General features: G+C 40.5%; 1 protein-coding gene and 1 long non-coding RNA gene across 2 annotated transcripts; one reads left to right on the forward strand and one right to left on the reverse strand.

Annotated features, from left to right (window-relative positions):
• Positions 1-559: 559 nt before the first annotated feature.
• On the reverse strand, positions 560-28,583 carry LOC117500659 (serine palmitoyltransferase 2-like). Its single transcript, XM_034159410.1, has 12 exons — positions 28,336-28,583; positions 24,004-24,195; positions 20,512-20,666; positions 15,647-15,795; positions 13,597-13,721; positions 12,257-12,350; positions 11,489-11,594; positions 5,510-5,729; positions 1,687-1,813; positions 1,104-1,239; positions 889-1,018; positions 560-685 (listed from the first exon to the last, which is right to left on the reverse strand). Exons 1-12 carry the CDS (start codon positions 28,447-28,449, stop codon positions 563-565), a joined length of 1,671 nt encoding a protein of 556 aa, XP_034015301.1. The 5' UTR covers positions 28,450-28,583; the 3' UTR covers positions 560-562.
• A 25,412-nt stretch (positions 28,584-53,995) lies between these two features.
• LOC117532325 lies at positions 53,996-60,106 on the forward strand. The gene is made up of 3 exons (XR_004566838.1): positions 53,996-54,068; positions 54,314-54,317; positions 60,094-60,106. It is a non-coding gene; the product is annotated as an uncharacterized LOC117532325 (long non-coding RNA).
• The last annotated feature ends 11,983 nt before the right edge of the window (positions 60,107-72,089 follow it).

A 72,089-nucleotide genomic window follows, 5' to 3' on the forward strand; every position in this document is an offset into this window, starting at 1 on the left:
AACAGCATTTTTCTAACTTTGTGGGACTAGAACCTGGTGCTGTGCAAACAAAGCAACAGTCTTCCCCCCCCCCCATTCTAAGTCTATTACACACTGATATGACAATCTGAACATACTGCATGAAAAATACAACAAATGTGAGGCTTTAACTTATTAACTAATTGTCTATAACTGGAAAAAAATTCCAGCTGCAAACAATTTCAGTGACTTTTGAAGTCCATGTACCACAGCTAAACAAACGTGACTAAAAGTTACAAGCATACAAATAAATAATTGTTAGACCCAAATGGATAAAATACAAATAAAACTAATCTCAAAGTAAAAAAAAAAAAAAAAAAAAAATGCAGGAAAACAGAGATACTGTAGCGATTTTTCAGTGTATGTTCAAGTAAGGCACAGCAGAACTGCATCATAGTTTTACTTCTGTCAGGCAGTTGCATTATGGCAAATTAACAACAGGGGGCACCTGTGCACATCCTGATTCTTGTTTTGGTTGGATCTATCTAGCTTCTTCCCCGCCCCGGGGTCATTCTGGTCCACGCCACTTTAGGTGAGGACTGGCTCAGTTGTCGTCAATATCTTCATATGCAATATCGTCAAACGGTTGAACTGAAGACGGCCGTAATCTGTGACGCGAATATTTGAGCTGAAGAAGATCGCCGACTTCGCTGATGACACTCAGCGCCTGCAGAGACATAACGGTTAAAAAATGCGCGCGCACACACACACATACACACACACACACACACACACACACACACAATTTGTGTGTGTGTTTCTGAGATTATGATCTAATGGAGCGCCCAAAGATAACTCTTATCTGGATGACAATAAAAACATATTTATTAGCGATATCCCTGATTGTTACAGCTCTAAAAATATAATTACCCTGTCAAGCACAGGTTTAGTGTGAGCGGCCGAGATGCAGAAGCGTGCACGAGACTCAATGATGGGAGTAGCGGGAAAGCCCACAACCACCACCCCGATGTTCCTCTTCAACATCTCCCTGCCAAACGCTCTGTTCAAAGAAACGGACACATTACATTTAATTATGATCTTCTTCTGCAAGATAAACAGCAGCCTGCTCCAGCTGGAGGACTCACCCTATCTTGGCAGGCATGTAGAGCATCATGGGTACGACAGGAGAATCCTTATTACCGTAGATGATGAAGCCCATTTCTTGAAGTCTCTTTCGGAAATAGACTGTGTTCTCTGCCAGCTGCTGCACACGTTCACAGCCTTTGGACAATGAGACAATGAGTGATAATAACAACAGGCATCAATTCTCCTTTACAGTGCTGCACAGATTCTTATCCATGTTTTGTAATTATTTTGTCCAAACTTGACAGTTGAAAAAGGACACGCCTTGAATCTGATGAGCTTGTTTTGATCCCGTGCTGAAAAATAGCGAGTCACCACACTGTTAGGGTTAGATTTTTTTTTTTTTTGGCTGAGCACACCTGATAGAGTTAACTGCGTGGAACAGGGAGAGTTAGAAAATATGCAGGGCAGGGGCCCTCCAGGAACAGGGTTGGGCACAGCTGCTCTGAACAAATCAGACAGTCTACAGTGCCACCTAATGGTAAATGATAAGAATGACATCATAGCCTATTGCATGGGATGAGACTCCTTCAATGCTGACAAACAGGAGCAGCCAAAAAAAAAAAAAAAAAAAATCATAATCACCTATTGTAGTGCCGTCCTCTCCCATGATGCACTTCATAGAAGTGATGATTTGCTCCACCACTGGAGGAGACATGGAGATGGCGTAGACAGCACTGTGGGAATGGGAGCGCAGGTACTCGATAAGCTCCTAAAGCCAACAGATAAGAAAAACAAAGTTGAAGCTGCAGTTTCACACAACGTAACATACAAAGTCTTTTTTTCTAAGTCAAATTTGGAACACGGACCCATTTTGCAGCTAAAATAAATTTTCAAACTTTGTACTGTCACACTTTAAGATACGTTGCCTGAACTTGATGACGTGCAGTTCAGGTCTCTGAGCATGCACAGGTGCTGCAAGTCTCAGTCCAATAAAGACCTGCAGATGTCTTGGTAGACGCCCCATTGGCCTTTTACAATTGCCCCAGTACCGAGGCCCCCGTCTGCTGGATCATGCTCAGACAGAGGGGCCACATGGCCAGAATTTCGTAGCTGATAATCCCTCACAATGCAAGTAGCACGCTTCATCCGAGTCCCGCTAAGTAACCGGCAGCTTGACACAAAGTCATTCTGGTGGTAACCAAGGATCCTGCAAAGAGATCGAGCACCAAAGAGATCCAGGAGCTGACTCAGTTAGTGTCCAAGTCTCTCAACCAAAAAGTAAGAACAAAAGCACCAGATGTCTAAAGACTTGGACTTTCGTTCTTCTGCAAAGTCTGGGGCCCTCATGACACAACTGGTCAAAGATCCAGAGACATTAAATATCACATCGTAGATCATCTCTCCACAAGTTCAACACTTTCATCGCAGAGATGTACGTCTGATGGCCGCATCCACAAAGCCATAGAAATCCCACATTTTCATCAAGAACAATCACAATCCCAGACACTCCTTACTAAGGTTCTCAGTGTCACAGTAAGGACATCCACAGATACTGCAAGGCTCACAGCACCCTCCACAAAGTCAAAGTCAGTAAACTTTTCCTTGCCGACAAAGATGCTCAAGTCTTTTGACTCTACAACCATACCCAACAAGAGTGAGGGAGGTAGAAGACATTCCTGATGAATGCCAGAATTCCCTGTGACTGGACCCTGCTCTGCACTGCACTCTGTGTAGTTCTGGTAGAGACAGGATGTGGCTCACAGGTGATTTCTTGGGCGTGAAGGTAGACTGTTCTGTACCTGGTGCTGAATCCTTGCAAGTACAACCAAAGACCAGTGTAATACCCCTGTAGTTTTTGCAATCCAGGCAATTACCCATTACTTTCCAGAGAGGGACAAGTCCTTTCTGACAGTCAGTCAGTCGGGATTGTTAGTCAAGGCAGGAGAACACCATCGCTATCTGGTGATAGCATGTTCCTGACAAAGACTGCATGGAAGGGTGTGTGAAATGTTATCCCCTTAACAGTCTGGACAGACTGACCGCTTTCTGGATTCACATTTTGACGATCATGCTACAACTTTTTGCGTTTCTTCAGAAACAAAATGTTAAGTCAATATTGATGATTTCTAAATTCTTAACACATTTTTCAGTAGTTTGCTATGTTATGGTGGTGAGTACTGTGTTACTGCACAGGGCAGTTATGTGAGGAATTCAGTGTCCATGTGGTATCAGGATAAATACTTCAATCTCAGCAAACTCGGTAATGTCTGCCAACAAAGGCATGCACCGATCATAAGATCTCACTAAGGAATTATGTGAGGGCAGAACGCCATGTGCTGTTTATTCAGTTATCATTTCTCTGCAGGGAGAATTGTAATTTTAAAAGCATAAAATGTTTAAAATTGTCAATAATACACAAATGTAAACAATATTAAAGATTCGATAAGCACTAAAAGTTTAATTATTAAAAAAAAAGTCTTTTCTTTTACAGTATCCAAAAGAAGTGCGTATGCCTCTGTGTCTCTCAGAGCATATGCTGATGCTGCACATTGCTGCATCTACCTCAATATGGAACTGCCCTTGGTCCTGGTTGGCAACCACCCAGGAACACAACCGGTCCATCCTCACCTTTTGAAAGGAGTCAGGTGTCAACTGTAACTTCCTTTAGCCTTAATCCTTCTGCATGTTGACTCATGCACAGAAACGTGCCATACGGCCAAAATGTTGAAGCTGATGTTCCTTCACAATGCAACCTGTATGCCTCATGTGAGTCGATCTAGATTAGCTTCTGTGTGACACAAGTTCCAGCCATCGGTACTCAAGGATCTTCTGGAGAGACCTGGTATGAAGAACATCCAATTGTTGCCTTAGTTCACGAGTTAGTGTCAATAACTATAAATCATACAGCAAAACTAGAAGCACCAAGACCCCAAAAGAACTAGACGTTTGTTCACTTGCAAAGGTATAAGCATCACCAAAACACCTGTGACGGACCTCACATCTCCATAAGCTATTCTCAGGTGTTTCCAGAGACCTTGTCGACCCAAAGATATGAATGTCGCTGCTGAGATACAGTAAATCTTTCAACAATATCCACGCAAAATCAATCAGACTCTTCAATCAGCTTCTCAAATGCTGCAGTCACAGCATCGCTTGATTTGACCGATCTTAGTAGCACTGGCCACAAAGTCCAGGTCAGTCCTTCATCACCATGTAGGTCCTGGGATGCATTTCAATGCCTTGAATTTTCAGCACCCTGAAATGTATATGACATGTATGCATGTGTGTATAAATGGCTGAATGTGAGGCATCATTGTAAAGCACTTTGAGCATTGCATCAGATGTGAAGGCGTGATAGAAATGTCACCCATTTGTTGAGGTCCTCACTGAAAAAGGTACTGAACTTACTGCACTCCACGACTGTAACCAACATCCAGTCCATGGAAGCAGTGTGCAGAGAGAGCCACAACACAGATCCCTGATGATGAACACCAGTGTCCAACACAGCACCAACCGTGCCCATCTATAGGCGGCCCATGCTGTCCAGCAACTTATTGGGGATCAGTGTTGGCAAAGCAACTTTGAAAAGTTACTTCATTAGCAGCTGTGGACAAATTGTCAGCAGCTGCTGAATGTAATAAAGTAACTCATAATCTAACTTGGTTATTTTTAAGATTTAGTACTCAGAAAAGTAACTATTAGTTACTTTGCCGATGGCTCAATCTTAAGAGTAACCAAGTTAGATTACTAGTTACCCTATTAGTTACATCACTTATTAGTTGCAAGTTTTCGGCAGATTCTAATAAAGTAATTGCATAAAGCTGCTAGTGAAGTAACTGCATAAAGTAAATTATAACGCAACTCAAAAAGTAACTTGTCAAAGTTACTTTCACAACACTGTTGGGGAGCCAACAAATTCTCCCACAAATCAGCCCAATCAAACCAACACAGGGTGCAAAGAAGCACTGCCGATATACACAGTTGCATTGAGCAAGTATGTGCAGAGGTAGCATGTGGCACAAGGCTTCCTTCTTGGGTGTGAAGCCAGACTGTTCTCTTTTCTGCCCGGGGCAGTTACGTGTGGAATGCAAAGTGCACATGCTCCCGGACTAACTAACAGCAATGTTTGCTAATACAGGCACGGACAGATCACATGAAGTGATCATGCCTGCGCTCACTTCAGTTGGATATTGTACATGAGGTAAGTTATAATAAATAGATGTAGTTTAGGTCCAGTTGACAGGATTACTCTTGACAGTTCTCGTGACATGTTTCTCCAGTGTGGCGCTACTGTACATTGGTTCTTGGTCTTTCCTAAACTGATAATACAGTTTAAATATAAGCACCCGAAGGGCACATTTAAATTTTGTATGACAGTTATACCGCCATCCAAATATGGCTTCCACTTGACTCCCGTTCTGCACCTGTGCAAGACATTTTGAACATTTGTGACCACGCTCCTCACCCTTTTCCCTGCGATGTATCCTCCTGCAGCACCAAAGCTCTTTGTAAAGGTACCCATCAAGACATCCACGTCGTTGGGATCTAGGCCAAAGTAGTCGACCACACCTCTTCCCCTGGGTCCCAGGGCCCCGATGCTGTGGGCCTCGTCGAGGTAAAGGTAGGCTCGGTAGCGTTTCTTTAGGGCGATCACTTCTGGCAGCCGTACTATACTGCCCTCCATGCTGCCCGGAGCAATGACATAGACGGACAAAACTGTCAGAGGAACATATGAGTAACAAATGCAGGTGTCTACATTTGTCCAAATCTGAAAAAGAGACAATGGGGAATGACTTTCCAGCAAAAACAAACTTATAAAACCAACAGGTCTCCAAACAGCATATTAGCTGGTGAACTTGGAGCACTGGTCCAGCTAAAGAGCCAAGACATTTTATGAAGAGTTGGTGTGTAGGTTGTCGCCAGACTTTTTAATGTACTGTCAGCAGGGGTATGCACTATTATTAATATGATTATTATTTGCAGGCTACATGGCTGCACATAACCTGACTCATTAAAGTGATACATCACAACAACAGGTAATAACAGCTGCCAAAAAAGAAGAAAAAACAGCATCTGCAGAGTATAATACAGATGCAAATTTAGGCTCTTGCATCACCCACAGTCGGGCAGAACAGAGTAACCCATCAAGGCTGCTCAATGTGCACAATCAGCAAACGCTAAATAAGTACACGCTCCGCCATCATCCACCAATCCGGTCCCAAGAGTGTTAATACCGCTGAACCTCAGAACCACCAAAGCCATCAAAGCAAGCGCCAATTTGAAAGCTGTTTTTCACCTTTCATTTCAACTGTTCAAAAAAAAAAAAGGGTAATGAAATCAAATCAATTTTATTTATATAGCGCCAAATCACAACAAACAGTTGCCCCAAGGCGCTTTATATTGTAAGGCAAGGCCATACAGTAATTACAGAAAAACCCCAACGGTCAAAATGACCCCCTGTGAGCAAGCACTTGGCGACAGTGGGAAGGAAAAACTCCCTTTTAACAGGAAGAAACCTCCAGCAGAACCAGGCTCAGGGAGGGGCAGTCTTCTGCTGGGACTGGTTGGGGCTGAGGGAGAGAACCAGGAAAAAGACATGCTGTGGAGGGGAGCAGAGATCAATCACTAATGATTAAATGCAGAGTGGTGCATACAGAGCAAAAAGAGAAAGAAACACTCAGTGCATCATGGGAACCCCCCCAGCAGTCTAAGTCTATAGCAGCATAACTAAAGGATGGTTCAGGGTCACCTGATCCAGTCCTAACTATAAGCTTTAGCAAAAAGGAAAGTTTTAAGCCTAATCTTAAAAGTAGAGAGGGTGTCTGTCTCCCTGATCTGAATTGGGAGCTGGTTCCACAGGAGAGGAGCCTGAAAGCTGAAGGCTCTGCCTCCCATTCTACTCTTACAAACCCTAGGAACTACAAGTAAGCCTGCAGTCTGAGAGCGAAGCACTCTATTGGAGTGATATGGTACTATGAGGTCCCTAAGATAAGATGGAACCTGATTATTCAAAACCTTATAAGTAAGAAGAAGAATTTTAAATTCTATTCTAGAATTAACAGAAAGCCAATGAAGAGAGGCCAATATGGGTGAGATACGCTCTCTCCTTCTAGTCCCTGTCAGTACTCTAGCTGCAGCATTTTGAATTAACTGAAGGCTTTTCAGGGAACTTTTAGGACAACCTGATAATAATGAATTACAATAGTCCAGCCTAGAGGAAATAAATGCATGAATTAGTTTTTCAGCATCACTCTGAGACAAGACCTTTCTAATTTCGAGATATTGCGCAAATGCAAAAAAGCAGTGCTAGATATTTGTTTAATATGCGCATTGAATGACATATCCTTATCAAAAACGACTCCAAGATTTCTCACAGTATTACTAGAGGTCAGGGTAATGCCATCCAGAGTAAGGATCTGGTTAGACACCATGTTTCAAAGATTTGTGGGGCCAAGTACAATAACTTCAGTTTTATCTGAGTTTAAAAGCAGGAAATTAGAGGTCATCCATGTCTTTATGTCTGTAAGACAATCCTGCAGTTTAGCTAACTGGTGTGTGTCCTCTGGCTTCATGGATAGATAAAGCTGGGTATCATCTGCGTAACAATGAAAATTTAAGCAATGCTGTCTAATAATACTGCCTAAGGGAAACATGTATAAAGTGAATAAAATTGGTCCTAGCACAGAACCTTGTGGAACTCCATAATAAACCTTAGTCTGTGAAGAAGATTCCCCATTTACATGAACAAATTGTAATCTATTAGATAAATATGATTCAAACCACCGCAGCGCAGTGCCTTTAATACCTATGGCATTGCTCTAATCTCTGTAATAAAATTTTATGGTCAACAGTATCAAAAGCAGCACTGAGGTCTAACAGAACAAGCACAGAGATGAGTCCACTGTCTGAGGCCATAAGAAGATCATTTGTAACCTTCACTAATGCTGTTTCTGTACTATGATGAATTCTAAAACCTGACTGAAACTCTTCAAATAGACCATTCCTCTGCAGATGATCATTTAGCTGTTTTACAACTACCCTTTCAAGAATTTTTGAGAGTAAAGGAAGGTTGGAGATTGGCCTATAATTAGCTAAGATTTCTGGGTCAAGTGATGGCTTTTTAAGTAATGGTTTAATTACTGCTACCTTAAAAGCCTGTGGTACATAGCCAACTAATAAAGATAGATTGATCATATTTAAGATCGAAGCATTAATTAATAGTAGAGCTTCCTTGAGCAGCCCGGTAGGAATGGGGTCTAATAGACATGTTGATGGTTTGGAGGAAGGAACTAATGAAAATAAGTCAGACAGAACAATCGGAGAGAAAGAGTCCATCAGAGTAAATGTAAATGTTATTAAGAAATGATCAGACAGAAGGGAGTTTTCAGGGAATACTGTTAAGTCTTCAATTTCCATACCATAAGTCAGAACAAGATCTAAGATATGATTAAAGTGGTGTGTGGACTCATTTACATTTTGAGCAAAGCCAATTGAGTCTAATAATAGATTAAATGCAGTGTTGAGGCTGTCATTCTCAGCATCTGTGTAGATGTTAAAATCGCCCACTATAATTATCTTATCTGAGCTAAGCACTAAGTCAGACAAAAGGTCTGAAAATTCACAGAGAAACTCACAGTAACAACCAGGTGGACGATAGATAATAACAAATAAAACTGGTTTTTGGGACTTCCAATTTGGATGGACAAGACTAAGAGTCAAGCTTTCAAATGAATTAAAGCTCTGTCTGGGTTTTGGATTAATTAATAAGCTGGAATGGAAGATTGCTGCTAATCCTCCGCCTCGGCCCGTGCTACGAGCGTTCTGGCAGTTAGTGTGACTCGGGGGTGCTGACTCATTTAAACTAACATATTCATCCTGCTGTAACCAGGTTTCTGTAAGGCAGAATAAATCAATATGTTGATCAATTATTATATCATTTACTAACAGGGACTTAGAAAAGAAAGACCTAATGTTTAATAGACCACATTTAACTGTTTTAGTCTGTGGTGCAGTTGAAGGTGCTATATTATTTTTTCTTTTTGAATTTTTATGCTTAAATAGATTTTTACTGGTTACTGGTGGTCTGGGAGCAGGCACCGTCTCTACGGGGAAGGGGGTAATGAGGGGATGGCAGGGGGAGAGAAGCTGCAGAGAGGTGTGTAAGACTACAACTCTGCTTCCTGGTCCCAACACTGGATAGTCACAGTTTGGAGGATTTAAGAAAATTGGCCACATTTCTAGAAATGAGAGCTGCTCCATCCAAAGTGGGATGGATGCCGTCTCTCCTAACAAGACCAGGTTTTCCCCAGAAGCTTTGCCAATTATCTATGAAGCCCACCTCATTTTTTGGACACCACTCAGACAGCCAGCAATTCAAGGAGAACATGCGGCTAAACATGTCACTCCCGGTCTGATTGGGGAGGGGCCCAGAGAAAACTACAGAGTCCGACATTGTTTTTGCAAAGTTACACACCGATTCAATGTTAATTTTAGTGACCTCCGATTGGCGTAACCGGGTGTCATTACTGCCGACGTGAATTACAATCTTACCAAATTTACGCTTAGCCTTAGCCAGCAGTTTCAAATTTCCTTCAATGTCGCCTGCTCTGGCCCCCGGAAGACAATTGACTATGGTTGCTGGTGTCGCTAACTTCACATTTCTCAAAACAGAGTCGCCAATAACCAGAGTTTGATCCTCGGCGGGTGTGTCACCGAGTGGGGAAAAACGGTTAGAAATGTGAACAGGTTGGCGGTGTACACAGGGCTTCTGTTTAGGGCTACGCTTCCTCCTCACAGTCACCCAGTCGGCCTGCTTTCCCGGCTGCTCGGGATCTGCTGGAAGGGAACTAACGGCGGCTAAGCTACCTTGGTCCGCACCGACTACAGGGGCCTGGCTAGCTGTAAAATTTTCCACGGTGCGGAGCAGAGGCTCCAATTCGCAAATGAAACACAAAACCTGCTCCAATTCCTAGATCATGAACAAAATTAAGATACAATTACCGTCTAATTAAAATAATAAATCTGCACTACAGTTTATAACAATTATAGAGATTCAGCTGGAAATAACAAGTTTACATACCGTTGGGGATTTATGTTTTAATTTCTTTATAACAAAAAATAATCATAGCTAAAATTTCAACCTTCTCAGCACTGAAGGATTTTCTTAAAAACAAGATGTGAAATTTCAGCTCCACTTTGTAGTGTAGGATCATTTGTTTTGTTTTTTTTTTTTGTAAAAGCAAAAACTCACTTCATTTTGAAGATCTCATAAGCTTAAAAAAAAAAATTAGTGTGGCATTTTTTTTCTTCACATTCTAAGCGTCCGAAATCCAAGATGGCATCCAAAATGGCCCCCATTAAGCAATAATGCAATATCTTTGCTAATACACAAGATATATTTACAAACAAGGTATCTAAATATTGGCTTTCTGACACAAGGAAACCAATGGAATCATCAAATTTAGGCTAAAGTTATTATTTACACGCCTAATTTCAAGATGGCGTCCAAATGTTCCTTGAACATTTGATCATTTTGTTTGTTTCCTGCTCAACTGACAAAAAAGGCAAAGTCAAAAATCCAGTTTTTGACTTCTTTATAGATGAAGACTGCCATGTTGGTTAATATACGGACTCTAAGTGACGTTATAGTTGCTGTGGCTACTTGTTTCCTGCAAATACATCTTTGTGTACATACATACACCAAATGTTTAAACCTTAAACTAATGTGGAAAACTACGCCCAGCGACTTCATTCAAACATCTATTTGGTCCTGCTATGTTTAATTCAGGATGGCAGTCTATCTGAAACACAGTCACAGGGAAGTTGTTATCCACATGGGAATCTCTAGATACAGTTTTATAAGGAATAGATGCTGAAAAGAAAATATGTGAACCAGATTTATATTAACCATAAAGTCAAATTTATGCTGTTTTTGCATCATGGAATCCATCTTGGATTTCAAGGCATTAGAACGTGGAAATAAAAAAATGGCACCCTTTTTTATGTTCAAATCATATTCTAACACAATCAGGTGATTTTTTTGCTTTTACCAAAAAAAGAAAAAAAATACACACATTATTATTTCGTGACAAATGAGCCTACACTACTGCCATAAGAGCAACGGGAGACTAAAGCTGAGATTTAATCCATACTGCTCTGTGCCAGACAATTTGCAGTTTCTCCAATCACAGCCAGAGAAGACTTTCTATATCCACTGTACACAGGAACCTAAATGTAATTAGCAAAGGAATTACTACTTTGATATTAAATTACAGCTGCCATTTCTGCAGTAAGATTAGGTAGTACTCATGCTGGAACTCGAGAAAATGCTGAAGCATGGGGAAAGATTTTAGAGAGGACAACTTTATCCATTTTAAAAACTGCAATTGGACATTTTTAAGAAACAGAAAGCACAAATGATTTCACATGAGAGTGGACAGGTTACCTGTAAATGCCCTCGACCAATATGAGGATCTTCTTCCATGGTCTGTGTGTCCTTGGCTGGCCGTGAACTATGGCTTCTCTCAAGTGTTTCTCAAGACTCTGCATATCTGTCAGGAAAATGCAACAATTCACGTCAAGATGCAGGCCAGCATGAACCAGACTGCTACTAATACAGCAACATAGCAAAACATGACAAACGCAATATGCAACATGCAACACTCCCACTGTGTGTGCTGTAATGTGAGATTTTCTGTGCCTTGTTTTCAGAGGCAGACCAGCTGTACATGTGTTTTGGTCTGAGATGCTGGGGCAACATCTACTCTCAGAATTATTACAGGACCTTTAACAAAAACCTCAACCAATCTGTGCCAAGGTGCATGGCAGAGTTTCTTTTTTCCAATTTATAAAGCAGCACAGGCAAAGCTGATTAATGAAGATAAGTCCAACCCCTTTGCACCCAGTTTATACATCTCTAGACAGAAGCAGGAAGTTGCGACACACAACAAAAACATTTGTGCTACACTGTCAAAATTGATCCCTTAATGGACTTAGTGCACATATTTCAAATGACTACATTTCAGATTATAATTGGAGATGGACAATTTCATGGAGAATGGAAAATGAGTTCCCCAAAGAGTACAAGATCAGTGGTTGTGTCCATGTTTAGTACCTCCACACACTGATAACAAAACAGCCCACATATAGAGATAAACACATGGATCAATGAAACTAACTGAGGTGGTGGTTCTTGATAAAAAGATTAACTCACTGTTGTGTTTGAAGACTCTGACAGTGGAACCGGACAGTCTGGCTCCCAGGACCAGAGATGCGTGGTTCAGCTCGTCACTCAGAATCAGACAACCCTGAAATACCCAGGGCCAAAATGAATAATAATAAAAGTTATGTTTACACTCTAAATACAGACTGGTGACAAATTTCCAGAAAAACAAAGTGTCATATTTGTTGCTGGGACACCACCTGCCACCAGAACCACTTCATTACACCTTCATATTGAATCACCTTAGTATGTCTTCTGTTTTCTTGTTGTTTAATGCTGTCAAATTATACTGTATTTCTGTCCTTTCTGATGCCTGATTCTGATTTTTCTCTCTGTATTTGTGCTGGAGACCCTCCTGTCCTGTGCACCAACAGCATTTCCTGTATATTCGTTTTGTGACTTGTTCTGTAATTTGTGTCTGTAGCATGGCCCAAGCAGAGGGTCACCCCTTTGAGTCTGGTCTGCTTGAGGTTTCTTCTTAGAGGGATTTTTTTCCTTACCACTGTTACTCTGGGGGTTGGTAAGGTTGGACTTTCCTTGTGTGAAGCGCCTTGAGGCAACTCTGTTGTGACTTGGCGCCTATATAAATGAAATGAAATTGAATTCTACAAGTTCCTGGAATGCTACAACATAGATGGAGCACCATCCTTCCAAAAGATATTCCCTCAGCTGGCTGGCCAGTAGGTCAGTCCAAGCCTTCCCTGGGTTCAGATCTAGTGAATATGAAGGCTACAGCATGGTTCACCTCATCTTCAGAGTACTCAAACCACCTTCAGAAACGCAGCAGTAAAATAGAGGCCAAAATACTGAAAACCTAAAAGAATTTTACCAACTATTTTTACCTGGAAGAGATGAGTGTTCCAGGTTTAAGGTTTGCGTGGTGCACTTACACATTCCTTTTTTTCTGCTGAACCTACCACTGAGGTAGATGCTAGTGTGGGTACACTTGGGCTTCCTAGCAATCAACGCCCAACCCAGAATTTAAGTCAGGGTACAAATGATGTCCTGTCTAACTGATTTGAGTTGGAACTGTGTTCCAAAACAGCAGGTGGTTGATCGTTTGCATTTCATCTTGTGAAGCAATTTGTTTTCACATATGGTGCTGAAGTGATAAATAAGTTACAATAGATGCTACCTGGCCTGGTTGTGCATGCAGATATGCACAACCAGTTGGACTCCGATCAGCTCAAGACAGGTCTACTATCAACTTTAAGAAAATCTGCATTTGAAATGAAGAAATATAACAAATGTAGGGAAACATGAACGGTAGCAAAAATAACACTCTGACATTACACCTCCACATGGAAAACATCCATCATCTCTGCTCTTACTTTGCCAATCAGCGCTGGTATGTTCATGGAGTTGGTGGCAAAACCCATTCCAAAGGCCATTGCTGATTCCACACCTAGGAACCTGGCCACTAGTTTTTCCAGCTCCTCATGTCTGTCCAGGTTACCTGTAGATGAAGACATGGTGCAGCAGCAGGTTATCAATGAACACGCTACCAATAAACATTAAAACCACCTTTATAAATTTGCACATACAGGCTGTAAGGCCAAATGTAATCATTCAAAATCATGTCACAACAATACGTGAGAAGATACTAGCAATAAAAAAGTCACCCCCATGAGCCATAAACTGATGAAGACAATGTTTGTCTTAACGTTATGTTATAGCGACTGACGTCTACTGTGTATAAATACACTCAACTTATGTCATTTATACTACAGACACTTTTGGACCACAGTCTGCTTCCCTCTGGCTCTTGTGTATCTTTCAAACACTTTTAAAACCACACAATCACCTCATCTTATGTTAACATCGGCAGTGATGTCTGGAGTCAGCTGAAGCTTTATACTTTGATGATGAGAGGACTCATTGTCTGGATTCATATTCTGGCTTAATATTGAAACGCTGTTCTAGTATGTTCCATCTTTCCAACCTTATTTGTAGTGGATACTAGGGGTGGGTGGTACACCAGTGTCAAAACCAAGCAGTGTGATAGTGCGCCACAATATACTATACTGCGAGAATAGTAGGAATAGCACAGAACCCATGTCAGGCATAGAATCTTTTTTTTTTTTTTTTAAATGACAGCAACAAAACATAAAGCAGACAATGAAAAATAATCACAGTGTCTTTGCGGCCACAAGTTTTTTTTGGGGGGTCTGTTCTGCTGAATTTTATATGCAAGTCAAAACACCTGATGAATATGTTACCGATTACTGATGTAACTGGGTATAAATTCATTTTTCACATTAAGACATAACAGTCATGAAAATGGTTAAAATGTAACCGTGTTGTATGAACCAGCAGACTTCCGCGCTGCAGGCTTGTTTAAGCCATAAAGAGCGTTAATTAAACACATCTAAGGATTTGTTAAAACATTTAAAAGTGTGTATAAATCTTTGACTCATGAAGTTTTTTATCCAGATTTTAATTCTGAAGGGGCAAACTTAAATATTAAATTAGCCCGGGTTAAACGCTGGCTCAAATAAGATGATTATTAAAGGAGTGATACAGTGCAAAACCAGAAATACTGTGATATCACTTTGTCACCAACCAAAAAGTAAAAAATAATGTGATATTAATTTTGTCATATCGCCCACCCCTAATAGACACCATTACCATAGTGGCAAAAAGGCTCTTGGGCAGCAAATTGTTCTTCAAATCCTAAAACATTAAGGTCAGCTTAGTTACATAAGACATAATGTATCCAAGTTCATCCACCACAGTACATTCGTGATACATACAAATTAAATCTGATTGTAATTCCTTTCATTATTAATACTTTTATATTACAGAATACAATATTTTCCATGATTCAGTTGGGTTTGATTAAAATTTCATCATCATTTAAAGTAAGTGCAGCTTATAAGTCTTATGAAAATGGAATTCCATATTTATATGAACAGCTGTTGGTAAGGCAGAAACATAAGTAGAACAGGTATAGAAAGAGAAAGTAGAATAAAAGAAAAAAATGTGCAAATGCAATATTAATCAAGTCGAACTGTTGAGACGGATTCAGCTGCCTTTAAAACAGTAAAGATGCACTGAACAGCACTTACGGTAATTGTTAACACTTCTGTGGCACATCTTTGGAGAAACCCCAAGGTTCTATAGTGAAATCCAATTTTGCTGTCCAACCCAGCCCAAAAGACGTTTAACAAAGTTTCATTATATATTTGTAAGGAAATCAAACAGCGGGTGCACAGATGGAATCCATTATGTTGTATTCCACTCCACCACTAAACAGACTGTCAGATTATAAACATCCATGACACTTTGTCTACTGGAGTGAATTCAGCCGAACAAATTCCTGTTGCTACGGCCAAGACGAGTTCTCGTGATGACAACTGTACTGGGCGTGTCTGTGTTTACCGATCTCCTGTCTGGTGCTTGCAACTCCGATGCCGTACTTCATGGTGACCTCTGCAGCAGCGCTGGCACATGGGCCGGTATTCTCAGCAAACCCAAGGTAATTATAAGAACCCAAGTTAATCACATCCTGGATTATCCGACCTGTGTAGCTGGGAGGGAGATGGAGGGAAGGAGATAATGAGAGAGGAAGCAATCAATGAGAGGAAGCTAATGTTTTCTGCGGTTATTAGTCCAATTAATAAAGACTGAAAGAGCCAGTTATTTTATAAAAAGGAGGTTTGACTGGAATGAATGCCCTCTAAGCCTACTTTTAGCCATTTTGTTTGAAGGTTTGCTCATCAACAGCACACCATCATAAGATAATTCTAACATTGAATTCAATTTATTACATTTATACAGTGCCAAACCACAACAAAGCTGCCTCAAGGCACTTCACACCAGTAAGGTCTAACCTTACTAACTCTGTAATACCTTAACAACTCCTGGAAAAAGTAGATGGTTCTGTGGAGAGCAACTAAAGGGCCAATGAAGCAAGAAACTTAACATCAAGCTGCAATTTTGACAAGTTTTATATTAGATTTAGGCCTCATTCCACTACTGGAGCTACTTACTTTCCTTTTTCCACGCACATCCCACAATCCTGAACTTTTTGAGACACTACCTAAAGGAGCCGTGTAACAGAAAGCAAATTTCCAAAATAAGTTGGATTATAAATTGAAACAGTTTGTAAAATTTTGTGTCGTAACAAAATGAAGTAGGGGCATTACACTAAGATGCCAGTGAAAATGTCTAACAGGAGAAAATACAAGATCCTGGAGCTTCGAGCTTCTGACAACAAAGGGTTAACCCCAAAATCAGCTGATAAATACACTGCACTAAGATGCCACCTCTCGCCCAAACCAAACTAAGTATTTCCAGAAGGTAAAAATGTGTCTTAACCCTCTGGGGTCCGAGAGCATTTTTTGGACAGTTCACTTGCCTGGCATAAATGTTTTATTATTGCTGTTAACAGCTCTCCCTGCATCCCACAATCAGGTTTTATGTCTTTTTTTTTTCAGGACAACCTGTGCTTTCAGAATATATGTTTTTGTTGTGTTTTATAAGTGCAATAAAGGTTTACAATCAAAAATAGGCAAGGAAAAAATTAAAGCAAAAAATATTTTTCGACACATATTTATTCAAAACACACAGCAAACTATAACAAACAACTGTTTTGACACTTTATAAAGGTAATTTGAGGTCTTGTGTGAAAGACTGTACAACAAAAAGGTTCAAACAATAAACACAAATGCACATTTTGAACAATATATACAAAATGGTCTATACGTTTTGTTGTCCATTGATATGGTAAACAGTGCTTTACGCAGAGAAAGCAACACAGTTATCCAGTAACATTCACATGCAAACTAGTGGAGCAATCCTGATAGTTACACACTCTGTTTGAGCATGTGAGATTGTCATCAGAGGCTGTCCGTGTGCTCCGTCTGCTTTCACTTTTGCTGTGTGTAATGGCACAGGGCGCACTGAGTATGTACTAATAGTATGTACTCATTGGAGCACCCAGGGGGCTATTCAAATGGGCCAACTAGTAAGATATCACTCCTGAAAACGATCTTTGGCTTTTCATGTGAGGTAAATCTGCCCTACGACTGGATTTTGGAAAACCATGTGACGGTGAACGAATTCCGATTGGACACTCACATTGCGCACGTCATCACACAGCTTCTATGAGGAGTACAAAGATGGCCGATGGCTGGCTCGAAAATCCGTGGAGTTAAATTTTCAGCAAAAAAAAAAAAAAAAAAAGTAAGTTTCTATCTCATATCATTAAAAAGTTATTTATAATTTAGTAAAGCTTGGTCTTAGCCGTTGTATACGATGGCGTTGGCCCCAGAGGGTTAAACTGACAATCTACTGTTTTCCACATGTCACATTGCAACTCTGGACAATAACTGGATCTGAGTTTCCAGACAAGTGTCCAAAATTCCTCCGAAAAAAAAGAAAAACAGCCAAAGTTTAAACTTTTGACATAAACTTCATAAATTATTACGTCCTCCACACTGACAAGAAGAAGGATTAGCTGTCTCTCTAAGTAACTCGTGACTCAGCAGGAAGCAGTTCTGTGCAATGCCATCGCCTTGTGAAGATAAAACAGTAACACCACTGGATTAAAGCTTAACGTATATCATCTGCCCTCAATTACACAAACACAACAAATTCAAAATTATTTCTCCACAACACTTTTGCTGTTCCGCATGTGTGACGCAACACAGGAGTTGTGTTATTTCAAACCCTTGCAGGTGGATCAACAGAGGCCTCGTAGTATGAAAATGTACTTAATAATATTTTCTTCCAACCTGTAAATTATTACAAGCACAGCAGCGTTACTGAACTTCTAGACTTTCTAGGTTTAATGTCACTTTCACTGAGCACACCTTTAAAAATCGGCTTAATAAGAAGAAACTGGTTCAACTGTCTTTCAAGAATTTGCAACTATGGCAAGCAGTCAGAAGCTCAGTGTCACTGCAGGGGAGGGAACTTTGGTAGGACTTTCCAAAAAGTAAAATTTGTCATTTTCCTTCTTACTAGACCACTTGCCACCATTTTTTTCAGGAAGTGGCATTTTTGAGTAGAAGTTGGTATCCACTCTTTTGGGATGGAATAAACTCTCCTGAATCTTGGAAAAATGGATACCAATCTCAAATTTAAAATCTTTCATAGTATTTCAGCCAATGCCCTTTGCTAATGATGTTGTCCAGCATCTTATATTGTTGTCTCGGTTTTGAATATTGTTTAATAATGTTTCCACATATCAAGTTTATCAAGTTTGTATTTGTGCAAAATCAGGAGGATGTGATCGATGTTTGAATAACAGGAGATAAAGTATGTGTTCTCTCAGAAACAAACATGCACGTTATGATGTGGATGTTGAATATTTGTCTTTAATACTTATTTTGGTCTAATACTCGTTTATGTGTTGGTCATGATAAAAAAAAACAAAACAAAACATAACCTGGACATCAGAATACATGCACAGTTTGTTAGTAGTTTGTTCCCCATAAGCGGTATTCCGTGACCACTGTTACATCAATAAATTACAAACATCAGTAATAACTTCTTAATGAAATGGCACAGAACATGTAGAAGTGACAAATTAAGATGTTCATTGTGTTTACCCAACATTTTAAAAGTAATATGATTTTTGTCATGATGTTCTTCAGGAAAATACAAAGAAATGTTGAACGCTTTACTGAGAATTTGTCGTTTATCAACCATTTATGTTTCTTGTTCATTTAGAAGCTAAAAAATAAAAATGTTAGCTTGGTATCCTATTTTTCCATGGACCATTTCAACAAGTTAAAAACAATACTGATATACGAGGTCTGTCCATAAAGTATCATACGTTTTTATTTATTTTTTTTTTTAACTATATGGATTTCATTCATATGTTTTCACGTCAGACAAGCTTGAACCCTCGTGCGCATGCATGAGTTTTTCCACGCCTGTCGGTGACGTCATTCGCCTGTGAACACGCCTTGTGGAAGGAGTGGTCCCGCCCCGCTGTCGGATTTTCATTGTCTGGAAATGGCGGAATGATTTGGGGTTTTTTTCCCATCAGAATTTTTTCAGAAGCTGTTAGAGACTGGCACCTGGAAACCATTCGAAAAATGTATCTGGCTTTCGGTGAAAATTTTACGGGCTTCACAGAGAATAAGGACTATTACTACAGCTTTAAGGATGGCCCACAATGGCGCTCGGTGCGCCGCGCTCCGAGCCGCAATGACAGGCATGAACCACCGGATTATTTCTAAACGGATGGCTGTGTGGAGCTGGGACTGTCGTGTGCACTTTCTCTGGTTATCACAAGAGCTGGACATCAACCATTTTCTGGCAGATTTCACTTTTAACAAGAGATTTTGTCGTGGAAAGCCGCGTGGAGGCTTTGTGCGTCACGACCAATTCGCTGTTCGAGCGAGACAAAGAATGCCTCCGTTTTGGCGTGCCAGAGGACAAGTTCGGACATGCCCAGCTCTCCACAATTTCTTTTATAACTCACTCGACTGGTAAGCATTGAAAGCTGAGATAGGCATGTCCGAACTTGTCCTCTGGCATGCCGAAACGGAGGTGTTCCTTTGTCTCGCTTCCAAAGCGAATCGGTCGTGATGTGTGAAGCCTCCGTGCGGCTTTCCATGACAAAATCTCTTGTTAAAAGTGAAATCTGCCGGAAAATGGCTGATGTCCAGCTCTTGTGATAACCAGAGAAAGAGCACACGACAGTCTCGTATCCACAGAGCCATCCGTTTAGAAATGGTCCGGTGGCTTGTGCCGCGGAGTGCTCGGAGTGCGGTGCACCGAGCGTCCTTAAAGGGGTCCTTAAAGCTGTACTAACAAACCTTATTCTCTGTGAAGCCCGTAAAATTTTCACCGAAAGCCAGATAAATTTTTCGAATGGTTTCCAGGTGCCAGTCTCTAACAGCTTCTGAAAAAATTCTGATGGAAAAAAACCCCAAATCATTCCGCCATTTCCAGACAATGAAAATCCGACGACGGGGCGGGACCACTCCTTCCACAAGGCGTGCTCACAGGTGAATGACGTCACCGACAGGCGTGGAAAAACTCACGCATGCGCACGAGGGTTCAAGCTTGTCTGACGTGAAGACATATTAATCAAATCCATATAGTTTAAAAAAAAATAAAAGGTACAATACTTTATGGACAGACCTCGTACTTCTACTCAAAAATGGAAGTTAAGTTTTTATGAAGCCATTTTTCTAAATCACACTCCCTGACTTTTGATGTTGCATGTCATACATTATTAGTGCTACAATTAGAAGAGAATTATAGTTTTAAAAAGAAAGTCTCACTCAAAAGTCCAGTTGTAGTCATGAGACGTCCGTTCTAGCAGGTCCATTTTAGCCCCCGGGGAACTGCATATGGGTCGGTTCCAGTTGTCCCTGATCCGCATGTAAAGGTTTCTGGTGTAGAAGTTCTCAAAATCCTGGTAGAGTGGCACAAAGTCCTGCATAGGGATGGAAAAGAGCACATAATGATAACGAGGAGGAGGAGAGACAGGTGCACAGCCAGAATGTTTGAGACAGCAGGAATTTAAATCTAAGTCACGGACCTGCAGATAGGCTTGGAGAAAAGAATCACCCTCCCAAATCACAGTCACCTTGGTTCAACGGAAATGGCGCCGTTCAAAATTAGAAGTATTTCACCTTGCGTGGCATGATGCTATCTTAGACTATAAGCATACATTATTGGCTACAAAGCGGACTTACTACTCTGATTTGATCAACAAAAACAAGCATAACTCAACGTTCTTGTTCGACACGGTGGCAACACTTTTGCATGGACAACCACCTGTAGTTCGCTCTCCTTTTACAGCACAAGATTTCCTGGATTACTTTGAGAAGAAAATAGAAGACATCAGGTTAAACATATCCCAGCAAGCCTTAATCTAGCCACTACACCCTGCTATTGATGTGGGCGCCACGACTGAAGTATTACCTAGATTTACAGAATTTGACAGTATCTCACTAGGCATGCTGACAAAACTCGTAATGTCAACAAAAAGCACAACCTGTTTATTTGATCCTATACCAACAAAACTGTTTAAGGACCTGTGGCCCACTCTTGGGCCGACTGTGCTGGAAATGATTAATCTTTCTTTAACTTCTGGATCTGTTCCTAAACGTTTCAAATCTGCAGTGATTAAACCATTACTTAAGAAACCTAATCTTGACTCTAGTGTAATGACAAACTATCGGCCGACATCAAATCTATCATTTCTCTCTAAAATTCTGGAAAAAGTGGTGTCACGGCAGCTCGTAGACTATCTTACTGAGAATAATCTCTTTGAGCTACTGCAATCTGCTTTTAGAAAATATCATTCCACAGATACGGCTCTCACTAAAGTGGTGAATGATCTTCTGCTTACAATGGATTCGGACACCACTACGGTTCTGGTACTGTTAGATCTCAGTGCTGCATTTGATACAGTGGCTCATCATATTCTACTTGATAGGCTGGAAAATCATTTTGGGATTACTGGGAGTGCCCTTGCATGGCTGATGTCATACTTGACCAGTCGTTCTCACTGTGTTTTGTACAGTAACACCACCTCTAACCTTAGTGACATGAAATTTGGGGTTCCACAAGGGTTTGTCTTAGGTCCCCTGCTTTTCTCCCTTTATATAGCACCCCTTGGGCACATATTGTGGCGTTTTGGGATTACCTTTCACTGCTATGCAGATGATACTCAGTTATACATGCCGATAACTGCTGGTAATCTCGTTCACATAAAATCCTTAGAAGATTGCCTTGCAGCAGTGAGAAGTTGGAGGTCTAGAAACCTCCTACTTTTAAACTCTGATAAGACTGAAATGATGGTTCTTGGTCCAGTGAGACATCGGCATCAATTTGACCAGTTAACACTCAGCCTCAGCTCGTGTGTCATACATCACACTGACAAAGTGAGGAACCTTGGGGTAGTTTTTGATCCTTCGTTGTCCTTTGGCCTCCACATTAGAAATATTACTAGGACTACTTTCTTCCACCTGCGAAATATAGCGAAGATTCGTCCCATCCTGTCTATGGTTGATGCCGAGACCCTGATCCATGCATTTATCTCTTCTAGATCTGACTACTGCAATGTTCTATTTTCTGGTTTACCGCAGTCTAGCATTAGGGGTCTCCAATTGGTTCAAAATGCTGCAGCCAGACTTCTGACACAAAGCAGAAAGTTCGACCACATTACACCCATTTTGGCATCCTTTCATTTGCTTCCTGTCCCAGTGAGATCAGATTTTAAGGTTCTGCTACTAACCTATTAAAATTACTACTTTGTGTCCCTAAGGTGAATAAGAATTCTGTGGGTCACAGAGCTTTCTCTTATCGTGCCCCTGTTCTGTGGAACAATCTCCCTGCATCAATAAAACAGTCAGATTCTGTGGAGACTTTCAAGTCCAGACTTAAGACGCACTTATTTTCCCTTTCATATGGCTAGCATACTGGTACAGTTTTGTTATAAGATTTTTACTCTTTTAATTAATTTATTAGTAATTGGAGCGGGCCGTGGCCTCAACTTTACCTAATTCTGGGTCTTTTAGTGAAGTTTAGGGCTAGTGGCCAGCGATCACCTTAGTATTTCTCTGTTTTCTTGTTGTTTAATGCTGGCAAATTATACAGTATTTTTTTGTCTTTCTGGTGCCTGATTCTGTTTTTTTTTCTCTCTGTTTAAGGTGCAGCTCCATCCAGAGATGGGAGTTGTATTCGTGTTGGTGACCCTCCTGTCCCGTGCGCCAATAGCATTTCTTGTATATTCTTCCGTGAATTGTTCTGTAATTTATTTTTGTAGCATGGCCCACGCAGAGGGTCACCCCTTTGAGTCTGGTCTGCTTGGGGTTTCTTCCTCAGAGGGAGTTTTTCCTTACCACTGTTGCTCTGGGGGTTGGTAAGGTTAGACCTTACAGGTGTGAAGCGCTTTGAGGCAACTCTGTTGTGATTTGGCGCTATATAAATGAAAATAAATTGAATTGAAATAAATTGAAAGAATTTAATCTTTACAAATAGTTTGAATGCATTAGCACCTTTCTGGTTCATAAAAGAAAACAAAAAACAAATGGGTTCTTTGAGTAAATGTCTCCGGGATACTTTCAGGGTAATTACATGATTTTCCTGCATCTTTATCATTACTTTACTTTCCTTAACATAATCAATGTTCTATATTTTACGTTTAATATAATTTGTTCTAGGACATGTGGATATCAAAATGCGACTTGCTTATAAAATGTTAACATCCAATGAATAAAAGCAAGGACACGCTATGATGAGGATTTTGATGATTAACATATTCAGCAATATCAACTTATCAAGGCGCAGCTTGACACACATAACATGTTTTTTTGCAAAGTGCTTTAGCTTAAACAGAATCATTTAAGGCAATAACATTAAATCAGAGTGGAATTATCCAAATATATGATGGCTTTCTATGTCAAGGTGAAGGCAAAACAGTTTATTACCCGAGGCCAAAATATGGCCATCGGGTATTGCGAAGGCTTTACGGCTGTCCGTCTGTCTGTCCATTTGTGCTTAGCACAAGTCCATTCTGATTACTCCCAGGGTCTTCAAATTCATAGGGAAGATTCTTGGGACACAGATCTTGGGCAAGTTCAAAGATGGCCAACCTTGACCTATTTTAAGAGGTCAAAAGGTCACATTCTGTTTCCTATGTTTATGCTCATACGGCTGAGGGTATTTTAGCATTGAGTTATAGTTTAAATTGTGAAGGACAGATTTGTAGCGTGCTGTGATGCTGCAAATTTCAACAAAACACACACTGTGGCTTCTATTACCTGTTGTTCCTCCTTCTCTCTGGCAATGTGGCATTTTTCAATCTTCCAGTGACGTAGAAAGTCACGGAAGTAGCCGAAGATGGTGAGAATGCCATAGCCCATGTAGGTGAGCACTGCCACCAACATGGGAGTCTCCTCAAAAGATTCCTCAAAGGGACTATTGTAGTAGCCATGACACAATGCCTCTTTAACCTGTGCAAAATGAGAAAAGCCGGTTGTTACTCAGGGGTCGAAATACATTTTTTAACCTACTTGCACTGGTGCTAGTAACAAAAAAAGTACTTGCACAACCAAAAGTCACTTTAGTCACTTTCACACCGGGCCCACTTCGAGTTGCTTCTTCCTGTGGCGTCATGACGATGCAGGAATGTCTCGCGTCAGGTGCACGCAGCAGGGGGCAGAGAGGAGGTGAGAACGCAGCCTGCAAGTTCTCTGCACAGAGAAATCAGAGTGCACAGTTTGGCTGTGCACTCTGATTTCTCTTCTAGTTTATATTTGTTCTTGTGCTGAGCTGCAAGTCTGCGCATCCTGTGACCGCGAGATGTGAGTGTGCAAACGAACCTTCCGTGACTAAATGTGGAGATGTCTGGAGTTATACTTCATCTGGACATGTCCTGTCTCTGACAATCAGTCTGTGAGCAGGACTTATGTCCTTTTTTTAACACAGTGATGAGAGAGTTTGAGCGGAGAGCGAGGAACTAACAGCCTGCAGTAGGACAGTTTTTTTTCCATGTGCGCGTGCAAACGAATCGTCACAGCAACTCGCTCCGTGTGTGAGAGTCATAAAACGCAGAAAAGACGAAGACAACACACTGGAAATTGTTTTTTCCTTATTTATTCCTTTATTGGTTCATTCTACTGGTGCTTATAGTTGATAAAACTTAAAGTTACTTGAACCAGTGCTAGTGAAGTATAAAACTACGTGCACTGCTCAAATAATAAGTGCACAAACTAGCACATGCACGTACTATTTTGAGCCCTGTTACTGCACTGACAAAACTGAGATTTACACACATATAAAAATCCAAATAACAGCTGTAAGGTAAACCAAATAATGACAATCAAGAATGGATCTGTTTTATATCTGATCGGAATATTTTCAAGAACATGTGTTGGGCTTGAGACCAGAGGATCCTCGGTTCAAATCCTAGCCTGACTGGAAAATCACTAAGGGCCCTTGGGCAAGGTCCTTAATCCCTAGTTGCTCCCAGAGTGTAGTGGGCGCCTTGCATGGCAGCACCCTGACATTGGGGTGAATGTGAGGCATTGATGTGTAAAGCGCTTTGAGCATCTGATGCAGATGGAAAAGCGCTATATAAATGCAGTCCATTTAACATTTTATCTAATAGGGATAACAGTCCTACTAGCATAATAACATCAATGATAATTTTTTCATATTTGTGTAACATTGCCATTAAAAATATGTAATGTGAATCTCTAAGAACTGAACCAAAACTGATCAAAAGTGACCCAAAGCAATTAAATGCAACTTTGTTTTCAACTGTAATGTGTCCCCGCCCCTTGGTGTTTTGTCTGGAATGGCATCAGTGGCTCACTTTCCACTAAGTCAAAGAGGTGAGTTCATTGGGGCCAAATGTGTTTGAGGACATAATCACAAGCTACACACAAATATCACATAAAGAAAACATAATGTGACAAAAGTCAGGAAAAAAGGGAAGTTTTGTTTGCCAAATATGTTTAGTGCACACTTGTGAAAGTGCAGCACACAAAAAATAAAAGTTCCAATACTTAAAATAAAACCACATAAAAAAAACACTTCTGTTACAAGCAAAAAGTAATACCACACTTGATCGCAATATGGTGGAGGTCACAGAATCAATAACTCCAAATTTATATTTTGTGAAAAATTAAGAGTTGAAGAAGAAGACGTATTGAAAAAAGAGAAAGCCAAGTATACATAGCTGGTCATGCTTCTGTCACAAATGCCTTCGAGAATCAACACAACCACATGAACCCAAATCAAATGAGATTCACTCACCAGTTTCTGAACTGAGTCAAGCAACAAGATGTACCAAACAACACAGGATCTGCTGATTATACTCTATATTCCAACTGGTTACAGCATTAAAACTAAATATTCAGTTTCAGTACATTTCTGGATTAGATTTCAGGATTCAAATTGTTTTATTGGGGCGGGGGGGGGGGGGGTGTTCCCCCAATTGAATAAACCATAATCTTAATACTCCCCCCACCCCAAAAAAAGTTGTTACATCATGAGATTAAGAATAATTTTTTCAGATGGACAGCTAAATATCTATGAGTGCATTAATCCATCCCAGCCAGACTGTGTAAACAATAACTGAAAAACTATATATGAAATTGTCTTATAACTCAACAACAGAAAAGAACATAATGAAGAGAAACCTTACAGCAGCTGGTGAACTCTGACGTACCAGACTTATTGGTAAAACTCCACTTTGCCTCTGTAATATCCTATAGACATGTCTGCCACCTACTGGATGGATAGTGGATGCCGGATAAATTTCAGAAAAATTCTGAACAGCTGTGTTTTAACTCGTATCTAGTTTGTCTGCCTTCTGATCGCTGGGCACATCATGTGATCGCTGCTGAGCTCCATCCGGATAACAATGTGCCCAATGTGGGCAAATCCAGCATGAAAAATACAACAGAACACAAAGGCAAAATTAGACAACGGGCAGAAGGAGTGCGCGGCAAACTTATTTATTGGTACTACAAATTTGTGGTGGCTAACATGAACCTCTTTTCCTCAAGAATGTTTTGAACCTTTGCAGCACCTGTGTTTCAAGACATTGTTTTCGAGTCATCCTGAAAAGGACGACATCAGGCGCTGTGCTCAACCCAGCCTCAATATGTCAGCATGTGAATCGAAAAATGATTTGAAGCGTTTCAGAATAATGTTGACCCTCTGGTGTCGAGACAAAATAAAACAAGGCAATTAACTCCACTGGCACAGTTTTGTAATTTCAAATGCGTATATATATATATGTGTGTGTACACACACACACAATCTATTTCTACCTCATTTTCTTATGTCTTGTACTGTTTCAAGTATTATTATTATTATTGCTTATCCTTGCACACACTGTTTGATGAACATTTTCCTGTACTTGCACCCATCTTTTGTGTTTTTTAAGAGCTGACGTAACACGTGAATTTCTCCTCTGTGAGATCAATAAAGTTTATCTTATCTTATATTTAAGAACTACAGTTAATGCACACATGTTCCTTGTGGCAAAAAGGTAATTACAGTTTGAGAATAACTCCATTTTTGGAAAAAATAAAAAATAAATTCTGCCATTTTCAAAGTAGAATGTTTCTTTCACAATATTTCGTTTTCTTGACATCTATATAACCTGATGATGTCCATCTCCAGTTCTGTACAGAGAGGACTATCATTTTAACAAGCAAAATGAAGAAATACTGTTTATTTTCAAATATGACATTTATAAAATATTCTTTATTCTCATACTGACTAGCACTTTTTCCTCAAAATAGTAAGTCCCTTCACCTCCTCCCTTGTTTGCATTCGGGGTCACCACAGCAAATCCAAGGTGGATCTGCATGTTGAATTGGCACAGGTTTTACGCCGGATGCCCTTCCTGACGCAACTCCACATTACATGGAGAAATGTGGCAGAGGTGGGATTTGAACCCGGAACCTTCTGCACTGAAACCAAGCGCTTTAACCACTTGGTCACCACCCCTGCTACTTTTTCCTCAAAATAAAATCTGCAAATTCACGACAGTTTGGCTTTTTCCACATAATATTACAACATTAAAAGATTCAAGGAACTTTATTTGGCACCATTATACTTTTATTTATTAGCCTTTAAATGGAAGATTCATACTATTTTCTATATTTAGGCTTTATTTATGCTTGTTAATTAAAAAAAACGGTCTAACGTATATTGTAAGGAACCACAAATTCTTCACTGGAAGAAAGCAGCAGTAAAGACCAAGTTAATGTTTTTTTTTTTGTTGTTTTAAAATTCATGTGCCAATCTAAACACACGGAATTAAAAGGCTTCATGTAAGGATTTTGTAAAGTCTTCTGATTTGTGCCTCAAAACGTGCAAACTTAAGAGTTGAGCGAAATGTTTTTAAATCAGATAATTTTTTAACGGAATTTGGCATTCACTCCATTTAAGTAATAAGGACAGATTGAGCTGTGGGAGATATTAAAGTGTGAAATAATCTGCATCGCAATTTACCGTTGTTGTAAATGTATGAAAATGAATGGCAGCACGGTTTGATACTTTCCGGGTCGAAACGGTAACATTCGGCGCTAACCAGGCTTCACCCATCCGTCCTCCCCCGTCCCGGGCCTCACCTCATCCGCCGGCTGGCAGTAGTGGAGACACCTCACCAAGCCGTTCCTCTCCGGCTTCAGGCCGTTCCTCACTCCGTGACACGCTTCGCCGTTGGCGGTCGGCCTTCCAATCATTGCACACCAACAGTTGCGCACCGCGGCGGTGAACTGCGCCCAGAAACACGGAGGACGTGCGCGGCACACAGTCCACTCCCACAAGTCACCGAGGAACCAGAAAATCCGGACCGTCCATACCGGAAGTCAACACAAACCGAACACTGAAGAGGCGTGGCTTACAACGATGATAATCAATCTATATTAATGGAGTGGGCGTTCCTAAAAGCGACAGGCGGGGTTGGAGGAGGGGTTTGGAGTCAACGAAAGGAACTGTTCACATTTAAATTTGGAATGCAAAGTTAAAATTTTTTAGAATGCCATTGTGGTTTTCTACGGAAACTCTGAGCTGCCAAGCCCTAATATATATTTGTTTCAATATCATGTAATTACGTGAAAAGTTTCATGTTATAACGTGATATTTATCATGTTATAACGTGATACTTATCACGTTATTTCGTGATATGAAATTATGTTATTTCATGATGCGCTATTTTCACGTTATAACGAGAAATTATCACGTTATAACAAGAAATTATCACGTTATTTCGTGATATAAAATTATCACGTTATTCCGAGATAAGAAACTATCATGTTATTTCATGATATGCAACTATCACGTTATTCCGAGATAAGAAATTATCACGTTATTCTGAGATATGCAACTATCACGTTATTTCGTGTTAAGCATTTATCATGTTATTTCATGATATGTAGGCTATTCAGGTAATTCAGCGCTTCAACACTTCCCAGGTTCAGTCAAGGAACATGGCTCGTCTGTGATGTAGGGGGATTTAAGGATCAATAAAAAGCATGAGCCAATACTTTTGCTATTTGTTTTTACTATAATCAGAGTAAAAAAGCACCAGCCTTAGATAAGTAGCGCCCTTTACTGGTATTCTAGCGCCCTCTAGTGGCAGAATAGCAGAACAGGTATATGGCTGTGTATCAAAGTAAAACCATATTGTTTTCACGTTATAACGTAAAAATACCATGAAATAACGTGATAAATGTTTATCACAAAATAACATGAAAATGTCATAATTCGAAATAACGTGATAATTTCATATTATGAAATAACGTGATCGATTCATGTCTCGGAATAACGTGACAATTTCTTATTACGAAATAACATGATAATTTCACGATAAAACGTGAAAATACCATATCATGAAATAACATGATAGCTGTGCATCACGAAATAACGTGATAGATATCACGTTATAACGTAATAAATATCACGTTATAACATGAAACCTTTCACGTTATTACATGTTACTGAGACAAATTATATTTATATGGCTGGCAGCTCCACGTCGCCGTAATTATGGGCAGATCTCTCAGTAGGCAAACAAATACACATTTAAATTATGAAACAAACAAAAAAAGGTGCATATGACACCTTAGTGTGGCTTACTGTCAAATCTGGTGGCTTAGTCCCATATTTTAACATGAAAAAAGCTGACAAACGTTTGTATGGCTGATCATTATAGATTCAAAAAGGACAAAGCTTTATTTAAAAGCAAAATTTGACCTTGAAATTGTCAACTGGATCAAACAGGAAAAAAAATAAAAATAATAATAAAAAAATGAAACTAAAACAAAGAAAATTTGAAGAAACTCACATTTTCCGTGTATTCACTGCAATATGACTAACAATTCTACCTGCTGCATCTTGGAAAAAATCAACCCAGAATGCATTAATAGAGTGCCGATTTTGGCTTAGCAACACAAGGTTAATGTGGTTTATTACTTCCACCAAGAACGTTCTAAAATCATCAGCATTTATTTATTTATTTGTCTGTCTGACTGTTAGCAGGATTACGTCAAAACTACCGCACGGATTTTGACAAACGTTTGACCACAGATTGATATTAGGCCATATAAGACTCCATTAAATATTGGAGGTGATCCGGATCCAGATTCTGGACTTTATATAGGCTTTTAAAGATTACCTCAAAACTACTTCACGAATTCTCACCAAATTTCCACTACAGATAGATATTAGGCCGTGGAAGACTCACTGAATTTTGGAGGTGATCAGGATTTCAGGTACAGTCAGGTTCATGATGTGAATCACATATCTTTTATTTTGAGTCCTCATCAACTCTTGGCAGACATCAGAAATGTTGGATTGTTTTTGTTTTGTAAAAATTTGAGTGTTTGTTTAACATTACTTTCACATGCATTTTCTCCAAGTCTGTTGTCAATGTCAATGTCAATTTTATTTATATAGCACATTTACAACAACAGCAGCTGCCCAAAGTGCTTCACAGTAAAAACAATATCAAAAACCATACCACCAAAACAGAGCATTAAAATTCCAAAATATACGAAAACACATAAAACCAGACACACACAGCTTAAATTGTATTAAAAGCCAAAGCATAAAAATGTCATGCAAGAGGACAAAAACTGTCAGGTACATGATGGTCCCACAGCTGTAAGACTATGCTGAGAGCTGATGAGTCTTGCAGAGAAAGTCAGACAAGATTATCCGATTTTGGAGATGTGTGACCACGAAGAGTCAGAGAGAAAGCGATGGTCGACTGCTGCGATCGTGATCTCAACAGGAGAATTGTGATGGGAACATGGGACTTGAAACAGTTACCAGCTGTACATGTTAGCAATGTTAAAGAGATAAGGACCTTAGTCACGGAGGTGACCAAGAACCCAATGGTCACCCTGTCAGCATTCCTCTGTGGAGAGAGGAGAAGCTTCCAGAAGGACAACCATCTCTGCAGCAATCCACCAATCAGGTCTGTATGGTAGAGTGGCCAGACAGAAGCCACTCCTTACCAAAAAGCACATGGCAGCCCACCTGGAGTTTCCCCAAAAGGCACCTGAAGGACTCTCAGAACATGAGAAACAAAATTCTCTGGTCTGATGAGAAAGATTGAACACTTTGGTGTGAATGTCAGGCGTCATGTTTGGAGGAAAACCAGGCACCATCCCTACAGTGAAGCATGGTGGTGGCAGCATCATGCTGTGGGGATGTCTTTCAGCAGAGGGAACTTGGAGACTAGTCAGGATTGAGGAAAGGTTGAATGCAGCAATGTTCAGAGACATCCTGGATGAAAACCTGCTCCAGAGCGCTCTTGACCTCAGACTGAGGTGACAGTTCATCTTTCAGCAGAACAATGACCTTGAGAACACAGCCAAGATATCAAAGGAGTGGCTTCAGGACAACTCTGTGAATGTCCTTGAGTGGCCCAACCAGAGCCCAGACCTGAATCTGACGTTGTGTGGGCCGCCAGAAGAGGAGGTACTGCTGGTCCACCACCAGAGGGCGCCCTGTCTGAAGTGCGGGCTTCAGGCACGAGAGGGCGCTGCCACCTCCCAAGAGCAGCCGGGTTGACAGCTGTCACTCATCGGCTATGACAGCTGTCACCAATCATCTGCGCCTCACCCCAAATAAAAGCAGGACGACACCTCCACCACGTCGCCGAGATATCGTTCTTCCAAGGAGGTAACTCTCTCAGCCTGAGAATTCCTAAACATTGTTTTCAGTTGATACATTGTTGCAGCTGTCTTCCCGAAGGACCGGCGTATGCTGCGACTGCTTTGCTCTGCATTCCGCCAGATAAGTAATTAGACAGGAGCTGCACGAGCGTGTGATTAGAGGTGGAGGTGGAATAACCACCATCCTTGTTACGGGGTGTACACACACCCACACCTGACTGTTTTTGCTCTTTGCCAGCAGTACCAGATCCGACATGCGGAGACGGTGGCCACCTGGGGGACTCGGGACCTGGCGGTTCCAGTATCCTCCTGGTTCAGTGGCGGAGGAAATCGTGTGGTTCCGGTTCTTCTCCAGACGGATGTCTCCTATTGTCGAGCCTGCCCACATGACACCTTTATTAATTGACTTTGTATTCATTCTATAATCTGCTGTGTGTACGAGGTCTGTCCGTAAAGTATCGTACCTTTTTATTTTTTTCAAAAACTATATGGATTTCATTCATATGTTTTTACGTCAGACATTCTTGAACCCTCGTGCGCATGCGTGAGTTTTTCCACGCCTGTCGGTGACGTCATTCGCCTGTGAGCACGCCTTGTGGAAGGAGTGGTCCCGCCCCCTCATCGGATTTTCATTGTCTGGAAATGGCGGAATGAAAAGGACTTTTTTCCATCAGAATTTTTTCAGAAGCTGTTAGAGACTGGCACCTGGAAACCATTCGAAAAATTTATCTGGCTTTCAGTGAAAATTTTACGGGCTTCACAGAGAATAAGGACTTTAACTACAGGTTTAAGGACCCCTTTAAAGGACGGTCGGTGCGCCGCGCTGCGAGCTGCGACGATGCGGCACAAACCACTGGATCATTTCTAAGCTGATGGCTCTGTGGATACGAGACCGTCGTGTGCTCTTTCTCTGGTTATCACAAGACCTGGACATCAGTCATTTTCTGGCAGATTTCACTTTTAACAAGAGATTTTGTCACGGAAAGCCGCGCAGAGGCTTCGCGCGTCACGACCGATTCGCTGATGAAGCGAGACAAAGGAACACCTCCGTTTCGGAGTGTTAGAGGACAAGTTGGGATATGTCTATCTCGGCTTTCAGTGCTTACCAGTCGAGTGAGTATAAAAGAACTTGTGGAGAGCTGGACATATCCCAACTTGTCCTCTAACACTCCGAAACGGAGGTGTTCCTTTGTCTCGCTTCATCAGCGAATCGGTCGTGACGCGCGAAGCCTCCGCGCGGCTTTCCATGACAAAATCTCTTGTTAAAAGTGAAATCTGCCGGAAAATGGCTGATGTCCAGGTCTTGTGATAACCAGAGAAAGAGCACACGACGGTCTCGTATCCACAGAGCCATCAGCTTAGAAATGATCCAGTGGTTTGTGCCGCATCGCCGCAGCTCGCAGCGCGGCGCACCAACCGTCCTTTAAAGGGGTCCTTAAACCTGTAGTTAAAGTCCTTATTCTCTGTGAAGCCCGTAAAATTTTCACTGAAAGCCAGATAAATTTTTCGAATGGTTTCCAGGTGCCAGTCTCTAACAGCTTCTGAAAAAATTCTGATGGAAAAAAAGTCCTTTTCATTCCGCCATTTCCAGACAATGAAAATCCGACGAGGGGGCGGGACCACTCCTTCCACAAGGCGTGCTCACAGGCGAATGACGTCACCGACAGGCGTGGAAAAACTCACGCATGCGCACGAGGGTTCAAGCATGTCTGACGTAAAAACATATGAATGAAATCCATATAGTTTTTGAAAAAAATAAAAAGGTACGATACTTTACGGACAGACCTTGTAGTTGTGGCATTCACAACAGTAAAGTGTTCAAATTTAACTTCTCCTGTTGTCCGTTCATTTGCGCCCCCTGTTGTGGGTCCGTGTCACTACACTTTCACAACATCTGACTGAACATCTCTGGAGAGATCTGAAAATGGCTGTGCACCGACGCTTTCCTTCCAACCTGATGGAGCTTGAGAGGTGCTGCAAAGAGGAATGGTCCAAACTGCCCAAAGATAGGTGCACCAAGCTTGTGGCATCGTCTTCAAGAAGACTTGAAGCTGTAATTGCTGTCAAAGGTGCATCAACAAAATACTGAGCAAAGGATGTGAATACTTACAGTATGTACATGTGATTTCTCCTTTTTTTATTTTTAATAAATTTTGCAAAAATTACAATTAAAATTTTTTTTCATGTTGCCATTATTGGGTATTTTGAGTATAATTTTAAGGGGGAAAAAAATCATTTCATCCATTTTGGAATAAGGCTGTAACATAACAAAATGTGGAAAAAATGTAGCGCTGTGAAGTTTCAGGATTTATTGTCGAGAAGCATTAACAGTGATGGTTCGCGGGTAAGGAGAATATTAAATGCATGCTACACGGGAGACATCATGTATTTAAAAGATAGATGTTTATTTTATCAGCAACTGTTAGAAAAAAAAACTGAGGGAGGAAACACACAGCATTAGTATTTTAAAATGGCCTTGAACTCGTCTGTGGTAATGTGATTGTGAATTAGTTCTCAGGGGAATAAATCTGCTCTCATCTTCTCTGCTGGTTCCCCATTTGACTCTTTTTTTCCTCAAACCTCTCTTTCTCTGCCCCATCTCTCTCTCACTACTCTCTCGTCGCCGCCTCTGTCACTTGCTGCCTCTCTCTGCAGTGCACAAATATGACTGGAGTAGCTTTTCTGTCCTTTGCATTTTGTAGAAATTCAGCTGGTATGTCACAGCTAGCTGGGGAGAGAAGAAGTGGGCAAGATGAGAAATGATATTCAAAATGAGAACATGAAAACAGCATGAAAGCCAAGAAAGTCAATTTGAAGAGGGAGAGACTGGAAAAGAGGGAAGGAGAAGGAAATGGAGAAAGTGAACAAGTAAACAACAACAAAAACTACATATTAAAAGTCAAAGAAATGAAAAAAAAATCATTTGTAGTCAGTAAGAAAAGATGCAGATGAAAATGTGCTGAAAAGTGGAGAGGGTAATTTGAGGAGCTGATGAATGAAGAAAATGAGGCAGAGGAAGTTAAATGATGTGAATAGAGTGAATCAGGTGTGGGGTGGATTAGTAAGGATTAAGTGATGACAGCTATGAAGATGATGAAAAGAGGAAAGCCACTTGATGACATATTCTACAAGTGGAGTCTTGAACATGTTTTGGAGATATGGCAGTTAAGTTTTTTTAACCAGATTGCTTCATAAAATGCTGGAAAGTAAGAAAGTGCCTAAGGAGTGGAGATGTGTACTGAATTTTAAGAATAAGTGTGAGACATACGAGGTCTGTTAGAAAAGTATCGGACCTTTTTATTTTTTGCAAAAACCTGATGGATTTGAATCACGTGTGCTTGCATGAGCAAACCTTGAACCTTCGTGCGCATGCATGAACTTTTTCATGCCTGTTGATTGCGTCATTTTCTGGTAAGCAGCCTTTGTGTGAGGACATGTGCAGTGCGCTCGGCAGATTTTCATTTCAAGGAAAAGACAGAATGACTGGAGCAGCGGCGCATCAAATTTTACCAGAAACAGGGTGACAGCCAGGTGGAAACCATTCGGAAGATTCAGACGGCTTTCTGTGACTTTTCAGTCGTATGACTATCCGATAAATTGTGGAAGAGGTGGGCATGTCACAGCATGTCCTGTGAGACTTCAACACGGAGGTGCTTTTGCTCCGCCGTTTGCAGCAGCATGAATTTCGCTGCCACTCTTTTCATGGCCAAATCTTCTGTCACAGTGGAATGTACCGAAAAAGTGCTGATGTCCACCTCTTCCGCAATTTCTCGGATAGTCACATGATGGTCCCACATCACCACAGCATTCACTTTGGAATGATCTGGTCATTTCAACATGTTGATGGCCGGCCGGAGCGTGGTTCGCTCTCCACCATTGTACGGTCGTCTTTAAACTGGTTGTACCGCTCCTTAATCTGTGTGATGCCCATAGGATCATCACCGAAAGCCGTCTGAATCTTCCAAATGGTTTCCACCTGGCTGTCGCCCAGTTTCTGGCAAAATTTGATGCGGCGCTGCTCCAGTCGTTCCGTCTTTTTCCTTGAAATGAAAATCCACCGAGCGCACTGCACATGTCCTCACACAAAGGCTGCTTACCAGCAAATGATGCAATCGACAGGCGTGAAAAAGTTCAAGCATTCGCACGAAGGTTCAACGTTTGCTCATGCAAGCACACGTGATTCAAATCCATCAGGTTTTTGCAAAAAATAAAAAGGTCCAATACTTTTCTAACAGACCTCGTAAAGTTGGTCAGATACAGCATGAAGCTATGGGTATGACTCGTGAAAGCCTAGAAACATGATAAGAACTGTGAGCAACAGTATGGTTTAAATATGAGTAAGAGCACTACAGGTACAATATTTGTACTGGTGGGGAAGCATACAGAAGGTCAGAAGGTGCTGCATTTAGTGTTTGTGGGTTTAGACAAAGAATTTATATGAGGAGGTTGGGAGAAGTGGTACAGTCTGTGCATCTTTTGGATTTTGGAAAAAAAAAACAAATGAAAAAAAACAAAAAACAAATAACATCCAGCATACCCTGCAGCCATGTGGTGCAGAATTTATTGAATCATAATCATGTTAATTTGGTATTCCTGGTGCAAGCACTTTCAGAGTTGTAGCTTTGTACATTTAGTTGGATCTACTAAATACTACACAGTTTGCACATCCAATATACATTATGTGACCTCTGCCCAAAATAATCATTCAAATAAATCACATCTACATCTTTAATTGAATATGTAATAAAATACATATGAAGGAATCAGTCAGACAAATATGCATCTCAGTAGTTTATTTACTTTTTTACTGTACTGTGAGTACTGTGTGGAGTGATGGAGAATCACAAACTTTTTCCCAGAGAATTACGGCATATACATCAGGGCTATGTTCTGGTACCTGCACTGTTCGATGCTTGTACAGACTAGGCGTTGAGTATAGTGGTTGTAACCAGCAGCTTCAGTGCCTTTGTTCAATTCAGTTCAATTAATTTACACAATGCCAAATCAAAATAAAGTCAGTGAAGAAAGGTTTATTGACCTTCCAGTGATCTTTGTGGAATCAGAGAGTCTGGGTTTGTGATGGTCCTGGATCAAAACGAAGATGCAGGCTGTCAATGACTTCCCGGACTTGGCCATCAGAAGTGTGTATGGATGCTGTGATAGACATTCATTTGGCATTTGAGATTTAGATGTACCTGAGAATGGAGTCATGAGGTCCCTGGACAGAAGTCTTTGGTGATTGAAGGGCTAAGTCTTTAGGATCCTGGTGCTCCTGGCCGATTGTATGGTTATGTGACATAGATGCTAACCAGTGACGTAAGGCAATGACTACGTCTCTTTTGAACATCCTTGGGTGCTGCTGGAATGGCTTTATATCAAATGAACAGTTACCTAGGAGGATGAAGATACATGTAGGTGCCGCAGTGTTGAAGAAACCAGAAGCTGGAGAAGGTCAAGGGTTTGCCCACATTTCACCTGGCTGCGTCAGATAGATGGTTAGTCTTGACAGATGGGAATGGACCAGTTGTCTGCCTGAATGGTTGCCACCTGGATCCCAAGACTGTTTCACGACTGAGGAAACGGTGTGAATACTTACGCACATATGATTTCTCATTTTTTTAAATAAATTTGCAAAAATTTATATAAAACCTTTTTCAAACCTTTTTCATGTTGTCATTATGGGGTGTTGTGAGTAGAATTTTGAGGGAAAAAAAAATTATTTACTGCATTTTGGAATAAGTGGAATAAAGCTGTAACATATCTTCATGTGGAAAAAGTGAAGCGCTGTGAATACTTTCTGGATCCACTGTATAAGCGTCCTAACCTGCCAGGACTGAATAGCAATGACAAACACGAGCACTTTCTAAAAAGACTGAATATTAAATCCCACAGGAACAATCTGGAATATGCAGTATTGCAGTATAATGGCAGGGGAATTGTTCATCAAATCTCCGTAGCCTCAATTTTACATCACAAAAAAACAAACAAAATAAAGATAATAATAAGTCATTAAGAGTTAATATGTTCCTAGAAAAGGAGAACCAGAAACTTTAAGTGAACATTCAGGTTTCATTTAGAGTCACATCAATCTGTAATCCCTGGATTTGGATGTATATTTTCTTCAAATATCTGTTGAAATTGAAGTGGATCAAAATCTGATGGAATGTCTGTATTTATATAAAAAAATGCAACAAAAAGAAGAATGAAGTTATAGTAAGAATTTGTAATAATAATTTGTTTTACATTCACCTGTTATTTCCACTTTAATTTCATTTAATTTCTAATCACATTCTGCCACAAGATGGCAGTGATGTAAAGCTCCCCAAAAAATAAGAAAAAAATAATAACATTATGCTGTATGCTTGACACCGAGTCAAAGAAAGAAGAAGGAAGCAAGAAATAAAAGCCAAAATTGTTAAAAGTACATTATTTCCTGTCTTGTATGGGTTTTGGCCCTTTCCATGTGTGCCATGTTTAACATTATGTAAATGCATTTTAAGTTTCATTGTGTATAATAATAGGTATTAGGTTATAGCTCTGTATTGCCTTTGTGTTTGATTCATTTTCATGGTATTTAATTATTTAATGTGAAATTGTTCATGTTAAAGCATTTTAAAGTGTGTTATTTGGTACTAAAAAGTGGTATACATTATCATAATTGTTATAAGTTGTTATATAAGTTGGTATTTAAATAAGCAGACAGTAAAGTAGAATTTCTGCATTTGAGTAGTAATAAATCTCTCTGGATGTCATGTGTCCCTTTGACACTTCAAATTTATGACACAAACTCCCTCAGAATTCATGTTTTCATTCCTTCCAGTCTGTATCGTCACGGCGCCACCCACTGGTGAATGAATCCATTAGTAGGTGCAGTTCAGATAATCATCTAAGAGTTCATTAGCAAAGCTAACATTTTCATGAGTTGATTAGCTTTTCAGCTAGCTTTAAAAACCATTATTGGAGCAATTAGTTTAACCCTCTGGGGTCTGAGGGCATTTTTTGGAGAGTTCACTTGCCTGGCATAAATGTTTTATTATTGCTGTTAACAGCTCTCCCTGCATCCCACAATCAAGTTTTATGTCTCTTTTTTCAGGACAACCTGTTCTTTCATATTATATATGCTTTTGTTGTGTTTTATAAGTGTAATAAAGGTTTACAATCACAAATAACAAAGAAAAAAGTAAAGTGGAAAATAATTTTCCACACACATTTATTCAAAACACACAGCAAACTATAATAAACAACTGTTTTGATATTTTATAAAGGTAATTTGAGGTCTTGTGTGAAAGACTGTACAACAAAAAAGTTCAAACAATAAACACAAATGCACATTTTGAGCAATATATACAAAATGGGCTATGCGTTTATGCTCCAGTCTGAGGAGTGGCCCCTCTCCCTCATCTCATTGATATGGTAAACAGTGCTTTATGCCAGAGGGAGAGAGCCACAGAGTAATCCAGTAACATTCAAATGCAAACTAGTGGAGCAATCCTGATAGTTACACACTCTTTGTTTGAGCATGTGAGATTGTCATGCGAGGCTCTCCGTCTGCTTTCACTTTCACTGTGCGTAATGGTGCAGGGCGCATTGGAAGAGTTAGGGGGCTATTCAAACGGGCCAAATAGTAAGATATCACTCCTGAAAACGATCTTTGGTTTATCATGTGAGGTAAATCTGTCCTACGATTGGATTTTGGAAAACCATGTGACGGTGAACCAATTCTGAATGGACATTGCGCATGTCATCACAAAACCTCTATGAGGAGTACAAAGATGGCCGAAGAAAGTCCGCGGAGTTAACTTTTCAGCAAAAAAAAAGTAAGTTTCTAGCTCATATCATTAAAAAGTTATTTATAATTTAGTAAAGCTTGGTCCTAGCCGTTGTATACGATGCCGTCGGCCCCAGAGGGTTAATCCAGTTAACTAAATTGACACATCTTGTAAAGGCAACAAGCATCGCTCGTCATGTCTGTGACATACGAGGTCTGTCAATAAAGTATCGTACCTTTTTATTTTTTTTTTTTAAACTATATGGATTTCATTCACGTTTTTACGTCAGACATGCTTGAACCCTCGTGCACATGCCTGAGTTTTTCCACGCCTGTCGGTGACGTCATTCGCCTGTGAGCACGCCTTGGGAAGGAGTGGTCCCACCACCTCGTCGGATTTTCATTGTCTGGAAATGGCGGAATGATTTGGGTTTTTTTTCCATCAGAATTTTTTCAGAAGCTGTTAGAGACTGGCACATGGAAACCATTCGAAAAATTTATCTGGCTATCGGTGAAAATTTTACGGGCTTCACAGAGAATAAGGACTTTTACTACAGCTTTCAGGACTGCTTTAAGGAGGCTCGGTGCGCCGAGACAACGGAACACCTCCGTTTCAGAGTGTTAGAAGACAAGTTGGGACATGTCTATCTCGGCTTTCAGTGCTTACCAGTCGAGTGAGTATACGAGAAATTGTGGAGAGCTGGACATCTCCCAACTTGTCCTCTAACACTCCGAAATGGAGGTGTTCCTTTGTCTCGCTTCATCAGCGAATCGGTCGTGACGCACGAAGCCTCCGCGCGGCTTTCCGTGACAAAATCTCTTGTTAAAAGTGAAATCTGCCGGAAAATGGCTGATGTCCAGCTCTTGTGATAACCAGAGAAAGAGCACACGATGGTCTCGTATCCACAGAGCCATCAGCTTAGAAATGATCCAGTGGGTTGTGCCTCGGCGTCGCAGCTCAGAGCGCGGCGCACCGACCGTCCTTAAAGTAGTCCTGAAAGCTGTAGTAATTGTGGAGAGCTGGACATCTCCCAACTTGTCCTCTAACACTCCGAAACGGAGGCATTCTTTGTCTCGCTTGAACAGCGAATTGGTCGTGACGCACAAAGCCTCCATGCGGCTTTCCATGACAAAATCTCTTGTTAAAAGTGAAATCTGCCAGAAAATGGTTGATGTCCAGCTCTTGTGATAACCAGAGAAAGTGCACACGACAGTCCCAGCTCCACACAGCCATCCGTTTAGAAATAATCAAATGGTTTCCAGGTGCCTGTCTCTAACAGCTTCTGAAAAAATTCTGATGGAAAAAAGTCCTTTTCATTCCGCCATTTCCAGACAATGAAAATCCGACGAGGGGGCGGGACCACTCCTTCCCAAGACGTGCTCACAGGCGAATGATGTCACCGACAGGCGTGGAAAAACTCACGCATGCGCACGAGGGTTCAAGCTTGTCTGACGTAAAAACATATGAATGAAATCCATATACTTTTTAAAAAAAATAAAAAGGTACGATACTTTATTGACAGACCTCGTATACATATTACCTTCTGTACATTGACCAAACCGCTTTGAATGGAAACTACTGTTTGAATTTGTTCATTTAGTTATTAATGGGCATTTTGATTAGCATCTGTTGTTGTTGTTTGCTAAACGTTTTTTGGGGGCCTCCATGTTTATGCTTTAACATATTCAAATTTGAGCTCTTTAAGTCTGTTTTTCAACCAAGTCAAAGCTAAATTCCTCTAATAAAAGTTAGCAATTAGCAGCTTTTTCAGCTAAATAAATAGTTTAGCGTTATCACAGTCAATTTTTCAGTTCACGGATTAGCGGTTATTGAAATTAACATTTAGATTAGCTGTGCCCAGTACTGACGGGATTAAACAAATTCTTTACTTTAAGCTTCAGACTCATGGCACCATGGTCCATTCATCTGTGTATCACAAAAAAGGTATAAAAGCATGGTGTGTTGTGCAGTTTTTTGTTTGTGTAAAAAGGAATACACTAATGAAGTTGCACTTTACAATGTTCCTGCTGACAAATATCTAGCAAACATCTTTGTGCTTATGGCTAGCCTGAAGCTACAGTGGGTTAATAATAATAACGATAACAACCACATCCTGGAAGATGTGTTAAATATTAAATCAGTGTGAAAACACGGGCGGCACAAACAGCTCAATAAACTGGATGCAAGCAGCATCCTGTAAATGAAACTTTAACACCTCATTTCCACATATTACCATATGGACAATGTCCAGAGTACACGCGATACACCTTCGCTAAGAAATGCATTTCATCCCGGAGGCCACATCAGAGTTGTTAAATTTTTTCTTGTCATCCATTTGTGTGCAATATGTACACGGAATACTGCAGACAAAAACAAGAGGCGACAAATTCGTCTCTTAAGCGACAGTCACAGGGAGGTCCACTAGTCCTAGTGTCCACTAGTCCTATCATACATACTTAATGGTGTATATTACAATCCCAATCAGATTTTAAAGTTAAAAAATAAATATAATACTTTCAAATAGCCAACAAACCAGATCCAGTTTTGTTCATTTTACAAAAATAAAACATAATGCTGTTAACATTCACCCTATTCAGAGATCTCATAATCCCTTGTGCACCAGAGAGGCACTGCAGTCAAAACAACATAGAGAAATCACATGATGACAATTGCAAATGAACATTATACTACCAAAATGTAAATTTTTATGCATTTCAGAAGAGACTGCATGCAGGAGACAATGAAAACTTGCAAAAACAAATATTCCAAAAAATCAGTGTGTGTTACTTTCAACCTGTGTGGAATTTCATAAACGCAAACCGCATTTCAGACATCTTATATTACTCTGGAACAAACAGGACAAACAGTGTTGTAAAGGACAATAAGCAGGGCATTAAAGAGCAAACTTCAGGAAGCGATCACTGCTCACAGCAATTCCCTTTATAAATAATGGAAAAACAACCTGACATTCCTCATGTTTGCATAAAACAAACACAATGACAATGTCTAAAACTCAGATGATATATTCGCAAGGGTTTTAGGCACAATATACAAAGAGTTTTACCCTGCAAAGTTGATACAGCGATTAAATTACAGCATTATCTGAGCGTCTCCATGAATTTCTCAATGTTATTGACATCTCACAGAGCGGCAAACCTCTGTAAGATTTCACAAGATGTTGCGGGATTTGAAACCTTGACAGGGCAAATACACCATTAATTGCCGTTAATTGTACTGATGTCTATAAAGCTGTTGAATTAAAAATCAACAAATAATGGTAATTCACCATAATTAAATGTTTTCTTTTTAAACTGTCACATTACCTAGCCTACTTTCGTCCAACATATAGCATATCATAAATGTAAAAACAACTTCAACATGCTCACTTTAATACTAGGACTAGTGAACCCTAGCACCACTGGTGGGCACAGCTAACCAAAAAGTTAGCTTCAATAACAGTTAATCCACTAACTGAAACAAAACATGCTACAAAACATGCAACAGGCAGGCACTAAAATCTGTGATTTCAGACTTTACAAATGTTTTTAACTGTTAAGCTTTATTCACTATGCCTGCAAAAATATGTTAGCAGTCTAAAAGTTATCAGAACTAAATATATTTATCGGACGCTAATTGGTTTGCTTATTGTTTTCAAAGTTATCTGAAAAATTAATCTGCCAACGAAAATGTTAGCTTCAATAATTAATGGTCAGCAGATTAGCGGAACTGTGCCCACCACTGCCTAGCACTAATGGACCCTAGGACTAGTCTAGTGGGACGTTCTCACACTGACATTAGCTGTAGCTAGCTAAAGCCCTGGTCATACCGAATAATGAACGATGAATATTGAGCCACGTAGCATGAATGTTTTTGTGCTAATCAACTTATTCAAGAAACGTGGGAGAATAGTGGCTCTTAGAGGCAGATTATTCAGATAATGAGGCTCATCTCTGAGCGTGGTGCTAATTTTGTGAAGTTCAAAATTCGTGTATGAGGTACTATGAGGACAAATGAGGATGTTAGAGGCATGTTAGTGGTGAGTACGAGGCTGTTAGAAGTACAGGACAGGCTACGTGCAACTCTGAGAAAGCCCTTGTAGCCCTTTTTAACATGTTTCCTGTGATTCCTTCAGAAGAACATCATATACGCAGCTCATTATTCAAATAATCACTGAAATTTCTGCCAAATCCATAGGTGGCTCATTATTCATGGCTGTATTATTCGGTCTGACCAGGGCTTAAGTGGTAAGACATCTTACGGAGGTGCAGCTGGCATGCCCCCAGGAAGGCCATCAAGTGACAAAATCGACTGCGTGTCACCGTCGTTTGTAGCTAATGCGACTGTAGAATTTCAGTTGCTGCATAATTCATGTTCATGTAAAATGAAATGAAAAGTTAACTGGTCCTCAGCTTTGTACACATATGCTATGTGGACCTGAGGCTTAATGATCGGGAGTAGAAGTGGGCTGATCGATCCTAATATTGATAATATCGATACCAGTGCTGGTATTGATATTGAATGATAATCGTGTAAAAAGATCGATACTCAAGCTTTTTTCTCTCCTGCACGCACTGACTGCTGCACACGCAGATTCATCAAAGTCTACTCTCTATAAGAGCAGCGCTGCGCTGTGTCACACAACATGGAGCAGCGCACCCGTGTATTGTGGTTTGTCAGCCCTCTACCTCAGGAGATTTTGTTTTAAGTTGTGTTGAGTGATATTTTTTTAAACAAAAATGTTGATTGCGATAATAAAGTATTTTGTTGTCATGTACAATGTTTGGAGAAATTCTATCCTAGGTCTTTTGGATCCTTTGGATCTATGAAGCTTAAATATGAAAAAGTATCGGTATCGGTATCGATATTGGCGATACTGGGCCTGTATTTACTTGGTATCGGATCAATACCAAAATTCCCGGTATCGCCCACCTCTAATTGGGAGCTGCAGCGTCTGTGCACGTGTGAGCGAGCGTGTTTGGGTAAGTTTGCGTGTTCTGGAATCTTAAACTTTTATGCCTGATCAATTTAAGCTGCTTCTCTCGCCCTCGTTCTCTTTTGCAGCATGTCAATGAGTGCAGCACGTATAAGTTTGCAGAAGTGTGTGTAACAGAGTGCTAGGGCAAGTGCGTGCAACATTTGTTCAACTGTGTGTGTGAGACCCTCATGCATGGCATGTTGAGGGTGTGTTTGCGATGAATATTTGATGTGCTACTCAGTATTCATGAGGCTGAAAGATAGAGAAGCAAAGGAGGGAGGGATGGAGAAGCATGAGAAAAGTGGATGATGGGAGATTTAAATCATTCAGCGACAACATACAGTGTGATCACTACCGCCATAACGCTGTAGCCATTTACTGTTATTATGGGCACAATGGTGATCGTCTCTATCTGTATAACCCTGTAGAACACACATTTAATACAGCATTCAGCACATACATTCCACTCACAGGGTTTCTCACTCTGTAGGGGGGGAAAGCCAGTTTCATAATATTTTAGCAATATAGAATTCTGTGCTCTTTCACTTATAAAATATTTTACAAGGCTAATCAGACAATAAATCCACTGACTCATAACACAATGATGTGATATGGATACAAGTTTTGCCACAATCATGCAGAAACGCTGTGAAGGCTTAGAAAGAGGACCCCATTGCAGAGAACCACAATGATGGTAGGAACAAACTAGTTATTGTCCAATGGGCTCTTTAGTCTTGAGGTATTTTGGGTCCTGGTGCCACCTGTCTTGCTGTATTGTTGTCAGACTTGGACGCCAGCTAGGGACCAAAGGTGATGACTGGATGTCTTTGGTACTCGGTCTTTCCACATGATAATTGGTTACCTCTGGAATGACTTTGTATCCAGTGATGAGTATCACTTGCATTCACTTGCATATCACTCAGCCCTACTGCTCTATAATACAGTCTGGACAATCTTACTCACTCGCGAGGGATTCCTGATTCTGTGGTGCAAATCTGGTGAGAATCCATGAAGTAGATTTGATGGACTTCTTCAGTGATCAATATAAAGTGAAAAACTTGATCCAGAATCCGGATTCAGATCCAGATCACCTCTAAAATTTAATGGAGTCTTCCATGTCCCAATATATATATATGTATCTGTGTTGAAAGTTTTGTCAAAATCTGTGCAGTACTTTTGACGTAATCTTGCTAACAGTAATTCTTCATAGCCTATATAAAGTGAAACTTGATCCAGAATCCAGATTCGTATCCAGATCACCTCTAAAATTTAATGGAGTCTTCCATGTCTTCCATGTCCCAATATATATATATATATATATATATATATATATATATTATATATATATATATATATATATATATAATATATATATATATATATATATATATACAGGTTTCAAGGTTGCTAAGCCGGGGGTGGTAGTGGGGATAAGCTCCCACTCCCTGTGCGGCGGCACAGGAAAAACACCTCCGTGTTGATAACCATTTGTAAAATCCAGGCGGCTTTTGATGCCTTTCAGTGGAGTGAGTATATGAGAAATTGTTTAACAGGCAGGACATGTTCCAACTTGTCCTTAAGGCTTTCAACAGAGGTGTTTTTCCTGTGGCGGAGCGTCGCGGCGGCTGCGTCCCAATGCGCGGACCCGTCCGCACGTCTTTCATTAAAAAAATCTCCTTTAACAGTGGAATATCCGGATAAAATGCTGAAACCGACTTCTTCTGAAACTTCTCTGTTCTCTCACGACGTCCTGGATCAATAGAACCTGAAATGTGGAGGTTTTCAGCTTGAACAGGCTGACGACGGCGGCTGAGAGCGCTGAGCGACGTCTCGCACCGTGAAAAGTCCTTAAAGCGACAGAATCACCTCAAAATCTCTCATCAGCCGTTAAAATTTTCACTGAAAACCAGCTTAATTTTTCGAACCGTGTCCACTTCGATGTGTCTCACAGGTTTAGAAAAAATTTTGATCAAACAAAGCGCCAGTCTCTCAGCAACTTCTCAGACAAAGGAATTCCGACGAGGGGCTGGACGACTCCTCCCACAAGGAGTGCTCACAGGCGAATGACGTGACCGAGAGGCGTGGAAAAACTCACGCATGCGCACGAGGGTTCAAGCATGTCTGATGTAAAAACATATGAATGAAATCCATATAGTTTTTGAAAAAAATAAAAAGGACCATTACTTTATTGACAGCCCTCGTATATATATATATATATATATATATATATATATATATATATATATATATATATATATATATATATATATATATATATATATATATATATATACTGTCAAAATTTTTGAAGTAGTTTTGACGTAATCTTGCTAACAGTAATTCTTCATAGCCTATATCAAATGAAACTTGATGCAGAATCTGGATTTGGATCTGAAATTTAATGGGTTCTTTCATGTTCTAATATCTGTGGTGAAAATGTTGTCAAAATCTGTGAAGTAGTTTTGTCGTAATCTTGCTAACAGTAATTCTTCAAAGCCTATATAAAGTGAAACTTGATCCAGAATCCGGATTTGGATCCAAAATCTAATGGGTTCTTTCATGGTCTAATATCTATGGTAAAAATGTTGTCAAAATCTGTGCAGCAGTTTTGACGTAATCTTGCCAACAGACAGACAAACAGACCAATAAATAAATCCTTGGTGGATGTAATAAAAAAAGGTGTTGCACCCAAAATGCTACTGTGTGTGCAACATACAATTCTTTATGTTGATTAAATTGTTCATTTGGGACAACGCTTTTTGCAAAGCATCAGAATAAACAAGTCACGATTGCTTGTTAAAAAATGATTTATTTTGTGATTAAAATTAAACAAGTGGTAGAAGACGTCACAGCAACAACGTGTCTTGAAATCATTGAAAACCTTGTTTTAACTCGAAAGTGCTTTTATTTTAATGAGGAATAAAAGCTCTTTAGTGTGAAGTCATTAGTTGTAATGGTGCCAGTTGTATGTTTCTGTGGTTAAAAAAGGGACCTTTTCTGTTCTTACCGCCAATAAAACATTTATAGAGCCACCCAACATTCCATCTCCATCTCCAAGTTATTGTTCTGTCAAGTTGGTGTGAGGAATGAAGGCGCGCTCGTCCCTTTGGAATCAGTCCCACATCGTGATGTGGAAGCGACAGATTCCACTTGTGTTCAGGAACAAAAGAAACTAAAGGAACGTCTGCGAGGTGGCAAACAACACGACACCTTCTCCACTGTGTTCCACTTTCCTTCAGCTGGAACTGCCGCTGTGAAACTTTGGGAATAGAAGGCATGCGAGGTAAACCCAGATCAGATTAAAATTTAGTATTCCCTCTGGGCCGATTGAGTTATTACAGCAGAAGCAATGCAAAGAAAATTAATAGTAGTAATAGCACTACTGTATGAGTAAAGCACGAGCACGAGTGCAGAAACACTGTATTCCCACACAGCCAGGATGCACATGGAATATTTGTATTTCAAAAAGGAGGAAATGGAAAAATAAAATGGAAAACGGTGATGAATTATGGACATTTCAGTGACAATGATCTACTGGGCAGAAAGCCCGGCTGAATCAGTTATTTACCCAGAGCAGGAGTTTTTCACATCGTGGTGCTAATAGTGCATTCCCGTTGTACTCGGAGGTCGTAATTCCCCTGTTAGGAGTTGGAAGTTTCAATTAGAACGCCTCTAAAATCGTAATTCCAGCCCATCAACTCTTTCCAACTCCACATACCTGGAGTTCATAATCCACACTTGTTGCTCTGTGCATCGGCAGCAATCAAATCTGTGGTTTTTAATGTTTTTTTTCTGTCTTTTTAATTAATTTAATAAACTGTTGTCCTACTGCTGTCTGCGGACATGTTGCTGAGGTATTTTTATTAGATTACATTAGATTAGACAGAACTTTATTAATCCCTTGAGAAGACTCCATCAGGAAAATTGAGATTCCAGCAGCATTGTATAGCAGCACACAGGGTAAGAAGTAAAGATGGGCGATACCAGGAATTTTGGTATTGATCTGATACCAAGTAAATACAGGCCCAGTATCGCCAATATCGATACCGATACCGATACTTTTTCATATTTCAGCTTCATAGATCCAAATGATCCAAAAGACCTAGGATAGAATTTCGCCAAACATTGTACATGACAACAAAATACTTTTTTATTACAATCAACATTTTTGTTTTAAAAAAAAATCACTCAACACAACTTAAAACAAAATCTCCTGAGGTAGAGGGCTGACAAACCACAATACAAGGGTGCGCTGCTCTGTGTTGTGTGACACAGTGCAGCGTTGCTCTTACAGACAGAGAGTAGACTTTGATGAACCTGCGTGTGCAGCAGTCAGTGCGTGTGGGAGAGAAAAACAGCTTGAGTATCGATCTTTGTACAGAGGATTGTTCAATATCAATACCAGCGTTGGCATCGATATTATCGATATTAGGATCGATCTGCCCACCTCTAGTAAGAAGCACACAGAGTATTAAAAGTGAAAGTAAAAAAGGAAAACAGTTTGCAATATAAATACACAATATATACACCAGACATACTGATCATTATTGGTTTACTGCCTACGACTGTTCCTCTCATTCCTGACCCCTGTCTTCCTGTTACTCCTCTTCCCCCTGAGTGAGGAGTTGTACAGTCTGATGGCCTGAGGGACAAAGGCTGTAGGAAAATATGAGCTTAACTTATTTATTGTTTTATTTTTATCTGTTATAGGGTGCTGTGACACATGATTTTCCAGCAGGGGGTGCCAGAGCACCACCAGCACCTCCACTTCCTATGGCTCATATTTTCCTACAGCCTCAGTTTCTCTGACGGAGTCTTCCCCCAAGGGATCACTCAAGTTCTACCTAATCTAATCTATTTTTTTAACTCTTTGTACTTCAAAATGTTGGATGCATCCATCTTATTTCCCAACTTGCAGTGTTGTGTGTCAATGAGAATACTTTTACCTCGGGTGTGATATCATTCCCCATCAAGAATTACTTCTACTGAGGTAACTGGAACGCAGCACTAAACAGCTTCACTGTGCACTTGGTTTTGGGTTCCAGCTGGAGCTTACTGTTTATCTATTCATGTATCTATTTTCTGGGACATGGTGGCAGCAGGTTAAGCATGGTAACACAGATGTCCATCCCAGACATGTCGTCCGTGTCCACCTGGGGGATCACCAGGTATTCCCAGGCCAGATGGGATGTATAATCCCTCCAGTATATGCCGTGTCTACACCAAGGCCTTCAGTGGATGTGTCTGAAAAAGGTGGAGAATGCAGAAGGTTAATCAGGCTATCAGACCACCTCAGGAGACTCCTTCCACCACAAAGGACGAGCTGTTGTGCTCCGGATGTCCTTTTGGATGTCCTTTTGGATGTCCTTTTTCCACCTGATAGCATTTCTTTGGTCATCACCAAAACATATATCTGTTGATGCCACACCAATCTCCTTGTCAGGCTTTTACATAAAAGCAGCAAGACTCAACACGTGATTTCTGGTTCAAATTTATGGCCAAAATGCTGTCTGTCTCTCTCTTTTTTAAAAGTATATTACACTTTCTTAATGTATAGCTCTGTGCATGTATCCTTGACAACCATTTACTCATGAATTTGGAAGCCTGCGTGATGGCTGATGGATATGTGAAGTGCCTCCTTGCTTTTGTTTTTGCCTCAAGTACCCTGAAAACTCTAAGCTTTTGTAGTGTATTTCGGGAAGACTGTATGTGCTGTGTGCCAGGATGCTAGCTTTGGTAATCTAGAATCTTTGGAAAATTAACAAGCAACTTCCTTAAATTCAGTTGCTTAACTGTTTATAGTTAAATTGCATAGCTGTACAAGTGACACAAAAATAAGCAGATACAAGCACATACAATTATGATAAATGTCCACCAGGTGGAGATATTGCTCCATTTCAAGAACCTTGTGATGTGCCAATGATCAACCTGTAGATACCAGAAACTGCATTCAAATCAACCAATCCAAAAACAAACAAACAAAAAAACAAGCAAACAAACAAACAAACAGCAACAACAACAAAAACAGGACCAAATCAACATGCACTGATGTACAACATACATACAGATCCACTGTGGTGATTCCAAACAAAAAACCTAGTTTAGATGTTTACCAAAAAGTTACTTTGGTAATAAGTGTAGATTCAATGGAAATAAGACTTTTATGAGTGCTTATAGAATGATTGTTGATTATTTATGTGCTAATAAGACTCTAAGTGTCAGTAAATTAATTTATTCTTGATTATATGGCACTGATCTTGCTGTAGATCCAGTAGCTGCACAGTAAATTACGCTCACTAAAATTTACTCTGCAGGAATAACATTTGGTCCCAGTCTAAACAGAGTAAAATATACTCTATTATAGAGTGTAATCAGCTCTACCGTCTTGTCAAATCAAGTGTTTCTACTCCAATAAGAACTGATTTTACACTGTGATAAAGTTGATTTAGCACCATGATAGAGTATATTTAACTCTATTTGGACTGGAACCAAATGTTATCCCAGCAGAGTAAATTTTACTCTGCAAAATTTACTGTGTGCAAAATGCATAGTTAAAATGCATAATTAATTATGTATTAAACTCAAAGCAACAAAAAGCTTATTGGAGGTAAAATAATGATTTGATAGGTATTGTAGTTATTTTCTGTACCCACTTACGCCAATCAAGGGTCATTGGGGGGGTGGGGGAGGAGCTGGAGTCTACCCCAGCAGTCATAGGGCATGAGGCGGGGTACATCCCAGACAGGACGCCAGTCTATTGCAGGGCCAAACACATTCACACGCGCACACACCCCTACGGAAAATTTAGAGTGACCAATTGACCTGACATGCATGTCTTTGGAAGGTGGAGGAAGCTGGAGCACCCAGAGGCGAACTCACATGAACATGGCGAAAACATGCAAACTCCACACCGACAGACCCCAGGTGGGACGCGAGCCCACGATCTTCTTGCTGTGAGCCAGCAGTGCTAACCACTAATGCACTGTGCCGCCAAGTATGCTAATTGGTATCAATAAATATCTAAATGGCTTCAAGATCAACAAGAAGCTCACTTTTTAATGCTTATATAAAGAATTATCAGAAGCTCATAAGGTTTTCTTTGACATGCTGTTATAAACACTTACATAGTCTTGCTCAGTCCTAATGAGGGGAACTCATATCTTGCAAGGACTTATGACGCCCTTATTACCAATTAACTAACGCTTCAAAAGTGTTACTGTTGTGGTCACCACTTTAAAGTTTTGTGTGTGTGTGTGTGTGTGTGGGGGGGGGGGGATCACAAGTGAACAATAATGCTAACGAATAAATGGAGGTAAAAACAGGAAAGGTCTTGATGGAGGACACCGTAGTGACCGTTATTGGCCGCTTGGAGTCCAAAAACGGGCAGCTGCTTGATGAAACCCGGTGTGAAAGCTTTACTGGTGATTTATTTCCGAGCTTGTCGCAAAGAAAGATTACTTCCTGGCTCTCCCTCTTATGAACTCTTGGCGGCGACCACGCTGTGATTACGGACACAGAGTTCTGGACTCTGGTGGTATTTGAGTTTTTATTTAATGAACTGTTTTGGACTTCAAATCAATTTAGCCAGCTCCTGGAAGCCCGCGCCCTGATGTGTGAATATGTAACAACAACACAACGATTAAATGACTCATGGCTAACTTTTGAGCCTGGGCTTGCAACCGTAGCACCCCCCCAAGGCGTCACCTCTAAAGCCATCAGGACACCCACAGTAAACCAACTGCTGAAGTGAAGTTGCCAACCTTGTAGACAAACAAAATAGACATTTAATTGCAGAGCAATCAAGACCGGGGGCTTAATAGGACTTTTATAGTGCCGTACTGCACCACCACTCTCATGCCGTCCCGCTCTCTCTCTTTCCATGTGCTTTCTTTTTTAAAACCCTTTCTTCAACAAACAGCAAATTGACTTTCCCACTAATTCCTTGTTTTTTCCACCTCTCACTTCTCTGAATTTCTTCTTCACTTTTTACATCCAAATGTCAACTTCTTTGCTTCTTTTAAATCAAATCAACTGATATCAAAGTTCACATTTATCAGTAAAAAGCAGCATTTTTCTTTTGGCTTTACGCTTATGTTCTTCTGTCCTGTTCACCCTGATGTTGGCTTGGAAAAACAAAAAGTCCAATTTATGAAATTCAACTAAGCACAAAATCGAATCTCTGAGTGGAAGTCCAGCCTTCCAAATGGGCAGAGAAATAAAGAGAATGGACCGTTTTTGTGGATGTTGGTGATTAAATCGACCTCAGACGGAGATGGAATAGCAAACATGTTACAAGCTTCAGAAGTCCAAGCAGATTTGAAGTTTGAGTTTTTTTGAATAAGGGTTGGTCCAATTAGGACACATTAGAGGAGATGGACCATCAACTACAAAACCAACCTCAACATTTTCTAACACAGAGCAGTGTCTTTGAATTTTGATCATATTTTTCAACCATAGTCATATTTAAACACTGTTAGCAATCAAGTCTCAAGCAATCAATGATCGACTCAGACAGTTGATTGGTTGCTTGCCAACATCAGCAAGCAACCAGTCTGGACTCTGACTGACTGAAGCCTGCTTCACCTCAGATACATCAGGTTCAAGAGACATCAAGTTCAACATCACTGGTTTGCATCTAAATCTTACAACCATACAGTAAAACAGGAAGCACCAGAACCAGAAGAACCTGGACCTTCATTCTCCTGCAAAGATATCAACATCGCCAAATACCTCTGTCCAGCAAACCTCATGAGTCCTGAAGTTCTTCCCAGACATCTCCCAAGCTTGAATATCACTGTAGAGATAAGTGAGCGTCTGTACAAGTTGGATCACTTGGATTTTTTTTCTTGCATTTCATGTTTCAAGTTCCTCATTTCATCTTAAAAACAAAACATAAGTTTTTCCTGAGAAATTAAACTAAAAATTAACCCCTCTGTCCCTCTTTGATATAGTTTTTCTTTTTTCCAGTGGCACACTGGTCATCTGTGAATTGAAGAGAGGTAAAGGAGCAGAGACAAAACGAAACTTGTGGTTTATTAAAGCAATGCTAGTCCATATAAAATGCTGGAATGAGGCCCGATGATGATCCTTGACTGGACTCAATAAAATTCAGATTGCATTGTTCCTCAGGGATGAGGAACGAATGCACCCATGACAACTTCTTGTCTTGGACTGTCATGTATTTTTTAATTCAGTTCAGTTTACTTATACAGTGCAAAATAACAAGTTGCCCCAATGCACTACATGAGTGCTTCAACCCTCTGAGCAATCACATCACAGGTGATTTTTGATTACAAGAAGAAACCTGAAGCAGACCAGACTCAGTGCAGTGACCATCTTCTTTGGAAGTACAAAGAAACAAAATACAGAACTGTCAGAACATGCAGTGACAGAAATGTTGTAGCTAAGCAACCACATATAGTCCAGTGTTCACAGTGATAGATGACCTTAAAGGACAACCAGGAGGTGAAGACCAGATTCTTGGCCAAAGAGACCTGAACAGAATGGTAGAACAGTGAGGTCCCTCTCACGATGGAATGTAGGGGTACGTAGTTCTTGGATTCTGCCACAGGATGAAGGCAGGGGAAGAGGCTATCCCCAGGCATAAGACATCAACCGTCTGGTGCCGGTGGGGCGGAGGAGGTAGCATCCACATCGACGAACTGCAAGCAGCAGAGAGTTGAGTTACAACTGACATCTTAAAAAATACACATTTGTCCTACTAATCATGAGTTGGAGAATCAGGTCAGGTCTGAGAGCATATACTAGTGCTACAAAATGCAGCATCCAGAGCACCGCAGAATGGTCTCGGGTCCTGGAAGGCGCCAATTATCTACCTGGATGGTTTCATCTCCACTCTCCCACAAAATACCCCATATCCACAAATAAGTTATTGGGTTCCAATATAGGCTGGAAACAGGTACAGAAAGTGCTGATGTGACCCTGAGAGGGGACGTACACATCCACCTCCATTATCGGCAGCCCCCTCAAACCTCGCAGCCATTGGCTGAAGAAAATATCAAACTGTGTTTTGCAGGTTTTGAGCAGTATACAGTATAATACTACACTGCAAATTATATTTGGCAGTCTAAATGGAAAAGAAGAAATCAGATTACTATAATCTCTCAAGGAATCAACCTGTAATGCAGTAAAAGGTGTTATTCATTTCTGCAAATTGTTTGAGGAAATGGAAACGGGAAGCATTTTATTCCACTGAGAAAATTACCTATCATCTGTATTTTAGCAAAATCATAAAATAGGATTTTTCTTTAAATCTACCACCTGCAACTTATTCCGGTTACAACTCCACAAGCCTAAGATAATAATGTGTTTTCTGCTCTTACATTCAAACCTTAAAGTCAAATTCATTTGAATTTAGCTGATATCTGACATCCCCAAGAACACAAAGCACTCAAATTCAATGCAAATGCTGGAATGTGGAAAAAGTACAACATGAAAATGAAATTTGTTAAAAAAACAAAAACAAAAACAAAAACAAAAAAACAGAGAAGCCGATGGAAGTCACATTTAATTGGAATGGACAGATTTGCAGATGCTATGCTGTCTTTGTAAGAACAGAGCTGAGAAAAGGAGTCAAGTGTTGAAAAAGTGAGAAAAAAGTGAGAGGACATGTTCAGGTGTGAAAATGAGTCCAAAAGCCTTTTGGTCTCAGAGGATTCACAATCCTTTCCCTGCTGCCTGCAGTCCTTGGATTGCCAATGAAAGCATAAGAAAAAGTGTTAGAATTACGTCTGGATTTTTTCTTGGTTAAATCATTTGCTTGTCGAACTCAGTCCACTGACTTTTTAAAATTCATTCTTACAAATCTTTCTCTTTGCTCACCTTGCTTGATAAAATATTTGAGCATGCTCCCTTGGACTGATAACTTTAAATGAAGGACACAGCAGAGTTGGTCAATAGATCCTTCCTGTTGATGTCACGTGATTGCGCCTGTGCTATTATGAAACACAAACAAAGGCAGTCTATGGGTGTACCATGGAAAAGAACACCTATTATGAGCACTTACCCTCACCAAATAAAGTATGTGGGCAAAAATGAACTCCAGAAGTAATTTCAGTATGGATGTAGCAACATGGTGAGAAATACGAGGGTAGGCTGAAAAGTTCTAAGGCTCCCCATGAAGGAGTAATGCATTAACTGCATTATAGTGAGCCTTAGAACTTTTCAGCCTACCCTTGTACCATACTGCTGCATTATTTTCACTTGATGGAATGGAAAGGATGATGGAAACACCGCTGACTGTGAGCAGCAGATGCACACTACAATGACATGAAATATTACAGTCAGTGTCTAAATCCTCAAGGGGTTGACCCCTCAGGGGCAAGAGTTTCACCCCTAAAAGTCCATGCTAAGGTGTTAACCCTTCTTGGCTAAGACTTTGACCCTCAAGGCCCAGGCCAAGTTGTCTTCAATGACAGGAAGTATTGTAGTCAATGCTCAAATCCTCAAAGCCAAGGTTATAACCCCTAAAAATCCATGCCAAGGCTTTACCCTTCAAGGCCAAGACTTTGACCCCTCAAGGCCCAGTCCAAGGGGTCTTCAATGACATAAAGTGTTGTAGTCAATGCTAAATAGTCAAGTCCAAGGCTTTCATCCCTAAATGCCCATGCCAAGACTTTAACCCATCAAGGCCAAGACTTTGACCCCTCAAGGCCCAGGCAAAGGGGTTTTCAATGGCATAAAGTATTGTAGTCAATGCTAAATCCTCAGGTCTAAGGCTTGACCCCAAAAGACACATGTCAAGGCTTTCAACCCTCTAGGCCAAGGCATCCAAGGCCAACCTCAAGGTTAAAGCTTTGAAAAAAATGGCCTTAAGGTGCTTTAAGGCCCACATAAGTCATAAGGGTACAACAACACCGATGACATGTTTTGTGAAATGCTAAAAATGTTCAGCTGTTTCCATTTACCACAGGAACAAGGACAAGCTGAATGCTGAGTAATCTTCAGCAATGGTGAAACAGACAGTTTTGGGGTAACAACAAAAGTAATATCCTGCAGGACAACATACTCTACTACAATACAATACTGTACATGCAAAGGAGAATATATATACACTCAACAAAAATATAAACGCAACACTTTTGGTTTTGCTCCCATTTTGTATGAGATGAACTCAAAGATCTAAAACTTTTTCCACATACACAATATCACCATTTCCCTCAAATATTGTTCACAAACCAGTCTAAATCTGTGATAGTGAGCACTTCTCCTTTGCTGAGATAATCCATCCCACCTCACAGGTGTGCCATATCAAGATGCTGATTAGACACCATGATTAGTACATTTAGTTCATGCACTTGAATCAAAGGGTTTTTTTTGTGGTGTGAGGTTTTTTCAAGTTTTTTGGTTTCTGAAGTCTTTCTAAGATAATTTCCACAGGATAATGGTTATGTTTTCTGTGTACAATTTGTCATTGCTTTCTGAATGATAACTGGAAGACAAACAGGCATAACATTGGAACCTCTATCCAATTTTGGTGGTGTAGGTAATTCCATAAAAGAAAAATGAGAGTCACTGAGGCACTTTTGATTGAGCTGTAATGTAAAATATACATTAAATAGGGTTTTCAATAGCTAATTTAAATAGCCACAAACTGTAGTTTGGATCAGATCCGGATCAAAGTTTGTCAGGCGGTATTGAGTGAGTGCCAGTCTGCACCTCACGTTCAAATATGAGAATGATTGGGGCACGTTTGATAAAAATATTATGTAAAATATACTAAATAGGGTTTTCAATAGTAAATTTAAATGGCCACAAAATCTGTAATCTGGATTAGATCCAGATCAAACTTTGTCAATAAAGGGTTTTTTGACAGAGTCATGAATTTTTGGAAATTTGTTCATTGTTAAAGGATAGGGACTTTTCTACTTTCCAAGATTTTTCCTGACTTTGACCTTGCATCTATGACCTTGAAAATTGAATCAGTTCTTGCCTATCCACGGCATCTATGAATCCACAGTGAAAATTTCATAACGATATACGATGTCTATTAGAAAATTATCCGACCTCATTATTTTTTTCAAAAACCATATGAATTTGAATCAAGTGTGATTGTGTCAGACAAGCTTGAACCCTCGTGCGCATGCGTGAGTTTTTCCACGCCTGTCGGTTGCGTCATTCGCCTGTGAGCAGGCTTTGAGTGAGGAATGGTCCACCCCCTCGGCAGATTTTCATTGTCAGGAAATGGCGGAATGATTTGGGCTTTTTTTCCATCAGAATTTTTTCAGAAACTGTTAGAGACTGGCAGCTGGAAACCATTCGAAAAATTTATCTGGCTTTCGGTGAAAATTTTACGGGCTTCACAGAGAATAAGGACTGTTACTACAGCTTTAAGGACGGCTTTAAGGACGCTCAGCGCACCACGCTCCATGCCGCCATCGAGAGCCACAAACCACCGGATCATTTCTAAAGGGATGGCTGTCTGGATCCGTGACCATTGTGTGCACTTTCTCTGGTTATCACAAGAGCTGGACATCAGCCATTTTCCGGCAGATTTCACTTTTAACAAGAGACTTTGTCATGGAAAGCCAAGCGGAGGCTTCATGCGTCACGACTGATTTGCTGATGGAGCGAGACAAAGGAACACCTCTGTTTTGGTCTGACAGGACGGCTTTGAGATGCCGTTCAGACAGCTGTCGGTGGTTTTTCCATCGAGTGATTATCCGAGAAATTGTGGATGTGCCTGGACATGCCAGAACATGTCCCGTGAGGCTTCATCACGGCGTTGCTGTGTGCCATGCGGCACCGCCGCGACGCGAAGCCTCCGCTCCTCTTTCCATGACAAAAACTCCTGTAACAGTGGAATGTGCCGTTCATTTCCAAACTGGACACTGTGTTTTATCCGGGACGTCGTCTGACTAGCACAGGAATTGTGAAAAGTCGTGGACATCAGCACTTTTTCGGCACATTGAGACAGACGTGCGGAGGAATTTCGCGCGTTGCGGCGGTGCCGCATGGCGCAAAGCAACGCCGTGATGAAGCCTCATGGGACATGTTCTGGCATGTCCAGGCACATCCACAATTTCTCGGATAATCATTCGATGGAAAAACCACCGACAGCTGTCTGAACGCCATCTCCAAGCCGTTCTGTGAGACCAAAACGGAGGTGGTTTTGTCTCGCTCCAGTAGCGAATCCATCGTGACGCGCGAAGCCTCCGCTCGGCTTTCCATGACAAAATCTCTTGTTAAAAGTGAAATCTGCCAGAAAATAGCTGATGTCCAGCTCTTGTGATAACCAGAGAAAGTGCACATGATGGTCTCGGATCCACAGAGCCATCCGTTTAGAAATGATCCGGTGGTTTGTGGCTGTCGATGGCGGCACGGAGCGCAGCGCGCCGAGCGTCCTTAAAGCTGTCCTTAAAGCTGTAGTAACAGTCCTTTTTCTCTGTGAAGCCCATAAAATTTTCACCGAAAGCCAGGTAAATTTTTCGAATGGTTTCCAGGTGCCAGTCTCTAACAGTTTCTGAAAAAGGTCTGATGGAAAAAAAGCCCAAATCATTCTGCCATTTCCTGACAATGAAAATCCGCCGAGGGGGTGGACCACGCCTCACTCAAAGCCTGCTCACAGGCGAATGACGCAACCGAAAAACTCATGCATGCGCACGAGGGTTCAAGCTTGTCTGACGCAAATCCATATGGTTTTTGAAAAAATAATAAGGTCGGATACTTTTCTAATAGACCTCGTATGAAAAATTGTGGGTTACAGGCTGTTCACAAACAGACAAACAATCAAACAAACAAACTGGTGAAAACATAACCTCCGCTGATCATTGTAAGGTAATAAAAAGTTATAGTCTGAACACCATCAGACAAAAGTTTCACATTTCTGCATTTCTATGAGCCAGCTGGTGGAATATTTTATTATTAAAAGATAAAGCAACAGATAAAGTTGGGCATCAAAGCTTTGACCTCGGCACTCCCTGAAGCATTCCTTAAACTTGCCCAGAGGGATATCTGTGAGTGACAATAAGATTCTTCCCCCTGAGGGTTGCAGTCGGAGCCTGTTTATGGATGCTTAAATCGTAGCAGGTGGGGGGTTAAAATACAAATACTGTGCGTGTGTGTGCGTGTGTGTGTGTGTGCATGCACAGGGTTTTTTGCAGCAGGGTGGTATGCAGCTGCATGTGAAATAGAGTATCTTGGCTCATTTGTGTCAATATGTCAAAACCTGAGCACTTTACCATCAAGGAGATGGAGGGAAGATATGCAACATCACTGCCTGTCCACAAATTTGACTTGGCTTCAGATAAATTTACAGACTTCTGTGGATCAGAGTGGATTACTGCACAAAGGTCACACATGGGTCAGAGCATAGTATCCCATTTAGACTGGAGCATGCAGCAACCACAATATGTGGCTGACATGATACATATTTAACAACATGGATTTAATATGAACCTAAACACCCTCAATATCTGTTTCAGAACGTCAGATAACCAGCACACTGTTGGTGTTTGTTTTTCGTAGAGATGATTATGGATGTGTAATTATGTCACGATAAATTTATTACACTATAATTAGCATTATTTATATAACGGCTTGATCCTTGTCATTTGACTGTTGTTTGTATGTCACGTAATCCGGATTTTTCATACCATTTGCCATTGTGTTGCATTTACCATGCAATTTTGGATTGGATTGCTACAGACTGCAGGCCGATTGTGGAGGACATTGGTTTGAGAGACATTTTGAGAATCGCAACAAATGACGGCATGTATGAGATTCCCTCACAATGCACCATAAAGGAGAGGACTGCAAAAGCCACAACTTTCCAATGTGCACCCGCTGTTGCTCTCACTGGGGACTACTGGACATCACTGGGTAATCATAATTTATTTTTATTTAACTGCAACTGCTTAAACAAAATGCTGTAAAGTGTTTGCAGAAGAAATGTTATGGCACTTTCATTCATATGGCAGAACATTTAAAATAAAATTGTGCTATACACTACTTTTGAATTCATTTTTGGATTTTGCATATAACAATGCAGCTGTTTTATTTATATATGTATATATATATATATATATACACTCAACAAAAATATAAACGCAACACTTTTGGTTTTGCTCCCATTTTGTATGAGATGAACTCAAAGATCTAAAACTTTTTCCACATACACAATATCACCATTTCCCTCAAATATTGTTCACAAACCAGTCTAAATCTGTGATAGTGAGCACTTCTCCTTTGCTGAGATAATCCATCCCACCTCACAGGTGTGCCATATCAAGATGCTGATTAAACACCATGATTAGTGCACAGGTGTGCCTTAGACTGCCCACAATAAAAGGCCACTCTGAAAGGTGCAGTTTTATCACACAGCACAATGCCACAGATGTCGCAAGATTTGAGGGAGCGTGCAATTGGCATGCTGACAGCAGGAATGTCAACCAGAGCTGTTGCTCGTGTATTGAATGTTCATTTCTCTACCATAAGCCGTCTCCAAAGGCGTTTCAGAGAATTTGGCAGTACATCCAACCAGCCTCACAACCGCAGACCACGTGTAACCACACCAGCCCAGGACCTCCACATCCAGCATGTTCACCTCCAAGATCGTCTGAGACCAGCCACTCGGACAGCTGCTGAAACAATCGGTTTGCATAACCAAAGAATTTCTGCACAAACTGTCAGAAACTGTCTCAGGGAAGCTCATCTGCATGCTCGTCGTCCTCATCGGGGTCTCGACCTGACTCCAGTTTGTTGTCGTAACCGACGTGAGTGGGCAAATGCTCACATTCGCTGGCGTTTGGCACGTTGGAGAGGTGTTCTCTTCACGGATGAATCCCGGTTCACAGTGTCCAGAGCAGATGGCAGACAGCGTATGTGGCATCGTGTGGGTGAGCGGTTTTCTGATGTCAATGTTGTGAATCGAGTGGCCCATGGTGGCGGTGGGATTATGGTATGGGCAGGCGTCTGTTATGGACGAAGAACACAGGTGCATTTTATTGATGGCAATTTGAATGCAGAGATACCGTGACGAGATCCTGAGGCCCATTGTTGTGCCATACATCCAAGAACATCACCTCATGTTGCAGCAGGATAATGCACGGCCCCATGTTGCAAGGATCTGTACACAATTCTTGGAAGCTGAAAATGTCCCAGTTCTTGCATGGCCGGCATACTCACCGGACATGTCACCCATTGAGCATGTTTGGGATGCTCTGGACCGGCGTATACGACAGCGTGTAGCAGTTCCTGCCAATATCCAGCAACTTCGCACAGCCATTGAAGAGGAGTGGACCAACATTCCACAGGCCACAATTGACAACCTGATCAACTCTATGCGAAAGAGATTTGTTGCACTGCATGAGGCAGATGCTGGTCACACCAGATACTGACTGGTATCCCCCCCCCCCCCCAATAAAACAAAACTGCACCTTTCAGAGTGGCCTTTTATTGTGGACAGTCTAAGGCACACCTGTGCACTAATCATGGTGTCTAATCAGCATCTTGATATGGCACACCTGTGAGGTGGGATGGATTATCTCAGCAAAGGAGAAGTGCTCACTATCACAGATTTAGACTGGTTTGTGAACAATATTTGAGGGAAATGGTGATATTGTGTATGTGGAAAAAGTTTTAGATCTTTGAGTTCATCTCATACAAAATGGGAGCAAAACCAAAAGTGTTGCGTTTATATTTTTGTTGAGTGTATATATATATATATATATATATATATATATATATATATATATATATATATATATATATATATATATATATATATATATGAGGTCTGTTAGAAAACTATCTGACCTTTTTATTTTTTTAAAAAACTATATGGATTTGAATCATGTGCGCTTGCATCAGCCAAGCTTGAACCTTCGTGCGCATGCATGAGTTTTTTCACGCCTGTCGGTTGCGTCATTCGCCTGTGGGCAGGCTTTGAGTGAGCACTGGTCCACACCCCTCGTCGGATTTTCATTGTCAGGAAAATGGCTGAGTAATTGGAGCAGCGCTGAATCAAATCTTTCCAGAAACTGTGAGAGACAGCCAGGTGGAAACCATTCGGAAGATTCAGACAGCTTTCCGTGAAGATACTCTGAGCATCACACAGATTAAGGATCATTACAACCGGATTATAGACGGAAACCATTCGGAAGATTCAGACAGCTTTCGGTGGCTTTTCAGTCGAGTGAGTATCTGAGAAATTGTGTAACAGCTGGGCATGTCACAACTTGTCCTGTGAGACTTCCAACACGGATGTGCTTTTTGTTGTGCACCATGAGCGGCTCCGTCCCGATGCGCTAATTCCTCCGCACGTCTTTCATTACAAAATCTCCTGTAACAGTGGAATGTGCTGCAAAAGTGCTGATGTACACCTCTTCCACAATTCCTCTGGAAGTCAGACGACGTCCTGGATCAAGACAGCCTTCACTTTGGAAATGATCTGGTCGTTTCAGCCTGTCGATGGCCGCTCAGAGCGTGGCGCACCCTGCACCGCTGTGGGCCGTCTTTATTCCGGTTGTAATGATCCTTAATCTGTGTGACGCCCAGAGTATCTTCACTGAAAGCCGTCTGAATCTTCAGAATGGTTTCCACCTGGCTGTCTCTCACAGTTTCTGGAAAAATTTGATTCAGCGCTGCTCCAATCACTCAGCCATTTTCCTGACAATGAAAATCTGAAGTAGGGTGTGGACCAGTGCTCACTCAAAGCCTGCCCACAGGCGAATGACGCAACCGACAGACGTGAAAAATCCATATAGTTTTTAAAAAAAAATAAAGGTCGGATAGTTTTCTAACAGACCTCGTATATATATATATATATATATATATATATATATATATATAATTGCACACACACACACACACACACACACACACACACACACACACACACACACACACACACACACACACACACACACACACATAAATATATAGGCTTTTCCTCTTTGAGAGGCATTTTTAACAGGTGCGACTTATTCTCCAGTGCAAGTTCAACAAATACAGTGCATCTGGAAAGTATTCACAGTATATGACTTTTTCCTCCACATTTTGTTGTTACAGCCTTATTCCAAAATGGAGTAAAATCATTTACCCCTCAAAATTCTACTCACAACACCCCATAATGACAAAATAAAAAAGTTTATTTTTTAAGTTTTGTTTTGTACATTTATTAAAAATAAAATCCTTTGCTAAATACTTTTAGGCAGTGGGCCATGTAGAAATATAGTGTTATTGCATTACCTACAAAAAGGGTGGGTATGATTTTTGCATGATTTTATTGAAAATATTACAGGAAATGGTTAATGTCTTTTCACACGCAATATCTTGGTACGTTATTTAGTAAGTTGGATTTTTGAAATCATTATTTTGAAGATCTAAATATCCTCTCAACCTTGAACAAAAATAACCAATCGTAAGACATGTACAATAGATCACTTCCAATTGACCAATGACAATTGCCGTAGCAGAGCAGTTCAGTCACGTGTTGAGACAACATGGTGACTTCCAGTGAGGAAGATGTGTTGTCTTTGAGTGAGCACCAAAATGTGTGTTATATGTGCATTTTTCCAAAAAAGAGCAAAATCGTACCATTTTTAAGCAGAACATGGTATTATTTTTTTAGAGTATGTCGGTAACTGGAAGGATTTAGAAGGAACCTCTGTAACACAAAATTGTTATAAACACACACACACACACACACACACACACACACACACACACACACACACACACACACACACACACACACACACACACACACACACACACACACACACACACACGCAGCTTCATAACAAAAAATAATTTTACGGTCCCTGGTTTAATTTTCTTTTACATCTATTTCAAGATAGTTAGGACAAAAATCCTAATAATGTACCATGATTCCTGGGCCAAACAGATTTTGTGTTAAAGAGGTACCTATTTACTTAGTATTTACATTGTACTCCACCAGTAGATTGCTGTAAAATGTACTGACTATACATGTACTATCTGTACAATACTGTTATTTCTGTTAGTCACTTCATTAACCACATTCAGAAATACTGGTAATTTTGATACGGTACTCATAATATAATGAGCATTTGCCTTTGCCTTGATAATAGGAACAAGAGATAGTTGAAGATCATCTTATGCATTTAAACGACTTCTTCCAAATGTCACTGCATCACAATGTGATGAATGGAATTTAGATGAGGAAATGGTTGTAAACTTGAACAAATAGTCCTTCTATCTTCTGGCTTTCAACTACTTGGGTCTTGATAAATGTCTCTCCTGCCATACTCTAATGACACACATACCTGTGAGGTTAGAGGGGAACATACAGAAGATACATGTGTTCGTTGCATGAACAGAAAATGATTTCATGGTGTCACAAAAATACTTGTTAACTTTACTTACCATAAGTTGGAGGAACTTTGGACAGTGGGATGACTTTGGACACTATGGAAAAATTAGTCTTTTATGTATCTTCTTTTACCAAATCATGTTTTTCAAATTGTTTTTAAGAATATTCCTATTAATATTCTTAAAAACAGAATTTGGTAAAGAATATACATGGAAGAATACACACAAAAGCATCTTAAAAACAAAATTTGGTAAAGAATATACACGAAAGAATTGTTTTTTTGCGCAGTATCCAAAGTCACCCGCTGTCCAAAGTCACCCCAAATTATGGTACATGAATAAGCATTTAGACGAATGAGGTAAAGGGGGCATTAAGGGCCCCTTTCCATTAGGGACCCCAATAAGCAATCAATTGTTGTTAACCCCTTAACACCTATTGTCACATATATGCTACAATATTTGACTCAAATATGCAACATACCAAATCGACCGGTATGCCTGTTGTCGCAAATTTGCAACATACCAGCATTATTATTATAACATTATAACATAAATTATTACCAAAATACCAAAATTGCTATTTATTTTTTGTGCAAAAGTGAAATTAATAATGTCAACATTATTTACCATCTACTTAAAGGCAAAAAACACACACAAAACATTTTTTTATATACAGCTATAAATTCAGGCGTTAAGGGGTTAAGTATTAAACAAATACTCTTTTAACCATCCATAAATATGTAGTAAATTCAATTTCACATGGCATCTTTAGTATCTAAGATAGCATAAACTTGACTGTTTATTGAAAATCCCCAAATAAACAGGGTCCGTAGTGCCTTAATTTACCCTAAATAGCATCTTTTACCATAAAAAAGTAACTAAGAATGTAATCTTTAGGTTTTGTGGGTGTTTTATCACACAGCACAATGCCACAGATGTCGCAAGATTTGAGGGAGCGTGCAATTGGCATGCTGACAGCAGGAATGTCAACCAGAGCTGTTACTCGTGTATTGAATGTTCATTTCTCTACCATAAGCCGTCTCCAAAGGCGTTTCAGAGAATCTGGCAGTACATCCAACCAGCCTCACAACCGCAGACCACGTGTAACCACACCAGCCCAGGACCTCCACATCCAGCATGTTCACCTCCAAGATCGTCTGAGACCAGCCACTCGGACAGCTGCTGGAACAATCGGTTTGCATAACCAAAGAATTTCTGCACAAACTGTCAGAAACCGTCTCAGGGAAGCTCATCTGCATGCTCGTCGTCCTCATCGGGGTCTCGACCTGACTCCAGTTCGTCGTCGTAACCGACTTGAGTGGGAAAATGCTCACATTTGCTGCCATTTGGCACGTTGGAGAGGTGTTCTCTTCACGGATGATGCGAATGAGATGTGTTGCACTGCATGAGGCAAATGGTGGTCACACCAGTTACTGACTGGTATCCCGCCCAAATAAAACAAAACTGCACCTTTCAGAGTGGCCTTTTATTGTGGGCAGTCTAAGGCACACCTGTGCACTAATCATGGTGTCTAATCAGCATCTTGATATGGCACACCTGTGAGGTGGGATGGATTATCTCAGCAAAGGAGAAGTGCTCACTATCACAGATTTCAACTGGTTTGTGAACAATATTTGAGGGAAATGGTGATATTGTGTATGTGGAAAAAGTTTTAAATCTTTGAGTTCATCTCATACAAAATGGGAGCAAAACCAAAAGTGTTGCGTTTATATTTTTGTTGAGTATAACATACACTTGATGTATGATGATATTTTGGGATAGTGATTCTCACTAATGCTCAATATTTACGCTTGTGAAAAACAGTATGTTGTTCGTGGTACTATTGGCTTCCATTTACCAACATTTCATACTCACCCCAGACATAGGTCATGGAATCAAAAGTCTAGAGGGATATTCATTGTACGGCCCACTGCCTATTTGTACCAAACCAAACGTCATCCATTTACAGATGATGGAGGCCACTATGCTGATTGGGACCTTCAAAGCAGCAGAAATGCTTCTGTACTCTTCCCCAGATTTGTGCCTCGAGACAATCCTCTCTCAGAGATCTACAGACAATTCCTTTGACTTCATGCTTGATTTGTGCTCTGTCTGTCAACTGTGGGTTCTTATATGTCGACAGGTGTGTGTCTTTCCAAATCATGTCCGATCAATTGAATTTAACCCAGGTGGACTCCAGTTAAGCTGCAGAAACATCTTCAGGAGTGGAAACATGATGCACCTGAGCTCAATTTTGAGCTACATGGCAAAGGCTGTGAATACTTACGTACATGTGATTTCTAAGGTTTTTTTTTTTTTATATATATATATATATATATTTTATCTCCAAATAACTTTTTTCACATTGTCATTATGGGGTATTGTGTGCAGAATTTTGAGGAAAAAAAATGAATTTCATCTATTTTGGAATAAGGCTGTAACATAACAAAATGTGGAAAATGTGAAACACTGTAAATATTTTTTTAGATGCATGGTATATGGGTTTTAAATTTTCAGAAGGCTTTTTTTTTAATGTGCAACCTATACGCCAGAAAAAAGTTGTAAAAAGTGGTTTGAAAATGAAATGCTTGGTAATACTTTATATTAAGATCCTTGTAATAAGTGTGAGTTAATTCGTAATAAGACCCTGATAAGTCCTTACAAGCTGCCTATTGATGTTATTATGTGTTAATTGTGTTATTATGTGTTGTTGTTATGTAAATACATATTTTAACCATTTTAACGTATTCACCGTCAATATCCACAAAAACATTGAATTCACACTGTAAAAAAAATGCATTTTCTCCCATTCATTTTAGAGGCTGGACGTGAGATGATAACTGACAACTTGAGGTTTGTGAGCATTTCTCAGAGGCATGTGAAATCATGCTGATTTTCCCATGTTCATGACAAATTCTTTGGGCGTATAGCACCAAAAATAAAATGAAATACATCAGTATTTTCATTATTTATTTAGAATAACCAGCTTATCTGACATTTTATTTACTGGTGATACATGCTTTAACATTGTATTTTTTTTTGGTTTACTGGTACTAAATGAAGGATTATGTCATCCTTTTACCTTTACTAAACTTCTTATTGCTTCCTTGAGATATTACATAATTAATTGTGCATTTATTAGCAGTTAAGTATGCAGTTATTAACATTTAAGTGAAAGTAATGCCTTATAAATTAACAATATATGTGTTTATGATGCTCTTGCTGACACTTAAAAAGCCTCCACCAACTCAATAATGTTTTAGTGTGTCAGAGCGTTCCATGATGCAGACCACAAAATAGCCAATGCACATCTAAAATGTCCTTTTATTTGGTGTTACTATATGATCTTACCTAACTGCTTTTTATAGCTGTCTAACTGATAAAACCAAAGCTTTTGCATTTATTTGGAACAGAATGGGAACGACATGATGAAACACTCTGATATGTTTGATTTGTTGCATGGTGACATACAAATACATCATTAAATGTTTACATACTGCCTTGAACACAACGTGAGCACACCTGCTTATACCCGCCTACTTCACTTCACTTTGCAGCCAATCACATACACTGAAAAAAGAGCATGTTTGAACCAACTTAAAAAAGTGTTACAATTTGTAACAACCTGAATGAATTAAGCTGTTTGAACTTAAGTTTGAAAGTTAAATCAACTCTAACTTAAGCCTGGGTCCCACCGAATAATGAAGGATGAATAATGAACCATGCAGCATGTTTTCTTTGCTACGAGAGGGTTTCTTCAACTATCGTGGGAGTTTCATGGCTCTGAGTGGCTCTTAGAGGCATTGTCTTCAGTTAATGAGGCTCCTCTCTGAGCGTGGCACTAATTTCAAGAAGTTCAAAATTTAGCAACAAGAGCGTGGCGCAGTTTGTGTACAAGTTACTGCGACAGCTTAGAGGCATTTGCGTGGTATTACGATTCTGCTAAAAGCCCATTATCCGTGCGCCTGTCACTTATGCAGGACCTGAGAGGCTATTTTTGGAGTAGCTCTCCTCTTGCACACACAATTCCACCTGCTCTGTGCGCTGGACTCTATATAAAATTAATATTTTGTAGTGGATTAATCATTTTCTGCCAAACCTTGGATGCTGAAAACACCTCTAATCACTTCTGGAATCACAGAGGACTGTTTCATCTGGACACTTTTTCCCCCTCTGTTTCCTGCTCCATGTGGAATATATTTTGAACAGCTATAGCTTGATAACATCACGCAACACAGCACTGCGTGGCTCATACATGGCTTAGTGTGGTTTAGCATGGCTTAGCGTGGCTGATACGAGCCATTCGAGGCTCTAATGACCTGTCGGTCATGGCTTCTACGTGGCACGTGCGGGGTACAGAGAGGCAGCTTAGTAGTGGATACGTGTTAGATGAAAACGTGGGCCATTCTTCGAATAATCACTCCACACTCCACACTCCATTATTCAGTGGGACCCAGGCTTTACAGACTTAAGTTCAAACAACTTAATTCATTCAGGTTTTTACAAATTGTAACACTTTTTTAAGTTGGTTCAAACATGCTCTTTTTTCAGTGTAGCCACTGATTCACGACAGGCTAAGGACCGCCTACATGGGGGCCGGCCGAGACTCATGAATCAAAGTTAGTGCAGAAGAAGAATTGTGGCTCTTTGTTCAGATGTTGCATGTGATTTTTTGGAAGACCCCAGTGCTGCTAGATGACTTTCTGTTATCAGTGTAGGCACCTTTCAGTACAACATCTAAACTTTGAAGTCTGTTTCCTGTCCGATTCTTTTTGAGATCACTCACCACATAAAAGAACCTAACATAAGCATCACATAAGGACTAATAAACGCTTTATTACAGTTAGCAAACACGTATTACAAGGACCTTAATACAAAGCATCACCGCGTGCTCTAAATAAGCTGCAGTTGTTGTTTGAAGCCGTCCAAGTCAATTTCTGGAAAGTTTTGTGCTGTCATTGTTCATCATTATAAAGACAAAAGCTGAGAGAGAGAAAAAAAAATCTAATTTGGAGTCACATAGGCAAAGTGAGTCCCAACTGACAGGCCTGATTAACAGAGCGCTCTACCCTGGCCACGTGGTAATGAGCGCCAAACCCTTGACTCTGTGATTAAGGCTGAGTGACCGCCGAGACAAACTGTGGGAATATGCTGATAAGAGGCACACTATCAAGGTGAAGGAAGCCAGTTAGTGATTTTTATGTGACACATCCCTTCACTCATTTTGGGGGAAAGAGAACAAACTTTTCTCAGTGTGTGTGTGTGTGTGGGTGTGAGGAGAGAGAGAGCGAGAGAGCATATCTACAGCAGGCTGAATGCTCTCTCTCTCTCTCTCTCTCTCTCTCTCTCTCTCTCTCTCTCTCTCTCTCTCTCTCTCTCTCTCTCTCTCTCTCTCATGCCACTTGCTAATTAAAGCCTTATGATTAATGATCAATTAATTAACAATTCAAACAGGAATGTTCTGGATGCTGCTAAACCAAGTAAGTGACATTTTAATTGGATAGACTCACAATCTATGACATTACTTACACACACACACACACACACACACACACACACACACACACACACACACACACACACACACACACACACACACACACACACACACACACACACACACACACACTCTTTAAAACCCTCTTAGCCCTCAAAAGTCTGACACATCACTACTGATGCATTTTTACTAATTTTGCTGAAGTGAAATAACTTTATGAATATTGATCAAAACATTAATAACTGAGAGGTGAAACATCACGGGCCCCTTCACACATAGTGCAAAGTTTGGTTCAATATGGCAAAACAGCGCAAAACAGTTCGAATTATGCGCACTACGAAACATCGCGCTGACGGGCAGGCGTGCATGATGCTGGTGCGATGGTTCGTGCAAGCGGGAACACAGTGCCACCAGCAGCACGATGTGGTTACACATTGTTACACAGACACATACACGTCACAGTGGTCAGTTGTTAGTCCATGTCCCTCCAAACACAGTACTGTCCAGCTGGGATGTCCAGATCGACAGATCTCCACGGCCACTTCTGTCATAGCCACACCTCCTGTCAATTCAATGCACACACCAAAACCACACTCGTGGGGCACGTAGACAAATTTCACTGCCAGTACAACAATAAGTGCCAAGCGAGCAGTGAGCGATGTTCGTGTGTGTCATCTGGAATTTGGCTGATGCTGTGAGAGGGTTCGATGGGCTCGCACAGCGCACACTCTGTCTGTGCGCTCTGTCTGTCTCTGTTTTGTGCACAAATAGTTGTACCAACAGGTATACGAGACGTTGGAAGCAGCTACAAAATTACACGGTTTGCATACAATTCCTGCTTCATTCGCACTTTTTGTGCAGTTCGACCAGATTCACACTATGTGTGAAGGGGCCCTTAGCAATGTTATTTCTCACAATATAAGTTAAAAATAGATAATGATGATATCACAATATTTATCTTTACAAAATTAGATTTCAAAATCAAACATCATTCAAATTCAATTGCTTATACGAGGTCTGTTAGAAAAGTATCCGACCTTATTATTTTTTTCAAAAACCATATGGATTTGAATCACGTGTGATTGCGTCAGACAAGCTTGAACCCTCATGCTCATGCATGAGTTTTTCCACGCCTGTCGGTTGCGTCATTCGCCTGTGAGGCTTTGAGTGAAGAGTGGTCCAGCTCCTTCGTCGGATTTTCATTGTCAGGAAATGGCGGAATGATTTGGGCTTTTTTTCCATCAGAATTTTTTCAGAAACTGTTAGAGACTGGCAGCTGGAAACCATTCGAAACATTTATCTGGCTTTCGGTGAAAATGTTACGGGCTTGGTAGAGAATAAGGAGTGTTACTGTCGCTTTAAGGTCGGCCCCCAGCGGCTGTGGGGTGCGCCACGCTCCGAAGCCGCCATCGACAGGCTGAACGACCATTTCATTTCTAAACGGATGGCTGTCTGGATCCGTGACCATCGTGTGCCATTTCTCTGGTTATCACAAGAGCTGGACATCAACCATTTTCCGGCAGATTTCACTTTTAACAAGAGTTTTTGTCATGGAAAGCCGAGTGGAGGCTTCACACATCACGATGGATTCGCTACTGGAGCGAGACAAAACCACCTCCATTTTGGTCTCACAAGACAGCTTTGA

The sequence above is a fragment of the Thalassophryne amazonica genome, chromosome 19 (assembly GCF_902500255.1).
Source record: "Thalassophryne amazonica chromosome 19, fThaAma1.1, whole genome shotgun sequence".
In the NCBI taxonomy this organism is placed as follows: domain Eukaryota; kingdom Metazoa; phylum Chordata; class Actinopteri; order Batrachoidiformes; family Batrachoididae; genus Thalassophryne; species Thalassophryne amazonica.

Excerpts from the sequence above, each read along its gene's own strand:
- LOC117500659 (XM_034159410.1), bottom strand. The coding sequence starts at position 28,449 with ATGATTGGAAGGCCGACCGCCAACGGCGAAGCGTGTCACGGAGTGAGG. Across the intron at positions 20,667-24,003 it reads GAGAGAAGGAGGAACAACAG|GACTTTGTGCCACTCTACCA; the intron begins GTAATAGAAGCC and ends ATCCCTATGCAG. Across the intron at positions 13,722-15,646 it reads AAGCACCAGACAGGAGATCG|GTAACCTGGACAGACATGAG; the intron begins GTAAACACAGAC and ends CTTCATCTACAG.